Source organism: Pipistrellus kuhlii, unplaced genomic scaffold (assembly GCF_014108245.1).
Source record: "Pipistrellus kuhlii isolate mPipKuh1 unplaced genomic scaffold, mPipKuh1.p scaffold_m20_p_10, whole genome shotgun sequence".
Taxonomy (NCBI): Eukaryota; Metazoa; Chordata; class Mammalia; order Chiroptera; family Vespertilionidae; genus Pipistrellus; species Pipistrellus kuhlii.
In genome coordinates, this window is record NW_023425405.1 from 56,102,214 (window position 1) to 56,164,459 (window position 62,246).

General features: G+C 47.7%; 1 protein-coding gene across 1 annotated transcript; it reads left to right on the forward strand.

Annotated features, from left to right (window-relative positions):
* Nucleotides 1-27,029: 27,029 nt before the first annotated feature.
* TBX20 (T-box transcription factor 20) lies at nucleotides 27,030-60,680 on the forward strand. Its single transcript, XM_036429885.2, has 8 exons — nucleotides 27,030-27,381; nucleotides 30,814-31,072; nucleotides 32,103-32,267; nucleotides 35,628-35,736; nucleotides 37,193-37,351; nucleotides 45,909-45,985; nucleotides 58,636-58,745; nucleotides 60,284-60,680. The coding sequence occupies exons 1-8, from the start codon at nucleotides 27,255-27,257 to the stop codon at nucleotides 60,622-60,624; spliced, it is 1,347 nt and encodes a 448-aa protein (XP_036285778.1). The 5' UTR covers nucleotides 27,030-27,254; the 3' UTR covers nucleotides 60,625-60,680.
* The last annotated feature ends 1,566 nt before the right edge of the window (nucleotides 60,681-62,246 follow it).

Here is a 62,246-nt window from a genome sequence, read left to right on the forward strand (position 1 = left end):
CTTGAATTTTGATTCATACAGCAAAGCAAAGAGAGACTTCTGGTCTTTTAAGACAGAACTTGGCATATGCCATCATCATCAGTGAGTCTCTGCCCCTGCCCTCAAGGGCTGGGCTGCAACACTCCAACGCCATGTCTAAGGGAGAATTTCTCCTGGTCCTTGGAATGTAATTACCATTAAGGTTGAAAAATGAGGGCGATGAACAGTAGTGGCAGGGTTTTTCAAGTTTACATAAACACTGGCTGAGCAGAGACGGCTGGAACATTGGAATCAAAGCATCCTTGTCACATCAGTGCTTTAAATCTCTAAGCAACTCCTGGAAGATCATCTGGTCTCTGGGAACGCAGCAGCTGATAAAAGGCCCCTCTAAGCTCACTTCTTATCTCTCCCACAGGCACAGCCTGCCCTTGCTGCATGCAGGGGAACCCAGCCAGTGGTGCCTGAGAAGGGCCTTCAAGCCACAAGACAGGGCAGACTGCTGGGGTGGTTCCTGCAGGTGTACTGGGCTCATGACAGACTGTATACTGTAGGTTCTCCCAGGTGAGGTCAAAGTTCAATCCCCTCCTGGGCCACATTTGTTATACATGGTCAGATGAACTCCCAGGGCTACAGAATAGCCTGTAGAACTTGAACTGTGCATCAAAAATAGGTGAAGACTTCCATTTGAACATGGCAAGCTAGACACCCACATTTACTTCCTCTCTGTCAAAATCTACTTGAAATGACCCAAAGTATATAATTAATGAAAAAAATTCATAAAAACCTGAGAAACAGGATATAGTCAGTAGGCCATAAATATTTTGGGGAATTTCTAGAAGTAAAAAGATGAATAAGATCTGTTTAATTAAGAAACCAGAGCAGAAAAAGCTACAACACAAACCAGAAGTGGAAAAAGGCTACTTCAGAAAAGAGAGCTGTTCTTGCCAAGAGTCTAGAATCTTCCAGAGAGTTCAAATATAGAACTGGAGGAAGCCCTGGCCATGGGACCTCCTCAGGACAATTAAATTGGGAACTGCCTGCTGAGCAGCTGGGTCTGTTGTCCTCTCCACCCCTGCCATGGAGTTTGCCTCTAAGACAAAGTCTTGATAGTACTTCCCATGGTAATAAGTTCCCCTTTGAAACTCTGGGGAGAGGGTGTACTAATATATATATATATATATATATATATATATATATATATATATATATATATATATATATATATATATATATTAGTAAAGAGAGGAAAGTAGAACAGAGCTCCAGAAAATTCTAGTCCTACATAATGGTCATGCAGGGAACATGGGTATGGAAATGGAGACTCTTCCAGGAATGAAAACACTAAAGTACTCTATCTAGTAGCAGGTAAAGCCTTCCTTCTTTTGACAAGCTATGGGACCCCAACTTGTCTTCCTCCTCTGCTCTAAAGAGACATATTCCCATAGGCAAGCCAAGCAACAGTCATGTCTTCTACTCAGAGGAGAAACCTGTTATGGAAACAGATGTGCACAGAAAGGGAAAACCCACACCAACTTGACCACGCACCATCCTACTCCTTCATTTATAAGTGCCAATGAGCAATTATAGACCATCAGACATTTGAGAAAAACCAAAAGTAACTATGAAAGAGCCAAGATAAACAGACAGCATGATCAACGTTAAAGAGAACAAAAAAATATGAAAAATGGAAAAGAAATTTTAAAATTTAAATTAGCGTCCTCCAAGAGGATATTTCATTCATGAAACAAGAGCAAGGTGCTATGAGTGACAAAGCTCTGAAGTACCTTTAGAATATCTAAATTTACAAATAATAGACTCAATTGTGCCTCCATTGGTTTGGCTATTCTAGTAATTTTAATTGTATTAATATATTTTTTTCTTGTGAGGAGGTCAAACCATGGTTAACCTTGACTCCTTTAGTAATGGGACTCTGATAGATATTTAAGGACCCCATGTCCCATTCTGGAAAATGTCAAATGCCTTGTCCCCTTCCTGTTACTGATTTATCACAAGTATTATTATCCCAACAAGCTCATGATCGATAGGAACATCTTCATTTGTGTGTAAATGACATCTGTCCTCCGGGGCCCGTGCTTTCTCTCACTCCTACACCTGCAGGGACTTAAAGAGATTAAGTGGGTCTTCTCAGTACAACCCATGAAATATTGATTAAAGGTCTAGTTGAAATAAGTGTATTAATGTAGACTTAAAGCACTCAAGTGAGTAAGAACACCCCGAGGGGAAACATCTCTACAGAGCAAGTGAGACAAAAATTGGATACTTTGGAAATGGTGAGAATGTTCCTGGTACACAGATCCTTTTTGCAATGTCACACAGCAAAGTAGGACTTTTATCAAATGATCCCAGTGATAAAAGCCTGGCTCTTGCAGGGAGAGCTAAGGTGTAGGAGGGGAGGGGATGTTAAAAATGAAATAAGCAGGAGGCAGGCAATGACATTGTAGATTCTTTCTCATCAAACTCACTTAAAACCATGAAACTTTTCCCCCTCCCTTTTTATTTTACCTCATTGCCATTCCCACACAATATAAGTAAGAATAAGCCACCTTTTTCTTAAGAAAAAAAGTATGAAGGAAAAAGAGTCACACCAGTCCTGGGGGACCTGAAGGGCCTGCAATTTACCACCTATGTTTAGTTTCTTTGGGGAAAATCATAGACAGCTTTTTGATGTGGTTTTGGGGGTCAACTTACTCTCATTTTTAGAATCCAGGAAGGCCATTTATACTTCTTTTATATAGAAATTGTATATTTAGTGAACATAGGAGCTGAAAGAGATCTTACAGAACTGCCAATCCTTGGATTGAAGGGAAAAGACTTATCTGGGGACTCACAGTATTAGTAGCAAAGCCCCATCTAGAGTCTGGATTTATGAACATCTACCAGTATCCCCATCATTTAACAGAATCCTTACTCTATCCCAGGATATAGGGGACATCAAAGCTGAACAAGAGGCAGCCTTGATCATGGTGCTCAGGGCCTATGTGCAAGAGATAGACACACCAGCAGATACAGCAGGACATCAGCAGTATAGTCGGAATGACACAGGGAGCTCAATCAGCCCTAAGCATCAGCTACAGTGTGAAATGCTGGAATCATGCCATTAGCTTTTCCAAGCTGGGATGGGGAAATGTTGTCATCCTTGGCTCCTGGATCGTTGCTCAAGCACTGAGCCACACCTGGCTGGGCTTCTTTCTTTCTTTTTTAATTTTTAAAAAATATCCGTATTTTTATTGATTTCAAAGAGGAAGGGAAAGGGAGCGAGAAAAAGAAACATCAATGATGAGAAAGAATCGTTGATTTGCTGCTTCCTGCACTCCCCCAACTGGGGATCGAGCCCAGAACACAGGCATGTGCCCTTGTCCAGAATTGAACCCAGAACCTTTCAGTCCACAGGCTGATGCTCTATACATTGAGCCAAAATTGTTAGGGCAGTGGTCAGCAAACTCATTAGTCAACAGAGCTAAATATCAACAGCATAATGATTGAAATTTCTTTTGAGAGCCAAATTTTTTACACTTAAACTTCTTCTAATGTCACTTCTTCAAAATAGACTCGCCCAGACCGTGGTATTTTGTGGAAGAGCCACACTCAAAGGGCCAAAGAACCGCATGTGGCTCTGGAGCTGCAGTTTGCCAACCACGGGGCTAGGGCAATACTGTCATCCTTAAGAAGGACATCTTCCTTGGATAAACACTTCTCTCCTGCATCCCTGCCCCATCTCTGCTCAGAAGGCTGAGAATCTGCACATGGCCACTTCGCTCCCAGTCACTGGGATCCGAGGAGGAACGGAACACCCCTCCGGGCGTCCTGGATGTCTGGGCAGTCTGGCCCTGCCATTTGTCCGGTAAGGAGCCAGGGTGGGTGGGGCTGAGCTGGCTGGCCAGGCGGGGCACTCCTGCCTTCTGCTTCATTGTGCTCCCTCAGATAACATGGGTCTCAGAAAGAAAACGGAATGCCTCAGAGGACTCTGTCTGTCTGATGACTGGTCTGGGTGCCACCTGGAGACACAGGGAAGGACTTTCCCAGCCACTAACTACCAGCCAGTCTGACTGTACATAGTCCCAAAGCCAAGGTAGTTAATTAGGTCTAAAATAATTTTTTTTTAATTTAGTCATGTTACTCTATTATAATACCTCTTACTGGATAGATGAATAATTTATTTTACATATACATTTTATTGATTGTTTTTAACAAAGAAATCATGGATTTTTCAATGGAGAAAGAAAAATCTTTTCAACAAATGATTCTGGAATAACTGATAAACTAAGTTGGATAAAATGAACTTCAGTCACTACTTCATTCCACACAGCAAGTTTAATTCAAGATGGACTGCAGACCTTCATGTAAAAGCCAGAATTTAGAGCTTCAAAAAAATAAAAAATAAAAGAATATCTTCCTGAATTTAAGCAAAATTTTCTTAAATGGGACATGAAAACAATACTAGTATAAAAGAAAAAAATAAAGATAAATTAGACTTTATAAAATTTAAATCTTCGGTTCATTAAAAGAAACCATTAAGAAAATAAATAGGCAATTTTTGGGGTAGGAAAAAATGTTCACAATTCATGTATCTGACAAAATATGTATATCCAGGATACATGGAGAATTCTTACAAATCAATAACAGAAAGATAAACAACCTAAATTTTACAAGATGGGCAAAAGATTTGAACAGACAACTCATCAAAGAAGATATATGATTGGCGAATAAGCACATGAAAATATGCTCAATATTGTTTGTGACCAGGGAAAGACATTAAAACTAGAGTGTGATACCATGTCAAACCCAGGCTAAAAGCCCCCAATGATGGGCAGGATGTGGAGCAACTTGATTTCTCTTATATCACTGATTGTAAACTTTTGGTTTTGTTGATCCTACCTATTGGATCTGTGTTTTCTATTTTATGAATTTCTGTTTTCACAATTATTTCTTTCCTTCTATTTATTTGAATTTATTTTTATGTTCTTTTCTCCCTTAAGATTCACGTTGGTTTAGATCAAACTGCTTCCCGATGCCCCCCGAAAAGAATGTTGTGATTTCCGGAGAAAACCCATTACAACTCATCTACCTGGGAACTGAACAACATGTCAGCTGGTTCAACTCAAGTTAAAAGTGTTCATCAAGAATGTTATTCTTTCCCCAAATAATTCTATTATTCTAAGAAAGTAGGGTAAAATAAGTGATATAAGAAGACTAAAAGTAAATTATCCTTCATCCCAATCTGAAAAAAATTTAAATCAGAAAAAATAACAAGACCCTCGCCCCCACAAAAAAAAAAAAAAAATCCCACAGGAAACATCACTAAAAAGCTCAAATTCCCAACTAAGAAACAGAATACACCCTTTGGGCACAATGGGTATATCAACGAGTCTATCACAGTGACTTGAAGAAGGAAGCATTCTCTCTACCACCCCATGAACATGAACATGAGATTATTTTGTGACTCTGTTTGTGAATTTATGGAAACAAGTGACCCCACAGTTTAATATGAATTCAGTGTTCAATCTACAGTAACACCAAGTGCCTTCTTAACCGTTTTCTAAGCTAATGATAAGAATAAAAGCAGATGAGACTGTCTTTCCAAACAGAATGAGACATTTCCCTTGACTCCTGATAAATTTCTAGAGGTACCTAAATGTTGCTAAGATCCTCCACATCTTCTAAGCAACCAAAAAATAAGCACAGTTCTTTCACCTTGGATAATTGCCCAACTACCCATCTGCTGTAGCTGAAGGAATAAAAACCTATTCTACAGAAAGAGAAACTGAGAACACTTAAGATTCCACAGCTTGTCTCTTAAGCTTTGAAAACTTCTCCTGGAGGTTTTCAGTAAGAAAACATTCATTGGGTGTCTGTAAAAATAAATAATTTCTGCTTGAAGGTAAGGATAAAATATTATAAATATTTTAAAATAATACTTTTATTGATTTTTTTAAAGAGAGGAAGGGAGAGGGATAGAGTTAGAAACATTGATGAGAAAGAAACTTATCAATTAGCCACCTCCTGCACACCCCCTACCGGGGATGTGATGGCAACCAAGGTACATGCCCTTGACTGGAATCGAACCCAGGACCCTTCAGTCCACAGGCCGATGCTCTACCTACCCACTGAGCCAATCTGGTCACTGCATGGACAGAATATTAGAAATCTTGTTTTCAGCTTTGTCACCACCAAATTATAGCATGTCAATAGCTGCTGTAAAAAACAACTCCCAAAATCTTAGTAGCCTAGTTTTCTTGGCTATACTGTATATTTCTTGGCACTATATTTCTTGGCTATGTCACAGTCTTATAAGGTGTGTAGACATCAATGTGATACTTTAGGGATACTATTTTATCTTTAGGGATGCCAATTCTTCCATCTTCTAAGATATTCCGAGTTCACCACAGAATTCTTAGCATTCAAACAATGAATGAGAGAAGAGGATTGTATCAGGCTTTCAATGGCACACATCACTTGTGCTCACACCCCATGGGTAGTCACATAACTCAGACCTGACCACAAGTTTGGTAAATGCAATCTTCCTAGGGACCCAGGAAAAAGAAATGAGACAGATGAGTTCCTAGGCAGTCTGGCATAATGAGAAAGTGCATTATTCAGCACTCTGGCACTCACTCTATAATGATAGATAAAACTAGAGGCATGATGCATGAAATTCGTGCAAGAGTAGATCTTCCTTTTCCCAGTTGCCAGCACGGGCTTCTCTCTGGCACCTGGGTCCCTGGCTTTCCTTGCAGACCCAGCTTCATCTAATTAGCATATTACCCTTTTATTATTATAAATGAGCTGATGAAGCAATAGGATATCTATAGGATATCTAAGTTCACCCTCTAACTCCCTCTTACCCCCCCCCCCTGCTGCCACCCAGTTCTGGTATTCTGTGACTTTCAAATAGGATAGTAGCCCTAGGTTGGTTTCAGACACAGTCTGCCCATAAGAAGTATATTACCATTTCACTATTATCTAGAATCTTCTTGTTTTTCTTGTTGTTGTTGTTGTTGTTGTTGTTGTTGTTGTTGTTCTTCTTCTTCTTCTTCTTCTTCTTCTTCTTCTTCTTCTTCCTCCTCCTCCTCCTCCTCCTCCTCCTCCTCCTCCTCCTCCTCTTGTTCTTGTTCTTCTTCTTGTTCTTCTTGTTCTTGTTCTTGTTCTTCTTGTTCTTCTTCTTCTTCTTCTTCTTCTTCTTCTTCTTCTTCTTCTTCTTCTTCTTCTTCATTATTCTGGGAAACATGGTGGTCAGCATGGAAGCATGGGGGCTGGGCTTTGAAAAACTGTTTGTATTGATTTTGTAGAGAGAATGGGAGACAAATAGTGAGATAGAAATATCAATGAGAGAGAAAGATCAAACGTCAGGTGCCTCCTGCATGCCTCATATTGGGGATCAAGCTCACAACCTGGGTATACACCTGACTAGGACTTGGTCACTGGTCGATGCTCAACCACTGAGCAACACAGGCTGGGCAAGACTTTTCTTCTTGACATGGCATTTTATTATCTTTAGCACTCTCAATGATGGCCCCCACAAGTAAGGAGATGTACATGATAAAGCTGCCTGAGCTATCAATAGTGAATCAGGGTCCCTTCTAGCCCTAAAATTCCAGGATTCATCGAGTCACACACCTGATTTAGTAGAGAAGTTGTCTGAGAACTCCTGGTATTGGGAAAACCGGGCAGGTGTTTCCCCGTGGCTTCAGCTTTCACATGGGCTGAGCAACATGGTTGTTGCTACAGCTGTAAGAGAAATTAAGAGGCTAATGATGTTACTGCACTTAATGTATGTGTTTTGCTGAAGATTTCCAAAGGCTGGTTGGCAAACATGACTGAAATGAGCATAAATCAGGACTCCATCATGGATGTGTATCAGAGCATGACTATCAAGATGTGAATAAGCATTTAAATCAGTAATAAATTTGAAATAAACTGGTTAACTATCATATAAATCAGCCCAAGACCATTTCCCTTGGTGTCTTATTTTCTTTGCTTTGTTTTCCATCAAGATAAGAGATATAGAGTAACAGGCTTCATGATTTTTTCCCACTTTATCATAATAATTAGTCCAGCTCTATTGTTAACATATTCTGAAAGTCAATCTGAGGAAAGTTTAGATAAGACACCATATTTTTTTAAGCTGATATCTTGTGACAAGAAGCAGGTGAATGCATTTGCTACTTAGAGATCAGATGCGAGGTTTTCACAGCTAGGATTGTAAATGTGTGTCAGAAAAAGAAGTTTGATATATATAAATATTTTATTAAGTGGTTAATAAAGGTGCTTTTGGGAAAAGGTAGTTGCTAACATATCTCTTAGAAACCCCTTTTATAGTATCTCGTTTTATAATTAGACCTTAAAAAACAACTCCTTTTGTAACAGTAATTGTTCCTGCAGCTAATGCACAGAAACTGAGATTTCCTTCCCAAGATCCTCCAGGAATGGCGCCATGTTTCCTGCTCTTAGCCTGGTACACACTGTGTCCTGCTAGCTCTCTGTTTCACATGTTCCTAACAGCCACCCTCCACCCCACCCAGTAGGGTGGGTGCTGTACTAGTCTGCTAGGGCAGCGTTTTTCAACCGCTGTTCCGAGATGTTGCCTGGTGTGCTGTAGGTGCAGACAAGACAAGAATTTTATAATTTTTCACTATTTTGTTTACTTAATATTTCATAATAAAGTAATTATAAAATATTTTCTTTGTGTTTATTTGATTCCTATTCAAGAGAATTACTTTATATATAGTCAATATAGGCACAGAGTTAAATTTTTTAACATTTTCTAATGGTGTGCCTCGTGATTTTTTTCATAAAACAAATGTGCCTTTGCCCAAAAAAGGTTGAAAAACACTGTGCTAGGGCTTCCTTAACAAAGTATGACAGGCCAGGGTGGCTTCAGCAGCAGGTTTATTTCCTCATAATTCTGGAGGCTAGATGCCCGAGATCAAGGTGTTAGCAGAGGTGATTTCTTCTGAGGCCTCTCTCCTTGGCTTGCAGACGGCTGCCATCTCACCGTGTCCTCACCTGGTCTTTCTTCTGCATGTGCATGTCTGCAGCCAGTCTCTCCTCTTAAGTTCACAAATCGTTTTGGGTTAGGACCAAACCATATGACCTTATTTTACCTTGATTGCTTCTTTGAAGGCCCTCACTCTAAATAGAGTCACATCTGAAGTAACGGGAATTAGCACATTAACGTATGAATCTTGGAAGGGCACAGTTCAGCCCATGACAGGTGCCATTCCCGTGTCTGAGTACCCTGGGCCGCTCTCAGTCAATGTGCATGACACTGTATATATGCAAATTGATACGTGTCTCCCCTACTAACCTGAAGACAATTTCTGTTCAATTTGTGAATAGAAAATGTGTTTTGTTATGATCAAACAGTACAGCTCCTAGAATACCATGGAAGATCAATGTTGAGTGCATGGATTATGAAGTCAGAGGACCCCACTCAGAGCCTGTGGTCTCATTTGCCAGCTGTGCGGTTGGTCGCGGAGACATATGGGCAGCTCCCCTGATTTTGGTGCAAATTCAATGAAATATGGCCCTGGCAAAGTGCCTAGCACATAAAGGAGCTCCATAAATGTTAATTGAATCTGAGGTTGTATCTTCTTCCAAGATGTCTATAAAAAACTAATTAATAGCAGTAATTACAAATGCTTAGTAATTAAATTGCTTTATAGAAACAATAATAATGAGGCATGCTAACCCAGACCATGTATTATGTAAAGGATTTGCCATCAACAACAATAGTCCATAAATTTGATCTCACAGGCTGAAGCCAATTTCGAATCTAGGTAATTAAAAGCCTCTTAGCCAAGGACTCTGTTTCCTCCTGGCATGCTGAGGAGGATGCTGTGTGACACTTCCTGGGCAAAATAATGAATAAAATAATGCCCCCAAAGGGGTTGGGTCTGTCGCATTTTTCTCAGGACATTCTAGGCCTGGGTGCTGCCATTGGCAAAGGACATTTTGAAACTTCGATGTTATTCAAGGAAATGATTCCACTCTCGTTTCAAAGAGACGTGTTTAGGGTGAAGACTGTTAAAGCTCAGGACACAGCAAAAATCTCTGGAGGCACCAACATCTCTTTGCCCCATTATGTATGAGTTATCTGTTGCCCCAGTAACACTGTGTAACAAACCAGCCCCTGCCACTCAGACCTCCAATGATTGAGAGTGTTTTGATGCTCCCACAGCACCTCACCCAGTAAATCTCCTGGACATCAAATTCCATGTTGGCATCTGCTTCTCAAGGGACTTGAACTAGCACATATTCCCAAGTTTAAGTACTTAAAACAATGATCATTTCCCCCCTCCTAAGGCACTACTTCTGGCCAGAGTCAGGCTAGGCCAGTGGTCAGCAAACTGTGGCTCGAGAGCCACATGCAGCTCTTTGGCCCCTTGAGTTTTTAGCAAAGGCCAGTTTAGGAGTACCCTAATCAAGTTAATAACAATGTAGCTACCTATGTAGTTTAAGTTTAAAAAACTTGGCTCTCAAAAGAAATTTCAATCATTGTACAATATTTTGATATTTGGCTCTAATGAGTTTACTGACCTCTGGGCTAGGCTGACCTCAACACGGCTGGGCCTGCGAATGCCTCCCAGTCGGGTGGCTGGTGAGGTGGGCACAGCCTGAGCTGGGATAGCCTCCGCTGAGAGTCCTCACTCTCCCTTCTACTTGCTCATGTGACCGCTCTCCCTTCCACTTGCTCACATGGCATTCTCTCAAGAGCCTAAGTGCTCAGGCCTCTGGAGATCTGGGCTTGGAACTGACATAAACTCACTTCTGCTGCCTTCAGTTAGTCAACACCAGTCAAAAGGAGCCCAGGTGCAAGGGTGGGAAACAGCCCACCTCTTGAGAGGAGGAACTTTGCTGTAGGGAGAAGGGAAGAAGGACAATCATTCTTACAATCGATCTCTCACCTCCCACCCTCCCCCAATTTCCAGTGTCATCCCCATTAGCCCATGGCCACGCTGGGCCCATAACTGCGTTGGCTGTTGGAGAACTATCCAGGCTGACCTGGCCTCTGCTGGGGCTTAGCTGCAGAGGCTACAGTCCCCTGGGCAGGACTCCAGCTACCTGAGCCGCGTTAAACACCTCAGAAGCCGCTCCTAGTGGCCAGTCCTCCTCGCGGGGAGCTGGGACAGGTTTGCTCTGAGTGCACCGAGGGGTCTCTCCGTCTGTTCCCTGTCGGCCCGCATCAGCCTCAGGTCAGGAATGCTAAAGAAAGCAGGGCACGGAGCATTTGAACTCAACCTCACTTTCCCGAGGAGGGAACGGACAATTAGGAGCGGGACCTGCATCAAAAAAGAGCAACCCAGCATGAGGCCCGTCTAATTAGTCATATGAACGGAGAGCTTCCCCTCCGCTTCCTCTGGCGCACACGCTTGTCAGGTCTCATGAGGCAGGTCTGCCCGACAGGCCGGGCCAGGGGACTGGGTGCCGGCGGCTCGGCAGGAGGGCCAGAGGCACCCCTCTCCGGGCACCGCCGTCCCTCTGGAAGTCCCTGGTCGGTATCCTCTGGCCTCTTCCGCTGCAAACGAAGCAGTGGAAGGAGGCTTTTAATTGTGCCGCCGAGATGAACAGCAAAGGAGAGCAAGCCCCCGCCGCTGGTTCCAGCGCGACCTTCCTCATTCCTCGCCTGGCGCTAATGGGAAACTGAGCACGGTGAGGGATTCAAGGTGAAGGCTGGACACGCTCCGCTAATCCCGGGGGCCGGCCTGTTTGGCTTCCGCACTTTATCCTTTTCTTCCCCGAAAGAGCGTGTGCCACGGAGGTCACCGGCCTGTCATCGGAACAGATTGGAGGGGACGTCCACCCGCACCCACTCCGGGCGGGACAGGGAGTCCCTCCTGCTGGGGCGGCTGGTCCAGCCCCGACCCCGAGGAAGGCGAGCGCTCCTGGGAGGTACTTAGTGTGTCCTTCCTGCCTGGCCCCGGCAGCGGCTGGCCTGGCTTTCCACCGTGTGGCTGCCTTTGATTCCCAGCAAGTGCTGGCTTTGGGGCCAGCCACACCTCCCTCTGCAGGCAGCTCCTGGCCCCTGGGCTCATGGTGGCCATGTGGCTAGGAACGTGGTCCCAGTCGCTTAATGTCCTGTCTGGCGGTCCTGACCATATGCATGAAGTGGCCTCTCTATTCTAGCCGCATACACACAAGCATGTTTTATTTTCTCACCCAATGGTGAAGCAAAGATGTATACGGCGTGTCTGTGTCCGATAGCCCGGAGCACGAGGGAGCAGTGCTTCCTCTGGGTGCCCTTCACCTTCCTAACTCTCTCTCTCTCTCTCTCTCTGATCTGAGAAAGAACCTCTTTTTTCGTCAACTGGCTGGCTTTGTTGCTTCTCTGGGTTAGGAACTCCTACCCAAAACCTTCACTTAGGAAGCCTTCCCAGGCAATGTTCCCACATCCCCTCCCCCATCCTATAGGACAAGGGAAACTTTTCCTGCCATAGAAAATTATCAGCTTATATCCTGCTATATTTGGTCAAACATTTAATTAACTCACTCCTAATGCCTTGGCAGGGCCAGACCAAATGATTTTGGGGGCCTTATACGGCCCCCAGGCCCGAGGTTCCCCACCTCTGCTCTAGGACAGCGGTCGGCAAACTCATCAGTCCACAGAGCCGAATATCAACAGGACAACGATTGAAATTTCTTCTGAGAGCCACATTTTTTAAACTTAAATTTCTTCTAATGCCACTTCTTCAAAATAGACTTGCCCAGGCCATGGTATTTTGTGGAAGAGCCACACTCAAGGGGCCAAAGAGCCACATGTGGCTCATGAGCCGCAGTTTGCTGACCACAGGTCTAGGACATATAACCTGGCTGTGACCACTTCCTTTCACACCCAACTCATTTGTGTGTCCCGGAGACTGAGCCTCCGTTGATGCAGCTACACACCCTGGACACACACAGTTGCTCACCACTGCCCAGGCAGGAAGGGAAACTGACTTCATTATGACTCCAGAAGCTGAGGCTAGGAGGAGAAAGAGGGAAATGAGCCGTGGCTGGGTGTTAAAGTGGTCATATAACTATTACCGTCTCAACAAATCGGCTTACACCTTCCAAGATACCTTTTGTTAGAATTTATCATTCTCAATGGGAATTTTATATCCTCTATTTCATTTGTATCTCACAAAGGTACCACAATTAACAAGAAGGGGGGGGGGGGGTGATACCTTGCAGAGTGCAGGGCGGACATTTTTCTCTGCCTTTGGAAGCTGAAATGTCTGCGGCTCACAGACCTGCGAGCTGACCCAGCAGTCCTGAGAAATCGGTCCCTGACTCCCAGTCTGGCAGGCTCTTCACTCCACTTTGCTGCTTTATCTTGGAAATGTAAACAGATCCCAAATTCATTTGGTTTTGGTTTTAAAACAACGCCTTGTGAAGGGCCCCAGGTGGTTATTTTTATCGGTGTAAAATCGCTAATGCAAAATAAGACTTGCAATGGGCCTCACCGATTCTCTTTCTGAAGCGATGGTTAAGTGGTTATCTCCCTCTTAAGAGGGCCAGTCTGTGTACTTAACAAACCCACGTCATTTATTCTGAGAGGTCTAAGGGGATTTTCATTTCCAGGTTTCTTTTACTCTGGAGCCTTTCACACTGGAAGGCTAACCGCTGTGCATTATGGGAAGTTGTGAGCCAAAAAAGGAAGGCTCTGGGTCTCCACCGCCCCAACCCTGACAAGGAAGATATCCGGGGTGGTTGTTGAGGGTTTGCTTTATTTATGGAAAGTATCGCCATAACTCGGTTCAATGAGAGTTTATTTAAGAACATTTGAGATAGCCCTTCTTTAAAAAAAAAAATCATAATTATTCACTTTAATCTACTGGTCAAAGAGTTGGTCAAGATCAGAATCACCTAGAAGCTTGGCTTGGATTGGAGGATCTGCTTCTTAACTTACATTACTTAGATAAGAGTTTCTCTTTACATTATGCTACTTTCAATGAAAACAGAAATACGCAGCAGGGTCCAATGGGAAGCGCTAAAACCTGAGTTAATAATAGATCAGTAGCTCCCCCAGATGCCCTGGACTTCACAGCCTTTGGATGAAATAGTCACTTCCACCCGCCCCCTCGTTCCCGGTGGCCAATCCCTCTCCCAGGAGCAAGGGTGCTGGCAGGCCTGGATTATATGACCTAGTGCACAGATTGAATTAGGAGCCAGCCTGGAGTCATTAGTGAGTAAGAAAAAGAACACAAATGGTGCTTTTCCACTCGGGGGGCCTCCCCAGCATCCTGGATGCTGTGTGAACAGTGCAGGTGACATGTCTCACATCACCTTGCAGAACCCCCCCTCAATCAGGGGCCAGGCTGTCCTGTTTCTACAGCCCCCCACACCCTGTTCAGGGCTCTCAGGTGCTGCTCCTTGCTGTCTGGGACCTGAGTTTTGATTCGCATTCTGTGAGCCCCGAAGTTCATATTTGGCCAACGACACCACCCTCTTCCTCTTTTCTTACTTGGCGTGTTTTTGGAGGGTTCTTTCTTTGAACGTTTACTGAAGTTAGAGACAAAGATAAAACATTCATGATGGATGTCCATCAAGGAAAGAGTTGAGGGAAGAAGAAAAGAGGAAGCCAACAGAAAAAGGGTTTAATGGGTTTTCTAGACAGTTTGTCTTGCTACTATATACAGAATAGATAAAAACCCAGCCCTGCTCGCTCAGCCTATCTGAGCATAGATAGATCCTGTGGGTCATAAACGCTAAGTGAGGAGCGGAGGGTGGTACCAGGTGGCTAGCAATCAGTATCCCTAAATCGCTGCCTTCGTGTGAAATCAAGATGCTATAAACAGCCGAAACCGGTTTGGCTCAGTGGATAGAGCGTCGGTCTGCGGACTGAAGGGTCCCAGGTTCGATTCCGGTTGGGGGCATGTGCATTGGTTGCGGGCACATCCCCGGTGGGGGGTGTGCAGGAGGCAGCTGGTCGATGTTTCTAGCTCTCTATGTCTCTCCCTTCCTCTCTGTAGAAAATCAATAAAATATATATATTTTTAAAAATATGCTATAAACAGCATTCACTCCTTTATCAGTCACCTGTTAGAGATTAGCCAATCAAAAAAAAATAATAGTCTTTATTCTATAATATTTAGATGATTCCTGGTATTTAAAATACATAGTATCATCCTTTGCTGAACAAAAAATGACCGAACACACACAAGCTCTGAGGATAATTGTTTGGCTACTACACAGTCCTCAATGAATCAGTCCCTGCATCTCTGTTAAAGCATCTCAATCAAGGGTTCTCAAAGAACCTGCCTGCGAAAATGATTCTAATTCATGTGGGAATGGAGTGAGAGAGGGGTTCCCCTGAGGTGTCTTCTATAGGAGATCCAGAGAAAAATGACTGGAAACGCCTCCAAAAGTGGTCCACCAGGGAAACCGTTGAAATGCAGACTCTGCATTTTTGTTGTTGTTATTATTAATCCTCACCTGGGGATATTTTTTCCATTGCTTTTCAGAGAGAGGAAGAGACCGAGGGGGGAGAGAAAGAAAGAGAGGAGAGAGGAACATTGATGTGAGAGAGACACATCGATTTGGTTGCCTTCTGCACGAGGCCCCAAACCAGCCAGAGGCTGCAACCCAGGTACATGCCCGTGACTGGAACCAAACCTGCAACTCCTTGGTGCAAGGGTGGAAGCTCTAACTGCTGAGCAACACAGGCTAGGGTAGATTCCGTATTGTAACTAGTCACTCTCCCAGATGCTTTGCATGCAAATTAAAGCTTGAGACATACCTTCGAAGGGGCAGCACACTCTTTTTGGTAAAGACCCAACTAATACATATTTCAGGCTCTGCAGGCCATGGGGTCTCTGTCCAGCTCCTCCACTCTGCCTCTGTACTGGAAAAGCAGCCAGTAAACTGGGGGTCTGCAACGGATGGCCCGAGGGCCACATCTGGCAAGTCACTTATTTGTATACAGCCCACTAGCCCCCCCCCAAAAAAAAAAAGAAAAAAGAAAAAAGATCTTTGTAAATTTAAATAGTTCGATAAAAAATTAAAGCATAATATTTTGTGACATGTGAAAATTGTATGAACGTCCAATTTCAGTGTGCATAAATACAGTGTTATCAGAGCCCAGCCACATTAGCTTGTTTACGTACTGGCGGTGGCTGTTATGATGTTACAATGGCAGAGCTGGGTATGGTGACAGAGACCATATGGCCTGCAAGCCTAAATATTTACTGTCTGACCCTTAGCAGAAAAAGCTGGCCAACCCTACAATAAAACTTCGTGGGCACTGAAATTAGAATTTCAAATAATTTTCTCATTATAAGAAAATTATAACTTCTTTCGGGTTTTTCCCCTCCAACCATATGAAATGTAAAGGCCATTCTTAGCTCTCGGAATGTACAAACACAGGCACCCTCTGAAGCAACCTGGGTCCTGCAAAGCCTCATTTGGGGAACACAGTCCAGGTTTCCTGAAAGGGAAACAAAACAAAACAAAACAAAAAAAAAACCTTCTCAGGCAAGGTTTCCCAAGCTCGAGTACGTCCAGTAGCAATCTCATTTTTCCTTCATGAAGTCACCCCTTTCCTGGTCTCAGTCGTGTGGTTTGGGAGGACTTCCACACCCCCAGCTCCAGAGGCAGAGCCCCAAGTTGGTTAAACCAACCAGTGTACCCGAATCCTCTGATCATGGTTTTGGGTTCAAGGCACATGATCCCTAATCCAGGGCTGAGGAGATGTCAAGACGTTTCCTGGGCTCCTTTCTCTGCAGGTGCAACGGAAGGAGAGAGACTATTTGGGTGCAAACAAGGAAGGACGTCGCCTTCAAGAGACCTGCTGACCGATTGTCCTCTTGTGACCCCAAGGGAAAGCTTGCCCCCAAATAGGAACAACACCAAGAAACCAGACATGGGAAATACAGATTTCCTTTGCATCTCGGATCACAAGATTCCCGAAACTACACCTAAACTATGTAAGTGGGTGGGCCAACACATTCCGTTTTGCCCGACCCTGCATCACCAACATTATACAATATAAAGAGCATGCAATCACGTTACAAAAAGGGAATTGTGGCCTAAAGGGAAGGGACGGACACGAAGTCACCCTGCAGCAGCGGCCCTCAGACCCCTGCGAGGGGTTTATTGTCTCTCTCCTGCTGGAAGCAGAGAACTGGCCCGCATGTTCTGTTTGTTTCTGGAGTTACCATCAGTTGTGAAATGTTTGCAGAGGAGCAAAAGAGAGGGGGCTAACCGAAACTGGTTTGGCTCAGTGGATAGAGCGTCGGCCTGCGGACTCAGGTTTGATTCCTGTCAAGGGCATGTATGTACCTTGGTTGTGGGCACATCCTCAGTGGGGCGTGTGCAGGAGGCAGCTGATTGATGTTTCTAACTCTCTTTCCCTCTCTCTTCCTCTCTGTAAAAAATCAATAAAATATATTTTTTAAAGAGGGGTGGCTAAAATCCGGGAGATGGGGGCATAGGAGCCTGGGAGAAAAGCAGGCAAGAACTCAAACCTGTCCTCCACCACCTATTAGCTGTGTGCTTTTTAGTAAGTCATAGGACCTCTCTGCGCCTTACTTGCTTATCTGTAAGATGGAGGGGGGGGGGTGGGGAGAGACTAAAGATAATACAAATCAGGTAACCATCGCTATGAGCCACCTGCCCTCCCTGCCAGAGGGAAGACCGTCCTTCTAGGCTTTGGGGGAACTGGAGGCTGGGCCGGAGCTGGCTCAAGTGGAGCGCAGTCCTGAAGGACTGGGCTGCGTGCCCAGCACATCCCACTTAAGGACCATTCGCAAACATTCACTACTTACAAGGTCACTTTAATAATTAGTCTTGCTTTGCTAATTACACTTTACTGATTAGAAACCGACGGACCCGCGGTTGACAATACTGGGGTGGCTGTGAGTGCTAATCTTTTAGCAGCCCGAGGGAAAATAATGGTGACTGATTTCGCTGTTGCGCTTTTATCTTTAAATGCACCGTGTCCCATTGTGATGGGAATGCAAAGAGGAAGCCCCGGAGGCCTGGGTGATTCACACTCCCTTTTCCCAGCATTCCCAGGCCTGGCATTCAGCTCTAACCCTGAACCCCTGGACCCCTGAATAGCTCTGAGAATCAGGAGACAGTAGCCAGCTTCTGGGGAGTGTTGTGTTTTGTTTTGTTTTAAATTGAAGTCTGTGGTTTGTAAAAACATTTTGCTAGTAAACAATAGCATTAGTTGTGCTTAAGGAGAGCCTGCTCTGGGCTCGGCATCTGCTCACTAATGTGCACAGAGTGATGGATGCGGGTGCTGGTGTTCTGTCCATTTCACAGGTTCTGCCGAAGAGGCCCAGAGAGGAAGTGACAGGTCAGACTCCAACCCCATCAGTCGTGAATACAACCAGCGGTTCTGTAAGGGATCTTTGGACCCCTTTGAACTATTCAACCTTGCTCCCTCTCTTCACCTTTTTTAAAATAATAATAATATAATTAACAGCCTTAAAAAGCAGCTACAATTCTAGTGTGATAATAGCAGTCACACCAGGTGTGCCTGTTAGGTAATCAACATAACACTTAATGTGCATCGTTTTAGTGAATTTTCATGACAATCTTAAGTGCCCATTTTACAGAGGAGACACTGAGACTCCGAGAAGTTCAGTGATTGGCTCCGACGCCACAGGGATCGTTAGGGTAGAACTGGGAGCCGGAAATAACGGTGTAGTAAGCTGGCAGCCGGAGACCCGCTGGGCTGGAGTGGCCCAGGCCGCGCCCTCTCTCCAGCGCCCAGAAGCGCTGCAGCTGCGGCCCGGCCGGCGCGGCCCCGGACCCCCGCCCCCACCGCCCTGCGCTAATGGGGGAAAGCTCGGACGGCGCCATCCTGCAAGCCGAGCCTGATAATGGCCCTGATTACAGGGCAGCACGGCCCCGAGGAGGCCCCGCCGCCGCCAGCCCGCGGTCCCCGCGCCGCCTGAGCCGGGATGGTCCGCGGCGGCGGCGGGGCTCCGCTCGGACATCTGCGTCCCGGCCCTGGGCGGCGGGCCAGGGGGGCGCCGCGTGTGTCGCGAGCGGAGAAGTGGGGTTGGGTCTGCTTCTCCGGAAATGCAGTTTTTCAAAGGGACCCCAACAGTGTGGCCCCGGGAAGAGTCTTTGGAGTCGGGATTCCCCTTGAGAGTCACCAAGTGCGGGCGGGAGGTGGCGCCGGTACGGTGCGCCGTGGTCCCCTCGGCCCCTCCAAGGTGAAGGTCTGGGACCTGAGGTGGCTTCGGGGGATGGGGTGGGGTGCTGGGATGGAGCAGCGGACCCCAGATCCAGAGGCTGGGGTTCGCCCTGCAAGGCCCAGGGCTGGGCGCATCCCCGCCGCCTGGTTGCAGGGAGGATCCGCTTCTCCGTGGTGGCATCGTCCCCACTGCGGTCCCTCCCGGCGCTCTGCTGGCTCTTGGCGCCGTACCGCCTCCCTCTTCACAGCTAGGGAAACTGAGGCTCAGAGCAGCCCACGCAGCTCAGGGGCCCATGGCCAGCAAAAGGCAAATCTGACTTGGAACCTCAGAAACGCGGCAGTCTGGCAGTCAGCCTCCAAAACGTGGGGTCCTCGGGCAGTGAGCCTCGCTGCCCAGCCGCCTCCGTGGCCCAGTTCGGAGGCATGAAGCCTCTGGTCCTGGGGGGCAGGCGACAAAGATGCTCGCGCGTGTTTGCTGCCTTTGGGGCTGCGATTTACAGACAGACCCAGAGAATGCAGCCCTCGCCCAGCTGCCTCTGCTTTCAGACAGCAAACCGAGTGAGGGAGGGCTAGAACTGCATGTGGGTGGAGGTCAAGCTAGCCTTCCGAGCCTCGTTTTCTGCAGCTGTGAGCGTGCACCTGATAATGCGACCCGACTGTTGCTCTTACCAACGTTACATGTTTCCTGGAAAGCCTAAGCCTACGTAAGAAGTGCGCAACGGCTCTGGGTGACGCGCTGAAAAGCCAGCACCCAGAACAGGAGATGTGCTCCAAGCGCCTCCACACTGCCGCAGCTCACAGGGGGACAGGTGGTGGGAGGCCAGCTGTGGGTCTCAGCCTGTCAAAGCAGCGAGTGTGCCTCTTTGGAACATGGGTGAGTCCCTGAGTGAGACCCTGAGTGAGACCCAGAGCATCTGAGGACCCAGAGAGAAAGCGGTTCCTTACATCCCTAGAGAGTGGCAACTGAAGCTCATGAGCACACTTCGTGATTAGATCTAGTGGATATCAGCCCTAAATCACAAAGGGGTTTCTTCCTAAGCCCCAGGATTCTTTCGCGAGGACATTACTCCGTTTCATCTTCACAACACACTCTTGACGTCAGAATTGTCCTCAGGAACCATGTTTTACAGATGTGGAAACTGAGCGAGCACAAGCTTGCTCCAAACGGGTGTTTTGGATGCCAGACCTTAGCATCTTCCTCTGCAAGGCTCCTCATTCCTTCTTAGCTCGGTCTTATTGGTGCTTAACCTGGAGCCATGATGCCCCTACATCCCGAGTTCTTTTAGCTCAGTGTTGAGAATGAATGTGTGTATGTTTTTTTAAATATATACATTATATATATATATATAATCTATCTCCATGCTGTTTTATACATCTCCAACTGGGCTTTGAATCCTTGTTGGGCAGGGATAATCATATGCAAATGACCCAACCACATCCCCACCCCAGTAAGCCAGTGCCTGGTCCAGAATGAATGAATGCCCCAAGTAGGTTGAATTTGCTATCTCCGATCCTTGCTTTCTCGAGTCTTTGTTGCAGTTTCTCTTTCTTGTGGTTTTCACAGGCTTGCTAGTGTCTCCCACAAGCATGTGAGCTGCACAAGGCAGGAACTTTAGGGCTCTGGTGGCTGGTCTGTTCCTGGAACCTAGCACAGGCCCCAGCTTAGAGTATGCCTCAACAGGTTCTCTGCTGGCTCTGCCTTTTATCCGGTGCACAGGTCTTTGTTCCCTTGTGTAGTGCATACTGCACGTCGTCTGGAGCATGCTGGCTTTGGCAATGGGTGCCCAAGCCCTTCCTGGGTATGTCTTGCCCTTGGCAGGGACTAAGATGAGCTTTCCTGGTGGCTTCTGGGGTGACTCACAATGGGAGCTGGTGGCAGAGGCATTGGAGGGCTACTTGCTGTCTGTCTTCCTCGCCTCGATCCTCTAAACCTCTGGATAGGCAGGATGGTTTGTAAGCAAACAGCCCCACGCCAGCTCCTGAAGACCCAGCAATCACCGAGCAGACAGGGGCAGCTGGCTGGTGGAAGGCTGGTCATCTTCCCAGATACCTGGGTGACACCTCCAGAACTGGCACCAGTTTGTGGGAGGAAGGACACTGCCGGCAAGACCAAGACCTCTGTGGTTACTCTTCTCCCGAATCCTCTCCTTTCGCTCTGAGTTCATTTTAAACGTCTGCGAACCTGCGGCTCAGGAAGCATGGTGGGCGGCCCGCTTGGCTGCTGCGCCCCATCCAGGCTGGCCCCAAGGGTCTACCCTGGAGGGCTGGGCTCCCACATCCCTCCTCTGTCCACTCCCTCCTTCCTCCCCGTGGGAGTTCCCGCTTCACCGGGCCAGTACCCGTGTCATGGCAGGAGAGAAGCTTTGGAAGCTGGAAATTTGCGTTGGAATCCCTTCTTTAATGCTTAGCATCAACGTGATTTTGATCAAATTCTAAACCTTGCTGATGGGGCTGGGACTAGGGCAAGAGCCCAAAATTTAAGGGGGCACCAAAAAATTAAGTAACAATTAAATAATATTTTATTTAAGTAATTAAATATTTTAATGCGGTAATTTTAAAAAGCAAAACTCATGCAACTAATTCACAAAGGTCAAACGATCTAAGCTTTAGTTAGAGATAGGATCCCCAGTGGGGGGAAGGGGGGCGGGGAGGGGGGTTGATGGAGATTTCTGGAGGAGGGTTAAAGAGGGAGGAGGGTTGGAGAGGGAGGAAGAAGGTTGGAGAAGGAGGAGGAGAGCGGTGAGCCAGTGGCAGGGAGAGTGGTCAGCATTCTCTCCCTCCAGCCCCAACTGCTCCCAGGGTCAGAGATCTCTTCCTTGTCACTGGGATGGCACTGGCCATTCCCTGGTCAGAAAGCTTGCAGACCTGGCAGTCCCCACAGCTGGGAGCTCCTGGGAAGAACCGGGAAGCGAGTGTTCCCGGGATGGAGCGGGAGGTTGCAGCCCAGAGGGAGCATCTTGGATGGAGGCTCTGCAGCCCAGCCGCCTGGCCTGACCTCTGCCCCCAGGCCCAGGACTGCCTCGGGGTGGACACCGGGGTCGGCCCAGGGCGGGTAATGTCGCAGTACTGGGCTCCGGCCACCAGTGACATTTCTCTTCTCCACCGGAGAACAGGGTCCTGGGCCCAGTGCGATCTGCGGTGGCAGCAGGACATCCCTTTCCTGGGCCCGATGGCTGGGCGCCAACGTGAGATCCCCAGTGGGACGCACACACACACAGGCCACTGGGACAGTCAGGTGACAAATGCGAGCCAAGGAGGAGCTGACCTTTGCCTCACCCTTGCACACCGGGCGATGGGCAAGGATGCCCTGCTTGCTGCCAGGGCTGGCCGGGAGCACAGCTCAGGGACCGCTTGGGGAGTCAAGAAAACATCACCTCCATAGGCTGTGCCTGTGCACCTGGTCCCAGCTCCTCCGAGGAAAGGCTGGTGCCCTCTCTGGGCACCATGACATGGAGGCCCAGGAGCATGCTGCCCTGGGTGTGTGTGTCGGGGGTGGGGGGCACAGGGACCTGCAGAGCGCCCAGTCCCAGCCCTGCCAGCCAGGGCTCTGCTTCAGCTGCAGTTCCTCAGGGACCACTGGCGGACAGCGGGAGCCTGGGACTCCCGGGCAGTTCTGGAGGAGACAGACTTCTGACTATCAGAAGCTGCAAATGGGAGTTTGGAAGGGCAGCGGGTATGAGGCATCCTCCAGTCCTCCATTAATGGGAGTCCGAGGAATCAAACTCAGCCGTGTAACCAGAAGTGTGAATCCCTAGCCGCCACAGAGCCGCAGGATTTAATGCTCCCTCACCACCACCCGGTGCCCCCAGATCTCCGAGCACGTTTCCAAAACTGTCTACAGCTCTGCGATTGATTGTGTAATTGCAGTTCAAAAATTAAATGTAAGCCGAAAAATTAAATGGTTTGGCTCAGTGGAGAGAGCATGAGCCTGAGGACTGAAGGGTCCCAGGTTGAGTTCCTGTCAAGGGCATGTGCCTTGGTGGGGGGCACATCCCGGTGTGTGCAGGAGGCACCTGATCGATGTTTCTCTCTCATTGATGTTTCTAGCTCTGTCCCTCTCCCTTCCTCTCTGTGGAAAATCAATAAGATATATTTTAAAAAATTAAATGTAATACAATTCTGTACTTAATGTTTTGCTTAAATTGGGGTAACTGTTGAGGTTACTTAATAGTGTAGGAGCTTCACGTGCATTACCTCATCCATCCGCAGCGCTGTGTTCAGGGCAAGAATAAATGGTTAGTCCTACTTTAATGAAGGTGAAGAAACCGAGGCTTTGAGAGGTGTCGGGAACCCACGCAGGCAAAGTCTCAGGGCTAACACGAGATGCAGGCAATACAAAGTCTCCTGGAGTCCAAGGCGCTTTCTGTGTCCAAGCAGCACCCAGGACCTGCCTGTCCTCAGCCTGAGACGGGCAGGGGATGGGGGGAGGGGAGGTGGGAGGGGAAGTGTTATTGGGGTTGCTTTATTCCAGCCTCTTTGGTGGCTTTGCCTGTCAACCTGCCCTAACTCGGGGGTAGGGGGGAGGTGGGGGAGTAGTGGGGGGGAGGGTTGGAGGTCTTCAGAATTCAGCCCTCAGCCTGGGAGTCACGGCCTGACAGCACCTCTCTGTCGGGCACCGCCCGTTTTTTATAGCACTGTATTGATTTGCAAAGACAATAAATCTAAGGAAGGGACACGGTGCCCTATAATGAGGTTGTAGTATATACATTTCCCTTCGGTGATTTCAACGCCAGCAAGATGCATAGCTTGTTAGGCAGCCCCCAACGGCCCCCCTCTGGCGCCCGGATTTGCTGAAAGGGGCCTTTTCCATTCCGGGCTTGCTGGCTGCCTCCTGCCTCGGTGCCCGCTGAGCCCCTTTCTCCTTTGCCTGTGAGAGGACCACAGCCCCTTTCCTGCTCAGGAGACCCAGAGCAGCCAGGGCTGGGTCCGCTTCCCCCTCTCCGCCAGTTGTTCTACAAATGCCTTCCTTCTCATGATAATATTCAAACCCCAGTCTGACCCATTAAGACAACTAAGAAAAAAAATTACGGCATTCCCTGTGTGTAGAAAAAGCAATGGCCAGTTTTTTTTAATTGAGGTAAAATAAGCTTTTGAAAACTAATACCAGCAGAACACATATTAAATTCTACACTAATCCTGACATCAACCCCCTTAAAAAATAACAACAGCCAAAAGCGGTTTGGCTCTGAGAGGTCCTAGGTTCGATTCCTGTCAAAGGCATGTACCTTGGTTCCAGGCACATCTCTGGTGGGGGGTATGCAGGAGGCAGCTGGTCAATGATTCTCTCTCATCAATGTTTCTAGCTCTCTATCCCTCTCCGTTCCTCTCTGTAAGAAATCAATAAAATATACCGGTATATATATTTAAAAATAACAAACAAAACAAAACAAAACAAAAAACACGCCCAGGCACACACACACACACCACCACCACCACCAAAACTCTCAACCTAGATCTTCCTTCCTGGTCAAACTCAAAGCATTGGAGGCAGGAAAGGAGCCAGCATTTGAAAGAGGGAAGTGTTGCTCTGGAATTGATATGGGTGTGTGTGGGCGGGGGGGGAAGGGACTTTAATAGCGGAAGGGTTTGGTTGGGTCTGGGTTGTCCCCACACAGCAATGGAGCAAAGGCTCAAGAATGGAAGCTGATCGTTAGGCGCCGGTTGGCTTCCTCTCTCTCTCACCGCGGTTTCACCAGAAAGCCTCTGCCCCCCGGCCGCGTTAGCCCTGCTGTCCACCCGCAGAACAGCGGGGCCGGGGGTCGGGATGGGGATGGGGCCTGGAGTGAGGCCTCGGGCTCCAGGCTGAGCCCACTGCACCGGGGACACGCCCTCCGCCGCGTCAGACCCGGCCTTTCTCTCCCAAATTGGGGGGGGAGGGGAGGAAGAGAGAGAAGAGAAGAGAAGAGAAGAGAAGAGAAGAGAAGAGAAGAGAAGAGAAGAGAAGAGAAGAGAAGAGAAGAGAAGAGAAGAGAAGAGAAGAGAAGAGAAGAGAAGAGAAGAGAAGAGAAGAGAAGAGAATGAAAGGCGAGGCGCCCCTCCTAGCACAGAAGTCCGTGGTTTTGATAACTCCCACGGCACGTTCGCGTGCACACACACACTTTGCACACGGAGCCGGGGGACGTGTCTGCGCCCCTCCGGGCGGCACCTGGCCCGAAAGGACGGACACGCGGGGACAGGACAGGCGGACCCGCGCCTCTCCCAGCTGCGTCCTTAACTCCCCAAATGCCCCCGCTCTGACTTTGCCTGCTCCCCGCGGGTTTGTTCCAGGAGCCAGGGCGGGGACGCGGCGAGGACAGTGGGAGGCCGGTGGGAAACGGGTGTTCTGTGTTCCGTTAACTCCCGCCCAGAGGCTCTCCTCGCCAGGCGGAGCGGCGGGACAGAGCGCCGATGTTTACATGTGTGTGTCCGCCCCAGGCCCCGGCTCCGCTCCCGGGTCCGCGGATTACCCGGAGAATTTAAGTTATTTAAGCTGAACGAGGCCAACACGACGGCCCCCCTCCCATTCCCACCCCCACCCCCAGCCCCGCAAGGCTGTGGGAAGTCCGGGTCGCCGCCGAGTCTGCGAGGGCAGAGGCCCCGCGCCAGCCAGGCCCGCGCCGGGGCCCTCACTCTCCCGCCGCGCCCCGCACAGCCCGCCCCGCCGGCCCGGAGGCCGAAGCCCGTCTTCCCAGGGTCCCCAGGGGAACGGGAGCCCGGGGAGAGGGGGGAGAGGCACCCCGAGGGCAGTACGGACCCTGGCGGCGTGGACGCCATCCTGTGCGCAAGGTCCCGGCACCCGCTTAGCGCGTCTCTGGCTGGGCTGCGCCTCCCGTCCCCCCCACCCCCCGGCCGTCAGGCCGCCCGATGTTGGAGACCCCCAGTCCGCCCAGTCCGCCCAGTCCCGGGACCAGGCCCTGGGGCGACCGCGAGAATGGGGCTGGCCCGTGGCGCCGCTCTCCTCTCCCCTGAGCGTTTCCCAACGCCCTTTGGGAACTCTGAGCGCCAGGGAGACCCGTCTCTGCCCCGTGGACGCGGCCAGAACCCCCTCCTGTCGGGGTGCACGGTGCGCCGCTCCCGGGAGCTCGGGCTGTAGGTCCCGAACACATGTCCCCTCGCGACAGCGCGCACCTCCTCTCGCCCCATTAGCTGGGGGGTGGCTCCCCTCTCCCCAAAGGGTGCCAGCTCGGCGGGGGCGCAGCGGCCCGGGCGCCCTCCCCCTCCCCGCCCCGCCCCGGCGCGGACAGGAAGCGGGCGGTGACGTGGGGCGGCGCTGAGTGGCTGCGGCCGCGGGGTCGGCGCCGCCGGCACATTAAGGCGCGGGGCGGCGGGCTCCCCGGCGCAGTGTCCTGGGGGCCGGCTGCGCGGCGATCCCGCTCCCCGCTGTCCGCCCTCGCTGGGCTCCCTGCCGCTGGGCCCCTCGGCTGTCCCCCGCGGGGAGAGGAGGAAGGACGCGGAGGGGGTGCTGCGGGACCCCGGGCTGTGCGCAGCGGGTCCCCGTCCCCAGCGGCCAGGGCGCAGCCTGCGGTCCTGCCGCGCGCTGGTGCCTGCGCGAGTCCATCCCCGTCCCCGGCTGCTCCGGAGGCGCCTGTGCCTGCGAGCCCATCCCCGTCCCCGGCTGCTCCGGAGGCGCCTGTGCCTGCGAGCCCATCCCCGTCCCCAGCTGCTCCGGAGGGGCCGGTGCCTGCGAGCCCAGCCCCGTCCCCGGCTGCTCCGGAGGCGCCTGTGCCTGCGAGCCCATCCCCGTCCCCGGCTGCTCCGGAGGAGCCTGTGCCTGCGAGCCCATCCCCGTCCCCGGCTGCTCCGGAGGCGCCTGTGCCTGCGAGCCCATCCCCGTCCCCAGCTGCTCCGGAGGGGCCGGTGCCTGCGAGCCCAGCCCCGTCCCCGGCTGCTCCGGAGGCGCCTGTGCCTGCGAGCCCAGCCCCGTCCCCGGCTGCTCCGGAGGCGCCGCGGCTCCAGCGCTCCGCGGCGGGGAGCGGGGAGGCCAGAGCGGCGCTCTCGGGGGTCGGGACGCGCTCCCCCGGAATCCCCGGCCGCGCGGTGTGGTTGCGCTCGGACACCCTGCGCCGCGTTTGGGTCTCTGTCTCCCTCGGGTAAACTGGACAGCGCGTCGGCCAGCCCTGTCCCTGGGCAGGAGCGCGTCCCGGGGGCCATGGAGTTCACGGCGTCGCCCAAGCCCCAGCTCTCCTCCCGGGCCAACGCCTTCTCCATCGCGGCGCTCATGTCCAGCGGCGGCCCCAAGGAGAAGGAGGCGGCGGAGAACACCATCAAACCGCTGGGTGAGTGCTGCCTGGCTGCCCCGGCCGCGGGGGGCAGAGGCGGGAGCTGCCCCTGTGCCCGGGCCGCGGGGGGCTCCGGAGGGCTGGTAGCCGCCTGTCCGGGCTCACTCGCGCGGCAGCCTCTGACTCTCTGGCCATGGCCGTAGTCGGGGCTGGGAGATTTTTTTCCTTTAAGGCCCAGAGATTTTTTTATTTGGGAGCTTCCGATTCTTAAATACAAGTGGTTTCCTATCTCGTTCAAGCGGTAGGCGCTCCCCATCTTTGCCTAGAATCCCAGGAGGGGTGGGTGTGAGTGCATAGCTCTGCTGGGATAAGGACATAGAAGGATATACAATAATAAAACCCGTTTTTTAAAGACGCAACAGGATTGACGATGCGGGTAACACCTGTTTGTGCAGTTGAACCCAAGGAGACTGCAGGAGACTTCACAAGAAACTGGTTTAATTTTGTTTTAGACTAAATCATCGGGGTCAGTTCTTTTAAAACCGCAGTCCAGGGCTGTAGGGGAAGCCGGTTCTACCCGCGCGAGCCGATTTCTTCTCAGAAGTTCTGGACCTACCCATAAGACATAATTTTCTAAGTGCCCTCCTTTCAGGAGAGGTTGGCAAAAAACGTTAGCCAGTAACCATTTCCCAAATTCCTCAACTTTTAGCGATAGTGTTTATGTAACAACCTTTACCATTTATAGAAGACTCTAGGCTGGAGGAAAGGGATTACGGTCCCCTTAGCACAAGCGAATTAAGTGGTTTCACTGTCCCTTCACAATGGAGAAAGGAGCATTCTCATTGTCACTTCTGGGGGCCCCAGGAAATAATCATTGAAACAGTGAAAAACATCTGATAGAAAAACAGGGTAGTATTCCTTTTTAACTCTCCCAATTTTTTCCTTCCTCCCTCCGCCGACCCCCATTTTCCCCAACAACTTAACATCTCACATCCAAAACAACAACAATATATGAAAGATAAAGCCCTGGAGATGGAAAACAAGGGGCCTGGGCAGAAAAAAAAAAGAGAGAGAGAGAACGAAAACCCCTGTAGCCACTCAGAACCAAGGACCAAGAAACCCGGAAGGGCTCCAGAAAACATAACGGTCAAAAAGTCTCTCCTCCATGAAGCCAGCTTGTTTCCCAGGCTGCTGTCTGTCTGTCCTTCTGGGAGGAATCTTAACCTGAAACAGTCTTTTCCTGCTGGCTCTCGCTTTTCCCTGGCTTTCCCCACCCACCCTCCCATCTAAACCCAAACCTGCCAACAGAATGGAAACAAGCAAACAACCCCAGGGCGGGCAGGGGGAAATATTAACCACCAATTCCAAAGGTGTGGTTGTGGGACGTGCCTAGAGTACCCACTCCTGTTTGGGGGCTCCCGGATCCTTTCTATCTGCCCCCCCTCACAGTTTGGTAGCCAGCGGGAAAAGACCATTTCAGATTAAAATTCCTCCCAGAAACACAGACAGTGCCACTGCCCTTTCACCATTGCCTCCGTGACTATTTATTTTCCTGAGAAAAAACACCCAATCTACATTCTAAACCACATGTGTCAAACACAAGGCCCGCGGGCCAAATCCGTCCCCCCAGGCCTTGCAATGTGGCCCGCACCGCTCTGTCATCACTGCACTCCGCTGCGTTTCCATCACAATGACAGTTTATGACTGTTCAGTAAACTATTCGGCCCGCGATTTAGGCTGGATTTTAGATTCTGGCCCCTTCTCTGATTGAGTTCGACACCCCTATAAACGATGGAGCCCTCACCACATACCCGTCTGTGGCTAAGCATCCCCTGGAGGAGCCAGGAGTCATCCTGGCCCCTTTTAGCGGTCAGTGCCATTGGTGACTGTAAGCCGTGGACTCCGGGCCAGAGAAAGATGGGGTTCCGTTAAGAGAGAACATGGTGTGAAACCTTACTGAGCTGTTGAAGCCAGGGCGGAGGCCAGAGTGGCTCCTGCCTGCCCGTTTAAACCCTGTAAGTCTGTTTAGCAGCACAGCCCCAGACTTTCCCTTAGGAAAACTTTTCTTTGAGACATAATTGACGTTGGACATTGTGCGAAAGCATTTCCGTGTCATTTTCTTCTTCCTCTGCTTCCCCCACTTCCCAGCCCTGACGCGCTGGTGAGTCCGAGGCTCCTGGATTGCATTTCTCAATGGTCAGGAAATGAGAAAATTCCCAAGGCTCCTTCCTCATTCCCTGGGAAGACCTTCTGCAAGTGAGCTTCTGAACAAATTCTCAGAGGACAAGATTTCCCCCAGAGCATGGGTCTCTTGTTTTCCGTTTGAAAATATAGGGATAAGATAAATAATTGGACCGTTTTTAATTGAAAACCTTCCTAGGAGCTGGATTGTTATTGTAAAAGAAGGAAAGGTAAATATGCTCTATTCGCTAAGTCAAGGAGAAATACAGACAACAAAATGCTTTCTATGAGGTATCTATGATGTGCATGCCTACAGTTAGAACTGGTTCCAGTTCCTGGGGGGCACTTAGAATAGAGCTGTTTGGAGGTCAGTTTCACATCACAGATTCAAGTAGTTTCTTTTTTAAGGGCTGCAAGATAATTGGGATAATTACAAAAGTCCCCCTGTACTCCATCAAAGTGACTGGTGGAGTCCCGGGCCCTTATCAACCGTGGGGGGAGATGTTTGGTTCCTGGGAGTGGTATTCTGGCTGCCTCCTGGTGGATGGCAAAGCCTCGTTCCTACTTTGACATGCCTGCTATCCTGGGGTTCGGAGTGGCTTCCCCAATTCTAGCGCCTTTTTGTCCAGAAATGGCCCAGAGCGCGCACTCCTGTGATTTAACAAACCCAATGCCGGTCTTTCATAAGATCTTGGGGCTCTAATCTAACCTCCTAAGGCCTATGAAGTGAGAGGCGGGCAGGGAAGTGAAATGGCCTCATTTTTAATTTTTAACCGCCTCTCCGCTCGCTCCCCTGTTTCCTTTTTCTGTGGGGAGGGGGCTCCCAGAGGAGGGAAGTTCCCTCAGCCAGAGGAAGGGCCCAGCCCTTCACGCCCTGGCTCTCCCTGCACAGAAGTCTCTCTCTGTTGTCAAAGGGGCAGCGCTGGCACCAGCTCCCACAGGCCCTGTCATCTAGGACTTGGGAGGGATGCACACAGGAATCCTTGCTTTTTACGCATCATGATCACCGCCTTCCTGGCCCTCACACGTCTGTTCTCTAGTGCGGGCTTCAGTCGTGGTAACAAGCCCTGCCTCCGGAACGCACTCGCACTGGTCATTTGGTTCCGTAAGCCACGGGCGCCCGCTCCTGGGAAGCACAGGCTTGATTTATAGACCGGTGGGTTCTTAGCAGCTACCTTCCTGGAGTTTCTGAGCCTCGCTTTTTCAAGGTCAAATCTGGCCCCCTTCAGTTGTGTGGCTCTCCGTCCTGTCCTGCATGTTCACTCCCAGCATTACCAGCATTAGCCGCCCCGGTCCCCTCTCTTGCAGAACAATTTGTGGAGAAGTCATCCTGTGCCCAGCCTCTGGGCGAGCTCACCAGCCTGGATGCCCACGGGGAGTTCGGTGGCAGCGGAGGAGGCGGCAGCAGCCCAGCTTCCTCCTCGCTGTGCACCGAGCCCCTGATTCCCACCACCCCCATCATCCCCAGCGAGGAAATGGCTAAAATCGCCTGCAGCCTGGAGACCAAGGAGCTCTGGGACAAATTCCACGAGCTGGGCACAGAGATGATCATCACCAAGTCTGGCAGGTAGGGGGGGGGAGGCCTTGGCGGGCGAGGAGTGGTGGGGGGTGCTCCCTGGGTGGTTTGGGGGGCGTTTCCGGGGAGTTGGGTGAATCCCTGTGGGTTCTGAGCCCAGGGAGAGCTGCTTCTCTGGGGAGGGCTTCTTCCCGCAGACTTACTGTGGAAAGTGCTGCTCAGAGAATTCCCAGGCGTTTGCTTTCTCAAGATCTGGCCGTGGGAAACCACACCTCGGTCTTGATGATAAGGGCACAGGGACCAGGAATGTCTGCCCCTCACCCTGCAGCTGGGAGGGTTTGGGGGTGCAGGCTCCGCACCTGGAGGGAAGGAGGAACCGGAGTCCAGGGTGGGGGTGGGGGGCGGCTGACTGCTGCAAGGGAGGCAGGGAGCTTCCTTTTTAGGGGCTTAATCTGCAGAAGCCCCTGTCCCCACTAAAGGAGATATAGAGCCTGGGCGGTAGAGAGAGATTTGTAAGGGTGGCACTCTGCAGGTGGGGCGCTGGCTCCCAGGCCTTTGAGCGCTGCTGGGCGGGAAGCCAGGCCCTGGAGCTTGGTGGCCCTGGGCTCCAGCTCCCAGACTCTGGGAAGTATAGCCAAGGTCCCCAAGCCCACACTGAGAAGCCTCTCCACTCCCTCTCTGTGGCAGGAGGAGTTTCCTCCCAGTAGTCCAGGGAGGTGCAGGGCTGGGTCACTCCAGAGACCCAGGGTCAGAGCCCAGTGGGCTTGCTGAAAAGCTAGGCTTTTCCCATAATCACAGACGCTGGGAATCCAAAACGAAACGAAACACAACTTTCCCCAGCCCTGAGACTCTTGTAAAACTATCCAGCACGTGGGTCTCCAAATTCACATCTCTGGCTTTTCTGGAAACAGAAAGGGTTTGGGGGCCTCTGAGAGTGGTGGGGGCAGGGGTGGGGGGAGACGGACAGACGGACAGGGATGTGTGTGAGTCCCACCCTTCCTTTTCCCTCCCCTCCCTTCCCTCTAACTCAGCGGCTCTTCAGACTGAGCTCAGGCTGGCCCTCTCTGTCTCCCCGTGTCAGGAGGATGTTTCCCACCATCCGGGTGTCCTTTTCCGGCGTGGATCCCGAGGCCAAGTACATCGTCCTCATGGACATCGTCCCTGTGGACAACAAGAGGTACCGCTATGCCTACCACCGCTCCTCCTGGCTGGTGGCTGGCAAGGCCGACCCACCGCTGCCTGCCAGGTTTGTGCCTCCAGACTTTTGCCTGCGGAGAAATGTGCCTGTGAACCCGCTAGCAGAACGCCCCCTGCCCTGGCGGTTTGGGTTTTAAGTCTGTTTTTAAAGCTCTGGGCGACACTCCGGGATCGACTATACCAGCTAGTGTCTGAGAAAGGCAGGGCGGGTGCCTTTCCCTCTTAATTCCTGTCTGAGTTGCCTCACAGGGCGGTGGCAATATTCGTTAGAAATCCGGACCCGTTTCACATGCCGCTCATCATTTCTAGTTGGCTGCTTAGCAGGAGCAGGAAGTGGCTGCCCTAAAATCCTGTTTTTAAAAAGTGCATTTTGGTAAAGTGGTTGCTTCTAGTAAATACTTGTTAGCAATGTAGCTGTATCTGCACATAATAAATATCGTTCTGGTAAAATGTGGTTTATATTGTCCAGAAAGGGTTCAGAGATTTTAAGTTGAAAATTTAAGTGGATAAATGTAATTCAACATCAGGTTAGCTTTTTTTTTAACATGAAAAAAATATTATTCAATTGGGATATTATGGATCACACGTGTTTATTTTTGTGCTATTCATTGGTAATAACGTTTTCCCAGTAGAACCCGGTTTAAAAAAAATCACACAGGTAAACCTTTATTATTGCTGCTTTGCCTCGGGGAGCTGGGCAGGGGGGTTAGACCTCCTGTTCATATATTTGCTCCTGTGAACAATGAACAGTTCTAGCGCCAGGCTGCGTAGCGATAGTCTTAGTACAAAGACTACCGGCTGTCGGGGTGCTAAAGCCGAGGCGCACAGCTTTCTAGTTGTTTTAGGGCTGATGTATGGCATTGACTGAAAGTTCCTATCAGAGCTGAGACTTTATTTGGATGGGAAGATTCAGGAACGTGGAAGGTCCAGCTGGTTCTTTGTATGCGTGTAGGCTGGAGTCTTAGTCAAGGCACAGAGCCCACACAGACCATTTCCACTTGCGGCTAACACGGAACCTTAGCTCATTTGGCAGCTCTGCCATCACTGAGCCCACAGGGCGCTGGGCTCCCGAGAGGAGAGGGGAGGAGAGGAGAGGGAAGGGGAGACCAGGATGGACATCCCCAGCCCTTCCAGGTCAGCACGTTAGAAACACATTAAATGACTAAAGACATTTAAAAAAAGTGTTACTCATTTTTAAAACAGTTTACAATAGATATTCAAATGAATAGAATTAGTATTCTCCACTATTTACTACTACTAATTAGCGGGCTCACATTACTTTTAAAGGAGAGAGATTTTAGCAGATTCCTAACCATTTTTACAGATGAATCTTTTTTTTTGTTTTGTTTGTTTTTCTTCAAAGTCTTTCCTCTGAGAAGTTAATCACTCTGACTTAGCATTCGCTTTCTTCCTATCTGAAGGGAAGGGGAGCGGGCAGGCCAGCAGGACCTTGGGGCTAGGACATGCGTTGTTTATGTTACGAATCTGCTCTGGCTGGGGAAGGAAAGCATGTGCCAGTACACTATCTGAGCTGAAGCATGTGTAAGCTATCGCTGGAATTTTAAGACCCAGGGACCTGGAGAGCAGAGGGCTTCCTGTATGTTTTCCCATTCGTCTTAGTTCAGCCTCTTTGTATTGGTATCAGGTAGAAACATCTAGTGTAGAAATATTCAGGAGGATAGAAATAGGATAGGATAGAACTCCTCTAGGCAATTTAAGCAACTGTTCTTTATGATTTAAAAAAGAAATGGTGCTGTATTTTTTAGCTGCATACGGAAAAGGAGGGGAACTTGGGAGGGTGATCTGTTCTGTACCGATGGTGGAAATTCCTTGTGGTTCTAGTTCTTGGACATGTTTTATTTCAGACTGAACTTCATCCGTCAGTTGTTCCTAATCAGTGCTTGATAATGCCATTTGACCATCATCATGGCAAGGCTTTACAGGCAATCTAAAGCAGTGCCCAATTTCTCATAGAATGCTTCCTTTTCTTTAGAGTAATTGGTGTTTAGGTGTGTGAAGCTTTATTGATGTGACTACATTTGGTGAATTGATACTTAAAGGGAGAACATTTCAGCAGCTTCTGGGACCTGACATGTTCTGGAGCTGTCTTTTTGGCAGGGAGGGTGGGTGGTGGGGCTGATGAGTAAAACAACCACATTTTAAAGGTATAGCTTTGGACGGGTGACACATGAAAAGCCGTGATGGTTGTGTCATCAAAGAATTCTTCAATTGATCGGCAGTTTTGAGCACTTCTCCTAAAAAGAGCACTCCAACAAGCAGGCAGGCAAGCAGACACCTAGAGAAAGCCTCCCCGGGTCTTGTCTGGGTCCAGGAAGCATCCTTATTCTGGAGGCTTTCTTTCAGCATGTGCACCGATGCATCTTTTCTCCATCTCCTTCCGTGACAGACCACAGCACCCACTTCTTGTTCTCCACGTGGAAAGGTTTTGTGACCTTTTCCCAGGCCTTCGCCCCAAACGTAATGTTTATGTTTAGTTATAGTTACACTCTCCTATAGAAAATCGATCTACAATAACCTGTTACCGCCAGGAAGGAACTTGTGCTGTTAAATTGAGCACATCTCCTTCCCCTCTCATTGGTTCTGTGATCTCCCCCAACTTCAGAAAAGCTTATGCCAAGTGGTTGGGATTGACAAAGAGCTGTGCTTAGTGGGATCCTCAGAGATCGAACAAATGCTGGCCATTTAACTGCGAAAGATGGCTTTGCACGGCGCAGCTGATCAATAGATGATAAATGCTTGATAGATACATTTTTTTTTTTACTTAGGCTTTTTGCAAATGAATACACTGAATAATTTGAAGCTTTCTCAGCTTGTTTTCACTCTCATCACTTAACAACGTTATGATGTGTGCACTGTTTAAAAAGTTCCCAGGTCCCTGTATTAAAGTTACTCTCTCCTGTATTTATAAAGAATATAAACTTTAAATTCAGTCATCTTCAATTTTAAATGATTGGAGTCTCTAAAATTCTTTTTTTTTTTTTTAATAAATTCTTTGTTTTCATTGATTTTTAGCAATGCTTATCCTGGGAACTTATTATGCAATTAATCTTAACCTTTCTTTTGAAAAATACCTATACCGTTAGATTTCATAATTTATAGAAGTAGCCTAGTAGCCTATTGGATAGATAGGAAAAACCCCATCTTTAAAAATGGTTTGTTCCACAGATGATAGAGAATTTATTAAGTGTTACCCCTTTTAGAGCATTGTACATGAAGAAACACATTTAGAGGTTTTAGAGTTCTTTTGGTATTGCTATATTATTAAACTTGACATTAAACAGGGTAAATAAAATTCACCATTTGCGTTCCTTTAGAATCAGAATATTTTATAACCCACAGAGAGCATTTTTTTTTTAAATGCCTCCATGGAATCTCATAATTTTCTCAGGCTGTATGTGCACCCAGACTCCCCTTTCACTGGCGAGCAGCTACTCAAACAGATGGTGTCTTTTGAAAAGGTGAAGCTCACCAACAATGAACTGGATCAGCATGGCCACGTAAGTACAGCACCTGGGACTGGGTGGAATGGAGAAGTCACAAAACTTCCTCCCTCTGACCTCCCCCTGGCCCTCTGCCCCTCCCACCTTCTCGCTGTAAACTCTCAGTGAGATCCTCCAAGTATTCATCCTGTCAGGAGGCCATTGTTATGCAAGGGGGCCAGCCTTCAGCATGTGGATTTCCCAAGACATGAGCAACTGCTTTGTGCCTTTGCCCATGAAACAAAGAGAGAGAATGCATGTTGCAGGCTACTACAGTCCCTTCTTGGGTTAAACATCTGTCAGTGGTATGTCAGATAATGCAGCATAAAAGGAATGGGGATTGCCCAAAGCATGTTTTATTGGGCACACTCACCTGAGATACAATAGAACCACAAGGTTTATGTCCAGATAAGTTTGAAACCTATTCACCTGCTTCAGCTGCTGAGCAGCGCCACCAGCAGAGCTGTGCATGAACCCGGTTACTCTGACTGGGTCGGGAGAAACAAGGCCCCCTGGGGCAAATGGATGTTGGCAACGCCAGAAGCAATTTATTTGGTTTCAGGTCCAGGCCAACCATTTGAAATGATGTCGAAAGAAGTTTGGGAAAGGGCTTTTTACTCACTCTATATCCCCTGTATAGAGTCTTATGAATATTAAAGAACAGGTAGTCTTGCAGTTAAAAACAAAGCAGTTTGATGATTTGGGGTTAACAAAGGAGTTCATCAAAATGTGGAAAAGAAGAAACTGGAATGCTGAGCCCTTAGCAATAGTTAATAGAACAAACACCACTGACACAGGCCTCTTGGCACGTCTGGTAAGATTTCTTTTTAAGGAACCATCTGTGATGTGATTCCATGCTCTTAAATAACAAGCATTTCCTATCTGCTGTGTGATTTACCAGGGTTACATCCTCTAATCCCCACCTCACCCTATGAGGTTAATTCTGGCTTTGTATTTGAGATGAGGCGTGAAGAGGTGAGATCACTGACACCAAGATTAAAGAGCTATTGATAGAAAGTGGCCGATTCACTGTTTTCACCCAGGTCTGTCCAATACCACATCCTCGCTAATGACAATCTGTCCGCCTAGCATATATCATTTCTTACTTTGGAAAATGTAGGCATATATCCTTGGATCTAACCAGACTAACAAACGAGAAATATTTTAAAGACTTGATTTAAAACAAACGTATTCTCCACATGACTTTCCCCCACCGCTTTAGAAAAGATCTTTGGAAAGATACTTGACCTGGATTCTCTGCAGTTGATTTGATGAAACGTGCTTGACAAGGATGACTCTGCAGTATCCTAAGAAAATGACTTGCTTCAGGAATGGAACAGAGCAGATCCTACTCTTAAAAAAAAACGGAATGTGAAGCTGTAGACTTGATGGTTCTTTGTTTGCCCCAGTGCAGTTTGGGCGGTTGAGCAATGTGAACACCTGGCACTCAGTGCTCCCCATGTCTTCGTTGTAGATCATTTTGAACTCGATGCATAAGTACCAGCCCCGGGTGCACATCATTAAGAAGAAGGACCACACGGCCTCGCTGCTCAACCTGAAGTCGGAGGAGTTCCGGACGTTCATCTTCCCGGAGACCGTTTTCACGGCGGTCACTGCCTACCAGAACCAGCTGGTGAGTGTCCGCTCACAGTGCACTTCCGGAATGAGATGAGGGTGTAGGAAGTTCTTCCATTTCCGTGGGGAGGACAAGGATCCCAGTACTTGAATAGAAGGTCTCTTTGGAGAACGCTATTGGGTATCCGCCAGTGCCTCTGCCTGTGTTGAGTGAACCACGCTCAAGGTTATGAAGGTCTGTATTGCACCAGCTTTTCTAGGATCTGTGTACCCCCGGTTAGGTTGTTCACTGCTCACTCTCCGACCCAAGCCTGCCCCTCTCTGGCATCTCAAGTTTTCTTCTTGAGAAATTACCTGCTTCCTTTTCCTTTTCCTGATAGAACATCCTAAGGCACATAGCCATACACTCATTGCCCCATAAAATATAGACTTTTTTTTTTCTAAATTAGCATCCATATTCTAGCCGACTGCCCACACTACTGATGCTTTAGACACTTCTGAGGCATATTCAGCTGTAATTTAGGATGTGATCATTCTAATAGGATGATTTTAAATGTCTCTTTATATAATAAACTGTGGTAGGCAAGCTGTGTGTATTTAATTAACATCAAGATTTTAATTTGTAATATTTAGTTATCTATTGTCTACTCTGTGTTGTGCCTCACATTTAAAGTGTGTGCATTTTTAAAAAATCCATATGGGTTAGTTCAATTCAGTAAATATTTATTAAAGTCTTAGTAAGAACTGGGTGCTGTTAGGCACGTGCCCATATGTTTTCTTCTCTCACGGTGAGCATAACCTTGCAGACTGGGGGTAGTAGAGACAGTCTGTAGTGAGGAAGCCAAGGCTGAGGGAGGATGAGTAACTTCCTCAGCTGGGAAGGACCGGCTGGGTTTTCCTTGTGCTCTTTATGCTACAGGAGGAGGAATCACACCGTCAGGTTACTTGACAGATTGGGTGCTGTGCCCCCTCGCTAGGTCTTTGCATCTTGCTTTCATTTGAGTAGTTATGGGTCATCAGGTCTCTGGCTCTGCTCCTGTTTTGATGTTATATTTTGGATTCCGAGTGAATGACTGTTGGAGTGGGATGGTCCATCAGAGGAGACAGAGTGTTGGGTCTCTCTGGGAAAAGCAACAAGAGGAAGCTGAGCCCCAGCTGGTTTGGCTCAGTGGTAAGAGTCCAGGTCTGATTCCAGTCTAGGGTATGTGCCCGTGTTGTAGGCTCGATGCCCAGTAGGGGGTGTGTAGGAGACAGCCGATCAATGATTCTCTCTCATCATTGATATTTCTATCTGTCTCCCTCTCCCTTCCTTTCTGAAATCAATAAAAATATTAAAGAAAAAAAAAAGACCAAGCTGAAAGCCTAGATAGCCCTGTTCACATAAGGAAGTGGGAGCCCACAGCAGGGATGTGGGCCGATGGCTGGGAAGAGGTGTCACCGTAAGGTGTGAGCACCTGTAATTCCTATAGAGCTTTGAGGAGGTTCCGTGTCACCATATGGCTGCCGCTTTCCTTACCTGTGACTGGGGCTAACAACTGCCCAGACCATCTTAGGGAAGTCCCGGGAGCATCCAGTGAGAGATTGTGCATGACCATGCCTGGAAACCGTAAACCGCAGTCTGAGTGAGGTGTGTGGTTTTAAGGAAAGTCCGAAGAGGATCTGTCACCATTGGCATTTTAAATGTTAGCGGCATATTTTTTAATGAGATACACGAGTGCACAAATGTTACCACACTAATCATCTTAAGGTGTGAAAGTAAAGTTAAAGGAAGTTCCGCAGGAGAGCATCTTAGATTAGGCTTCACAAGTGAAGGGGCAATCCTGAGTAAATGCTCGCAGAACCTCTCAAAAACCAAGGTTCACGGGACTAGGAAGGGATGGTTTGCATAATTATAACAGCTAATACTTGGGTACTTGCTGTGTGTAAGGCACCATTGAAAGTGCATTGTTTTATTTAGTCTCCATGATGACTGTTAGTGACGGGAACAAAGGTATTTCAGTGTCACCTTCTCGGGAAAAGAGGCTCGGAGTTCAATAACTCCCCACGGTGACCTTCCCGCACTCCTCTCTGAATCCACGTGTTTAGGTGCAACAGTCAGTGGGCTAATCTCTTAGCGTTAGGCACCCACTGTCCTCTTGGCTTGTGGCTCTGACGGTCTCCGAGACATCCTTTTTAGAAGATTTCGCCTCTTTATGATCATTGTTTTCCCTTTTCAACAAGTGCTCACTGCTTACCTGCCAGGGTAATGAGATGGCAGTGATCGTAAACCAGCAGTCAGAATGGCCACTAGCACTGGCTGCACCTGGTAGCAGCCATATGTTTGTTAGAAAAGGTCAAATATGTAAAAGGTAAACAAATGGTAAAGTGAACTCACATACTCGACCCAGATTCAAAAATTAACATCTTGTTACTTTGTCTCCCTTTCCCCATTCTATCATTGTTTTAAGTATCCGTACTTCCTGTTCACTTAATCTTTTGATACGGAGTTGCACGCATCCTGATACTTTAGCTATAAATACTCCCACAAGTACATATTGATATGAGAGTATTATTTTTGTAACCGTAATATTTTTATCATAGTTTAAAAAATTAAGAATTATTCCTTAATATCATCCAACGTTCAGTTATTATTACAGCTTTCAGGATGGGTCAACAAATGTCTTTTATAACCCCCTTCCCCTCTCTGAACTAGAGAGAACCCAGCTGAAGTCCATGGTTTGGATTTATTACTTTTAATTTAGAAAAACCCCTCTACATTTTCCCCTCAATATCTCATTTAATTCTGACACCCCTGAAGAAGGCCCCTCTGAGCCCCATTCTGTAGATGGTAAGACAGGTTCCACGTAGTTAATACACCTGCCCAAGGCCACAAATCTGGATCTTTATTCTTCCTTTAAAAAAAAAAAAAAAAAAAATATATATATATATATATATATATATATATATATATATATTATTGATTTTTTACAGAGAGGACGAGAGAGGGATAGAGAGCTAGAAACATCGATCAGCTGCCTCTTGCACACCCCCCAACGGGGATGTACCCGCAACCAAGGTATATGCCCTTGACTGAAATGGAACCTGGGACCTTTCAGTCCTCAGGCAGATGCTCTATCCACTGAGCCAAACCGGTCTCAACTCATTCCTCCTTTTTGGTGGCAACATGCTGGATTGCAGGCCAAGGACATTACCATTGTCAGTGTCAAGGTTTGGAAACTGAGTTTGAAGATGTTGCCCAATGAAAACAGTCAGTTTATTTCTATGCATCTACCTTTACTGATTCCAAGCACAGATACCAAGTATATATTTGAAATTCAAGTAAATGGTCAAAGACTTGATTTTCAAGCCAGTTTGAGTAGGTTTATAAACCTCATAAAACCGATCAAAATTCATGTTTAATAAACACACATGGGGTGAATAAATCAATTTGAGGGTTCGTATTTTCTTTAGTCCTGTACAACTTTCTAAAGTTATCCTCGATTCTTTCTAGGCCTCCCACCTCTGCTTTTTCATTATTATGTCATGTGTGTGTACCGGCTTTCCTAAAATAAATATAGGGTGCCCCCAAAATAGATACACACACTTTGAACTTTGAATACTAGTAATTATATAGACAGTGTTTGTTAACATACATTTCATGTTCAAAATTGAGCTTTTAGCGGTTAAAGTGTCTATATTTTGGGGACACCCTGTATATAAGAGATATAATAAATATTTACCGAGGATAGTAGAAATATTAGAAGTTTTCAAGTGTACACACACCAAAAAAAGAAAAGAAAGAGAAGATGAAAATGTAAAAGTTCTCACTGAGGATCACCTTCATACATCTCCACCTTTAGCTAGGACTGTTATTTTTACATCTATTAAAAGCCAAAGCAGAGTTTTCCAATTTGCGAAAAAGCATCTCATTTATTATGGCTGGTAGTTTTATTTAGAAGTAATGAAAAATGGGACTTTTACAAATTATTATTATTTTTTGCCTCTGGTTTTGGCGAGGAAATGATCACATTTGTCTGCATTATTAGATAAAAGCTAAATACATTATACTTTCAACAAACTCTTTTATAATTTAAGATTTAAAGGTCACACATGGTTTCCAGAGCAGCAGACCACGGCCGTGGAGGTGAAGTGTAGGTCAGGCTTCACTTCTAAATGCCCGGGGACAGGTCCTTCCCTGATCACCGGAGAGAAATGGTCTCTGAGGGCCAGTTTCACCTCGCGCCTGGGAACCTCAGCGTATCCAGAGACCCATGATGTCACGTGGAGGGTCAGCCCTGGAAGGTCCCCTTCTCTTCGGTACAGCTGGTAGTCAAACTCTGCCCCCCATCATGCTTACAAACGGGGTGCTGAAGGAGGGAGTGTTTTGTTAGGACATGCATTGTGTTCTGTTACTAAGGTCAGATGTGGGAAAGTGCGTATGTGTTGACCTGAATCAGTTGGTGATTTGCATATACGTGCATGCACACTTACCTACAGGATTTCTTCAGCATAGTATGCTGTCCTTACCTGTTAATGCATTTTACTCACACCCAATGTAAGAGATTGCTGCTTTTTACATTTCTTTTCGAATTACAAGCCATACCTGTGGTTTGGCTAATCAAGACTCTACATCCTATGTTCACTGGTTGACTAGTGTTGACACGGATGACACTGTTCAGCGGTGTTACAGGCCTCAGGGGTTCTGTGTTAGGGACAAACACAATGATGTCCAACTGGACCACTGTAACCCAGGTCCCTTCTCTCATCAGTTCTCAAGTGCATGACTTCTCCAGTTGTCCCAAACTTCATACAGGGATGTAAAGCCACACCTTCAGAGATGAATGTTTATGTAGTGACTGGTTTTTATGTACATGTCCATGGAACAAAAACTGTGCCTGATCTTTAACAATGCATGATTACCTAGAACGTTAAAATTCTATCTAAAAATTATTTTATCTTAAGATAGGAAAATCCAGTAAAATGCTGCTGCTGCTGCTGCTGCTGCTGCTGCTGCTCTTCTTCTTCTTCTTCTTCTTCTTCTTCTTCTTCTTCTTCTTCTTCTCCTTCTTCTTCTTCTTCTTCAAACGGAAAAAGATCTCATTTGGTCTCTTAACTGGTAAAAAGATGAAAAATATTTCCGGCTGCTTTCTCTGGAAGCCAAGTTCAGCAAATGCTTCTGGCTGATGATTGCTGACAGCCCAGGAGCCGGGGAGCCGGGGGCTAGCACAGAGAGCACAGTGGCTGGTGAAGAACTGGAACCCACAGTCTCTGTGCTGCTCACAATACCATAAAGCTTGTCCAATAGGGGAGTGTGAGTCCAGGTCCCCCACAGTTTTCCACAGTTTTAGTATTAAGACCCCCTCCCCAACTTCCAAAAACAGCTGTGTTCTTTCCCTGGAGCTAGATAACCTGGGCCATAAAGGAAATAAATAGCTGGCTATGTCTCCAGCAACTTTTCCAATCAGTGCACTTGAGGTAAATCACTGCTGTGACCAACGGGGAAGTCGCGGAATGAGAACACCCTGTATTTTTCTCTAAGCTTTCTGTTGTTTGAAATTATATCAAATGTGAAGAAAAAAGTTACCACGGATACTCCTAGGGCTCATGAAAGAGGGATTTAAAGACTATTGGAAGTATAGCATTCCTATAATGAGAGAAAATCTCAAAGAAATCGGAAAACTGGTTGAAGCTAGTAATCCCCATTTTCTCATTAAAGCTAAGGCGGTAGGACATGGTGACAGGCTGTGGAACAACATTCCGTGTTGGGAGTATTTATTCTCCACGACAATGCTACAAGCATCACCCTTCCCCTTTGGAAATACAAAGACCAACAAATTCAGTGTTCAAAACGCTTTTCAGGGACAAAGCCGGTCCAAAGTCTTTCTTCAATTATTATAACAGATAGAGAATATGTCCTGTCCTTTTAGTTCGTCAATACTCAGACATAGCTTAATGTTTCACATTTTAGAGGGATGGTGTAAAAGAATTTTTTTCCAAGTCCTTGGCTTTTCTTTTCTTTTATTATGTATTAGTTTCAAGTGTACACATTATATACTTGACATAGCGTTCCCCTCGATATTTCCAGTACCCCATTGGCAGCGTATGTAGTTATCCTAATATTATTGACTATATTCCTTATGCCATACTTCCCTGTGACTTTTTTATAACTACCCATTTGTGTTTCTTAGTCGCTTCACCTCTTCCACCCAGTTCCCTAACTCCCTTCCCCTCTGCAACCATCAGTCTGTTCTTTATCTATGGGTCTATTTCCATATTGTTTGTTTATTTTGTTCTTTAAATTCTATCTGGAAGTGAAATCATGTTATTAGTATTTAGTTTTTCCAGCAGATATACGATAGTATCTGCCATAGTCTCCAGGAAATTCCATTCATTGGTAGATCCACTTACTTTGTGACTTTATCAATGAGCTTGTCGGAAGTCACTGAGCCTAGAGGCAGACTTCACTTCATCGCTCTGTCTCACAGTTTCAGTTTGAAGTTCCCCTCTGGGGTCGGCTCACATGGCAGTGGCTGCGATGCCACTCTCTTTACTGCATTGCTGTGGAAGCAGTGTTTCATGAACCATGAAGAGCTTTAGGAATAAAAAGTACTTTAACACAATTACCCTGTAGAAAGAGACAGCTCCTGTCTTTGAATTTAAAACCTTGGCGGTATTATATCATCTTAGAATATGCTCATTGCTTGGGCTTTAGAAGATGTTTATAAGTTGATTTCAAACAAATAAAAAAATGTTCTCCTTCGTCTTGGAAGGAAACCCTATTCTGAAACGGGCTGGGACTGTCACCCTTCGGGGTCCGCGGCTGAGTGAGAGAAGGGTCTCCCCAGACGCCTTGGTCACACCTGGAGCCGCCGCGGGCCTCCTGTGTGTTTCTCTGTCTGCATTCTCCACGTGGCTGCTCTGGCCCACTGGGAACAGGTTTCTCACTTATCTGGCTTATTTCCTCCCTGCTTCCCTTTCCATGAACTAAGCCGGAAAGGAAATCAGCCAGTTTGTGTGTGTGGCTGCTCTAGAGGGAATGTCATGGGCTGAAGGCATGGTCCAGGGCCGGACAGGGAAGTGCCTTCTGGAGTCAGGAGAAGGTGGGACTCGCTGCTCTAAGTGGGATAAGGAGCTTGTTTTCAGCTTGTACGCCGGTCACCTCACATAAGAAAACAAACGGGGGAAGAGGTTCACCAATGGACTTCTTTGCATACGTGCATAGCCCGTGGACAGATCAGACTGCAGAGAAGGCCTGGGGCGGGATGGGAGTGAGGTGGAGGGTGTTAATAGGGGTGGGGGAATGGGGCATCTATAATACTTTCAGCAATAAAGATACATTAAAAAAATAAGAAAAACGTGGCAGTCAATAAGTACCTAACATTTTTGAAAAGGAAAAAGAAAAGCCTTCCTCTGGTCATAAGAAAAGCAGTTCTCTGGGTGCTGGTGGCTTGAAGGGAACAATGGGTACACGAGTCTGAGAAAAAGGTGCTTTTGGCAAAGGAGCATGTCATACCACTTTGGTGGTGGGAACGCCTTCCCCAGGTGGAGACTGTGTGTGCTGTGTGTGTGTCTGAAGATTGCCGTGGGTCCTCGTATGATATATACGGATGAGCTGGGACACCCTTAAAGGGCCCTGATTCTTCTTTACACACCACACAACTGGGTCAGTGCCAGGTTCCTGCCCGCTCTGACCCTCAGCCACGGACCCCAAAGGATGGCAGTTCGAGCCTGTCTTCCAGAGTAGGGTTTCCTTTGGAAACTCCATTTTCAGGACGAAGGAGAACATTTTTATTTGTTTTAAATCAAGCATCTTTTAATCCATGTTTCCTTTCTTTTGTTCACTTATTTATTTATTTATTTTTTTTGCTTCAAACCTAACGTATTATTCTTTGGAGATGCAGTGCTTATGGTTTAATAGATCTTTTCACTTTAATATTAACCCTGTGGGAATTAGGGATAGCACAGCATAGACAACTAATACTTCAGACCATGATTCTTAGTAGCAAACACCCCCCTCCCCCAATGTAAGCATAGAAGCTATCAATAACATTGCATGGGTAATTTAGTAAGATGGAGAGGAGGTACTGGTGTACGTTTATATTCTAAAAGCTTTATAGCATCTATTTATGTCATGTATCTCAATATAGAATCAAACATGAAGCTATTATTGGCAATTTAATCTTTTTATCTACTACGGTATATACTAGCATATAAGTGTCCCTGGTATTAATAAATGATGTTTCCAAGTCAGCAGGAGGCAGTGTTCTTATTTCTGTTCCCCATTCCCCACCGGTGCTGGCCTTCCTGACAGCTGCCTTCTCCCTAGTGGAGCCCCGAGCTGAGGACGGCTGTCTGAATACTTCACCCAGTTCAGGAGAGGCCCGTCCCTAACAGTCTCCATCCTCTAACCTGCAGCCTGTCCCCAGATACCGCCTTCTCCCCAAGGCTTTCCCCACCATCCCCTCACAGCCATTTCCCCTGTGAACTCTCTAGCAATTTCCACCTTTCTCCCGATGCTGACAGACACTGGATGTGCTTATGGGGCCAGGGTAGGAAAGGAACAAACTTTTCTCTCTGCTTTTATTCTCTGGACCTCAGAAATGACCTCGTTGTGTCACCCCTTCTTCCCCTTCCAGATAACCAAGCTGAAAATAGACAGCAACCCCTTTGCCAAAGGATTTCGGGACTCCTCCAGGCTCACGGACATTGAGAGGTAATGAGAATTTCTGTTTACTTTCTTTGTCCAGATAAGATAAAGAGAAGAGCGAGTCTGCTCGGGCATACTCCTTTCAACGCCAGAGAGCCGTGACCTCCCTGGACACAACCTCCCCGTCTCTGTCCCCTTCCCCCAAGCCAGGAGTCTGTAGACACAGGAGTGCTTAGGCTGTGACAGCTGTGCAGCCACATCTGCTCGATGCTCTGCTTCTCCGTGAAGTGGATCCTGTGGTCGGGACATTTATTCGGCTGTACAAATAGGACGTTGTTATCAAAGTCTCGTCCCCTGGATGCCGTTAAGCTCCACTCCTCGAGTGGCATACACAGAGAAATGGAATCTTGATACCTCGGAACTGGGTATATATATTTGTGAACACCCCAGACACAAGAGTAGTATGGGATTTTGAAAAAAAGGGAGGTGTCCTTTAATTCAAGGCACACTTTTTACCCAGAGCTTAGACTGCTGCTGTTTCATAGGAGAGATGTCAGGTGTCACCTTTAAGACGACAGGTGACAATCATGTGCCTGGAACCCACCCCACTTTTAACGTAATTCAGATGGTTCACACAGTGAGACCATCTGTGTGATCAGTAATGATTACACTGAGATCCATGGTTTGCTCAGCAGGAATGTCGAAAGAATGTGTTTTCCAGAGAGAAGATATGTTTAACTTGATTGTTTATATATCTTACACATACTATGTAACTTTCTGTACTTATTCTTTGTGTGTGTGTGTGTGTGTGTGTGTGAACACTTGAGTTCTACTCTATTAACAAGTTGCAGTTATGCAACAGTGTCATCAACACTAATCGTCGTGTTATACATGAGATGGTCAGACCCTTCTCATCGCCTGGCCTGTGGTTGCTCTTTTATGTGGCCTGAAGTCTTGATTGACAGGTGGGGTACCCCTGTTTTATTTTATCTCCAACTCTTGGTGTGATTTTCCCACCAACTGCCGCACTTGGCCACACTGTTCATTACCCACCGCGTGGTCGCATCTTCTGATCTCAGCACTTCTTCCTAGCCTGTGTTGGCAACTCAGATTAAAGGATAATTCCATGTTTTAGCAACCCCTGTCCAACCCTTCCCTGGGCCTTTCACAGGCGGATCATAGAGGGGTGGTTTTAATTTGGGGGAGCAGATGTGGAGATTTTGTGGGGAGGCAATGAGGCCAGAAGGAGAGGCCAAGAGTGGGCAGTGGCCGTGGGATGTGAGTAGGAGAAAAAGATACATTAGTTGGAGAGTTTGAAGAGTGGCTGCGGGTGTGGAGATCGGAGAAAGAAGCTGGAGCTTGTGGCTGAAGATCCATTGCATAAACAGGAAAGGCAGTGGGGGACCCTCCGGTAGGTTGGGACATAAGTGGTACGAAGGCCTGGAGACCCACCTCGGTGATAGTGTGGTATCAGCAGGGTGGGGAACACGTGAGTCCGTGTACAAGGGCCACCAGGAGGCGTGACCTTATTAATCTATTTCTGGAGGGCCAGCGGCGCCGGCTCAGATTGGGATTCTGCAGGTGGCATTGCAATCAGGGAACCCTCCTCGGGGTTAGTCTGGGGTCAAGCAAGAAGGAAGGCGGTGGCTCAGTGGGGGCGCTAGTGATGTGTTTTCACGGCGTGCGCCATGCCTTCTGTCTCAGATCAAGGGTGAACATGGTGAACAGGGAGACGGAGTCCCAGCTCTGCCTCTGACTGGCTGAGGGGTCCTGGCGAAGTCACCTGACCTCTGAGTCTGTGGTTGTCATCTAGAAAACAGAGAAAATCACCCTGTGGCTTCACAGGTTCCTCAGGAGAGCCAAGGAAAGTGGCGTTTATGCAAGCAGCTTAGACGCGCAGCTTTCTTATTTCCTAGCGGAGCATGGTTTTTGTCCCAGCCAAGCCTTTTTCTTCTCATGGTCTTCTCAAACTCCTCCTGGAGTGAGCACGGCCCTTCGCTGCACACGTGTTCACGAGATGGGTGTGTCCAGACCACCTGCCCTGTAGACCGACAGACTGGCTGATGCCATGGTCGGCAAACTGCGGCATGAGAGCCACATGCAACTCTTTGGCCCTTTGAGTGTGGCTCTTCCACAAAATACCACGGCCTGGGCGAGTCTGTTTTGAAGAAGTGGCATGAGAAGAAGTTTACGTGTAAAAAATTTGGCTCTCAAAAGAAATTTCAATCATTGAGCTGTTGATATTGGGCTTTGCTGACGAATGGGTTTGCCGACCACCGGGCTGATGCATGCAGCACGTTTCCCGCTTCCTGAGCCAGCATCCCGGCTTCAGGGCGCTCACACGCACACGGTGAGTCTGGAGGCTGTGAGAGCGTTTGTGTGACTTAGCTGGAAACGTGCAAAGTGACCCAAGCTGTGTGAAACCGGCCAAGGTTTTGGATTTCATTTCCAAGTATTTTAAGTCTGAATGTTCCCTAAACAGCCTTTGGGGATGGGACAAATCAGATCAATTGATCTTTAGAGACCTAAAGGAATTAAATTAGTCTGGAGTCAGTTACTGCACTAAACCACCTGGTAATTGAATTGCTCCCTGTAACTGATTGAAAACAGCCCCATCTGCAACAGCTCAGGGACCTTTTCTTGAGGAGAGATCTGAGAGAAAAATGCCCTTTTTTATGACACGATGACAGAATTGGCACTTTTCTGACCTAATTGAATATGATGGTGTAAGTATGTGACCCCCGTGATTTCCAGTTTCCTGTCCCAGATTTACAGCTGCTGTGGGACACCCCACCAAAAGCGCCTGTGAGGGTGCTGGCCGGTTACCTGCAGGCTCATTGTTGTGAGCATTGTTGTGAGCATCCCTCCTCAACTTTTGGGGTGCCCTAAAACAGCGGCTGTCACCTTTGGGATCTCATGGACCATCAGTGGTCCATGGACCCCTGGCTGGCGACCACTGCTCTAAAGGGCAGTAGGATTTCTTGATCTTATTGGATGAGGTTCAGTTCAGATAGTGGATGTCTCACTTACTTCACGTGGCGCCTGACTCTTGGGGACACGTGGCGCCTCCTCTGTGAAAGGAAATTTGCCTTGTGCTCCAGAGTACGAAGTATTTTCATTAGACACTTTGCACATACACCTACAATGGACAGCTGAGAATCAAACTGAACGCTCAAAGAGATTTTTTAAAATAATGTAATCTTACTTCAGGGAAAGAAGTAGCTATCTGATGATCCCATAAAATAAGTAACCTATAGACAGTCTATTGGCATTTTATTTTTTTGTGGCGGGGGAGGGGGAAGGGACACTTCTGTATTAAGAATGGGTTTTTTTGTTTTTTGTTTTGGCAGGTGGGAGAGGACTTGCTTTTGAAAATAGAATTTTTTCATTAGAAATCTGCCCAGTGTAGTCTGTAAAAAGCTATTGATTCCTATATGTCTTTGGCATCCCGCCATTTTACTGAACTTAAAAATATTAGTTTCAGTAATTTTTCCTTTTAGCCTGTTGAGTTTTCCAGTTAGATTGCTATATCATTTATAAAAATGGTAATTTTATATTTTTGTTTCTAATAGTTATACTTTTTAAAATGTCTTTTTTGTTTTGTTTTATTGCACTGACTAAAATTTCCAGGACACCATTGAAAAGTAATGATAATAGCATTTTTTTTTCTTGTTTTCGACTTATATTAGCGGTTTCTTATAATATCTGATTTTTATTGGGCTGTCGGTTTCAGATGGGAATCTTTATATGGAGGTAATGCCCTGCTGTGCCTAAATTAAGAATTTTATGTTATCCTGAATGTAACTTGGAGTTATATTAAATGCTCTTTTAAAATTAATGAGATAATTTTAATTACTTTTGTACTTTTAAATAGCAGTGTAGTTAATTATCTTCATATCGTCTATGTTGAGCCATTCTTGTATTCCTGAAATAAATCCTGTCTGGGTTGTATCTCTTTTTCTTCTAGTGCATTTCTAGCTTTAATCTACTGATTTTATTTAGGACTTTTTATGTCACTCTTCATAACAGATTTGACTTTGTTTCTTCTTGCCTTCTCTGTTAGATTTTGGTGTCTGGTTTCTGCTAATCTGTTTAGATGAGCTGAAGTACATTTTCCTTCTTTTTATTGTCTGGACCAGTTTAAATAGCAAAGAGGTGGTCCTTTACCTGAAGATTTTGCAGTCTTGCTCATAAATTCATCTGGGCACAGTATTCTTTTGGCGAATACTTCTTTCCTTTTTTTAGTTTGTGCCACAGTTTGTCAAAGAGATACTTAACTTCTATCCCACTTGATGCTTTCTGTCTTAATTCTACTTTATCTAAATCTTATATTGCTATACTTAGAAAATGTTTGCTTTCTTCTACTTGCTTTTTAATTAAAAAAAAATTCTGTCACCACTTCCTTCTCTGTTGCATCATCCTATATCCTGATGTTTCTTTCATTAAGGAAAAGCACCTTTCTCTTGATCCCATTTGTCTCTTGAGGTACTGATGCTCCCGGCTATTGCTCCTTCTTACAGTAAAGCCCCTTGAAAAGAGTTGTGTGTGTTTTCTTCTCCAACCCCTCTCTTCCCTTCTCTTCTCCTGTGCCATTTAGACTTCCACCCCCACTGCGCCACCAATCCACCCTGGTCCAGGCTATCATGGCCTCCCCAGTGGCCCGTCCTCAGTCCTCCTCTTACTTGACCTATCAGCTAGGTCTGACACAGTTGTCCGTTTTCTCCCTCTTTTCTTTTGGCTCCCAAGACTGCCCCACTCGGCTGGTTTTTATTCTCCCTCATTGGCTGTCTTTCTCTCTCCTTCTTCGCTAGCTCTTCCTCTTGTCCTCCACCTGTTTACAGTGATGTGCGCCAGGCCTCCGTCCTTGGACCTCTTCTCTTCCCACTCTGCTGCTCCTCGTGGTGATTTGACCCAGTTTCATGCCTTTAAATACCATTATAGGTGACTACTATTAAATTTGCATTTCCGGTTCTGGCCTCACTAGAGGTATAGATCTGGATGGCTGTTTCTTTTACTTTTCCCTCTTCCCATACAAAGACCTAAAATCTCACACACCTAAGACAGATGTCAATCTCTCTTTTTCCACACCTCTCCTCCCTGCCCTTCCTGTCTCAGCGACTGACAACTGCACCCTTTCCGTTGCTCGGGCCCAAACACTGGGAGTAACCGGAGCTCCTCTTTTCCTCTCACTGCCCACACCCAGTCAGCTAATCCCTCAGACTATACCCAGAGGAGTCCAACTACTTCTCACCATCTCCCTTACTACCACCACACTTTTCAGGACACTCACCTCATTCCTAGAGAATCACATTAATTTCTAAGTGATCTTTCTGCCCTCCAGTCCATTTTCAGTACACCGGTCAGAATGATCTTGTCAAAGAAAGTTGGATCGCATCACTCTTGCTCAGAACTTTCTGTTTTGTTAGAAAACCTAAAAATTGGCAACACATGGGGATAAATTTGGATATATGTCATATCTGAGTTGAAATGTCATTATTAGAGATAACAGTTTTAGCTTCTATTAGACCAGAGACTGTAAAAGCATATCCAATAGTCTCAAAATTTCAAAAATTCCACTGGATTTTCTTATAGGTTGTGTTCATGGGCTCAGATTAAAAAAAAAAAAAGTATGAACGGAAAATATGAGAATATGACTTAACGTAAATAAAAAAATAATTGAAATGCAATGTAGATTTTTTTTATTAGTGTTTACAATATAATCAAGCCCTTTGAATTGAAAACTCAAGTCATTATTGGGCTCAGAAAAATTTTCTCTTTTTCCCCCCTCCTCCTCCACTTCCTTCTCCTCCTCCTCATCCTCCATGCTTCTAATTAGTCCTCTCTGTTCAGAACTTATAAAACTCCTCTTATACATATGTTATATCTCCTAACTCTCTTCCCTATTTCTCTGATTTATTGTTTAACATTTTTCATCTCTTTTACTTTTTACAGATATTGGGAGAATTTCTTATGAATCTTCTAATTTGTTGATTTTGTTTTCTGCAGCATCCAGTATTCGGCTTACTGCCTTTGAGTTCTCTTACAATGTGGTGATTGTCATTTCACCATTTCCAACTTTACTTCTACATTTCCAGATAGTGTCCTTTTCAGGACTACAGTCCTTGCTTTAACAATACAGGGTCTTCTTAAAGCTGCTCCAAGGTCTACCTTTATCATCAACCTCGGTGCTTGGGGATGGGGTTCAGGTGAGGCTGAGGCATCCCCGCCCCCCCTCGTAGCTCTGCTTGTCCACAGATGAATGGCATGCTGGCTGATGCTTCCCTCCTTTCTTGCTTGTGGCTCAAATACCTAAATAAGGAGTTGGCACTCTCCCCAATTTCCTGAGCTCCCTTTGCTTTCTCAGTCCTGTCTGTGGGGCAGAAAATTAAATACATAGGCTTATCTCAACACACTGGTTCGGAATTCATACTGAGAGTCTCTACAAAATATGTTTTAAAATGCGCTGGCATTGAATAACACTTGCAAACACATGACATCTGGACACACGCCCAGTGAGAATCAGGCTTCTTTGCTCCGAACTCAACAACACCGTGTTAGTTTAGATGAGGAAGGAAACTTCAGCAGAGTGAGTTGCAAATCTACTATTCCGGGAAATGATAGAAGTCTTATCTACCCCCAGCCACAGAGCAGCAAGCAATTTGGCAGATTTGGTAAAGAGGTGCTAGGATAGCCGAGACCAGTTTGGCTCAATGGATAGACCTGGGTTTGATTCCAGTCAAGGGCATGGACCTTGGTTGCGGGCATAGCCCCAGTAGGGGATGTGCAAGAGGCAGCTGATCGATGACTCTCTCTCATCGATGTTTCTAGCTTTCTATCTCTCTCCCTTCCTCTCTGTACAAAATCAATAAAATATATTAAAAAAAAAAAAAGAGGTGCTAGGATAATTCTAGGCCTTCCCTAATAACTGAGGTGCTAGAAAGAAAGTGGAGTTTGGTTAACTCAGGTCTAGGCTGGCTTGTGGAGTACCTGGGGCTGAAGGTTCTAGGGGTAGCGTGGGGTCACTGGGCACACCTCTGAGCAGGTGAATGGGTTAGGACATCCCTCTCTGTTTGGGACAGCACACAAGCTAAAATGGTCTTCACATTTTAAAATGGTTGAAAAGACATAAAAATCATTTTAACAGCATTACTAAAAGATAATATGTGACATGCAACAATAACACGGAATTAAATCGAATTGTCTATAAATAAGTTTTATGGAAGCACAGTTATGGTTCCAGTCTGTGTGTTGTATGTGGCGGTCTTGGTGCTGCAAAGACAGAGCTGAGTGTATCTGACAGAGACCATAAGGCCTGCAAAGCTTAAAATAGTTCCTGTCCAGCCCGTCAGAGAAACTCTGCTGATCCCGGCTCAGAGCCTCACGGGGCAGTGGGGATGTCGGCAGCCAGGAAAATTCCTGCCCGGGAATTTGACCTCCTCAGGATGATCCTTCCTCTTTCAGGGTTAAAAGGAAGGAACGCAGGATTTCATTCTGAGGTCTATGTGGTGATGCTGTCTGACACAGCGGGCGGAGTGGGCTCTCCGCCCACACTTGATCCTTCCTGTCTTCCAGCGACGGCTGAGGCGTGGGGTCATTTTAGCACCTGAGGGTCCAGCCAGAGAAAGATGACAGAACAGGGTGACCGAGGGATGCCCCGCTTCTAAAGAGTCTGTAGCTTTCATCGTCTAGGTTATTTCTGTCCATCCCTCTTATGAGTAATAGAAAACAAGGCTGCCCAGTTTTTTCTCGTTGTGGGTGCTAGAAACTTGCAAGGCCTGTAGGGAGCAGCGGAAGAGGCGCTGGGGTAAGTAGGTGTTAGCAAGAGTCCTAAAACATCATCCATCCAGCGTGTGGTTAAGGTGTCAGAAAATACATTGTGGACTATTTTCCAGATTTGCATTTTAACGTGGCAAAATAATGTGATACTTGAAATGGGTACTCAAACTTGTAAAATGTGAGCCTCCATCTCTCAGAACCCCCCTCCAGCCACACACGAGCTCATGTGTGCTTTGAATATAAAATCCAAGTAATAGTATACTATTACTTTCAATGAAATCTGCTAAGAAAATAACAGTCCTAAAGCAATCTCCCCTGGACGTTCAGGACAGCCACCACTCTGAGAGGCAAGCTACTGGGAAGTGAAAGTACGAAAGAGAGCAATGGGCAAAGCAAGTAGCAGTGGCCTCTGCCCTTGGCGTCGGCAGCTGCTCCCTGGGACCCACGGGGTTCCCCGGGGCCCCCATTCTGCAGCGGAGCCACGGCTTCTGAGATGGGGGCGGACAGAGGGAGTCTGCGTCCCCTCTGCTGGGAGGGACTGGCTGCAGGAGTCCATGTCGTTCAGAATGAAGAGGCAGAAAGCAAGGAGTTTAAAATGGCATTTTCTCTCTGGCGACATATAACATCCCAGTCGTGCCTAAATAAAAACAACTTTAATGGCTGTTATACAGTTTATTCTTGCTTAAACATAGACTAACACATAAGGAGACTATTTTAAATTTTATTTAGGGCATCCTAGAGTGTGCCCTAGCGTATCGTGTTTAAACTCGCGAAGGAAACTGAGCTTCGGAGGAGGCCTTTGGTTTGAGGCTGAGATGATGCGGGGAGCCATCCAGTTGACCCCCTGTCATCCCACCAGCGGGTAAGCAGGGCCCAGATAGTGCGAGTGAGTGATTTGCCCACATCACTCAGTCGGTTCGAAGATTTGGAGTTAGAACTCAGGGCTCTTTGCAGCTGGGACTGGACTTTTTCAAAATGTAGCTAGTTAAATCGTTCGCGTTGGCATCTATATTTATAGGTTCATGAATCCTTAGCGCCGTGATGAGTCTTAGAGACCCAGCCCCTCAGCTCCCACACCCTGTCTCTGTGGAAGAAGTGAAGGCCCGGCTGCAGAGAACGGCTCTGATCACGCAGTTTCTTAGGAAAGAAACTTCTCCTTTAACCATCGCCCTGAGGAAGGTAGACCCAGTGTAAGAGGCTGCACGCATCCAGTGAGAGCGGTTTTTGTTGGGTCGCCAGATGAACGTCTGCTTTTAAGTAACATCTGTTTATCGGATACATGACCATAGCCACAAGAAGGAAGCAGAACTTATTTTTTCTTTCAAATTCTAGAAGTGCTCACTACAAAACTCCTCTCGCTAGCAAAGCCGGGCTTCTGCACCTCAGCTCACTTATCGGCAGCTTCCAGGAGGAAGCACTTGTTTATAAAAGCGTCGGACAAACCGGTGGGCCAGGGAGGGGAGCAGAGGGACTCCCAATGAGTGTCACTCACCCTCATTTCCCCATTCCGCGTGTCCGCCTTTCTGTGTGTGCAGGACTTTGTCCCCTGCCTCACAATTCACTGCAGATGGTTTAGGAGTCCAGGAATCCGAGTTTTGCCCGAGATCTCTCTTCTGGTTGTCGGCCGTGGGACTTAGGACATGAAACATAACAGCCTTTGTTTTATGCAGTGTAGTTTACTAATTTAAGTTGCTAATGATAAAGTAAAGCCAGAATTGTCTATTACTACTGAAAAGAAAAACGGGTAGGACTGAGTCAGATAAATGAAAATAAACGAAAGTCTAAAAGCTTTTTCAGAGATTAATTTAGACTTATTTTGTTTTCCCAAAATGGATTGCATAATATATTTCCGTTTTCAAATTAAAATTAATGATTTATAATACATTTCAAATTGTATTATCTAAAGTTTTCATTTATTAAGTACTTTGTGGAAGCTATAAATATTGATAGGTTGTCTTCCAGTAATTTGTAAAATTATCTGCATAAATCTTTAGGAAAAATATTGTGACAAGGAGTTATTTACCAAGGCCCAGAAAGACATGATGCAAACATGAGCAAATTGATGAGCAAGAACAACTTGAAATATGTTGTTTCCTATAAGTCAGATTTGATTTTAATGGATTTGACATTTTCTCCCAGGACATAGTTTTTTTCTGGGTCTACATTTAGGAGAGAAAGTTAAAATGTAAATTGAAGTAACATTTACTTTTTATTTGATTCCAAATAAAAAGTAAATGTCTCGGACATGTATATACGAGAGGCTGGTTTGAACGCAGCCTAGCACTTTGGAGCAACGGCAAGTCTCAGTTTCATCTAAAATGATTGTGATCGTGCGACCTGGATCCTCAATAATAACAAGTATCATTGAATTTTGTTATCGATAAGCACTTACTGAGCACTGATTATATTCCAGGTACCAAAAAAAAAATATGTTCATTCATTAATTCTTAATAATAACTCTAGAGCTGGATCATATTTTTTTAAAAAAATATATATATACTTTATTGATTTTTTTACAGAGAGGGAGGGAGAGAGATAGAGAGCCAGAAACGTCGATGAGAGAGAAACATCGACCAGCCGCCTCCTGCACATACTGGGGATGTGCCTGCAGCCAATGTACATGCCCTTGACCGGAATCGAACCCGGGACCCTTCAGTCCGCAGACCGACGCTCTACCGCTAAGCCAAACCGGTTTCGGCTAGAGCTGGATCATATTAATGTCCTCATTTCACAGATGAGAAAACTGAGGGTTGGAGAAGTGATTTGCCCACAAGCACACAGCTGGCCAGTGGGAGAGCTGGGATTTGAGCATGCTCCTCGCTGCTATCGGGGGCAGGGTTCTCCCAGGGGGCCCCCAGGTCAGCAGCAGCAGCATCGCCTGGGAAAGCCCAGATATCACAACCCCAGGCCTTCCTCACACTTACTGAATCGGAAACTCTTAGGAGACCATTGATCCCTCTTACGAGAGTTCTGTCCTCGAGACCTAATTGTCTGCAGAGGCCCACCTCCTGATTCCCTGGTATCAGCAATGAGGATTTCAGCACCGAATCCTGGAGGGGACACAGACATTCAGTCCCTAACATACACGAAAGCATGGGCAGCAGCGCAGGATAGAGAAAGCGCTGTTCTCCGCTGGTCCCAAGGCCCACAGGGGAGCAGACAGACACTCACACGCGTGCACACACACACACACACACACACACTCACACTCACACTTGCAGCTGCCTTCGATCTAGTCAGGGGCAGTGGAGGAGGATGCATGAGGTGCCTGCTGGCACAGGGGAGCAGGGGAGGGAGCAGGAAGGCCCTGTCCAGGAGGGATCTGCCCTCCAGTTTCAAAGACAGAGGGAGGGCGGTCAGTTCCAGACGGAAGAGTCTGTTGGTTCTGCTTGTCTGGAGTCTGAACAGAGAGTTGAAATGACTTCAATGGTTCTGATCATTTTGGCAGGATCAACAGAAACACTGCAGCTGCCCTCTGTGCTGCCCACCTTCTGAACACGACTGTGCCTCTCACATGTTATTCTTGGAACTGATGGCTACAAAGTAGTCAGAAGAAATCTTTAAAAAATGCGATGTACTCGTTTAAAAAAATAGTTGTATTGGTGTTTAGAGAGAAAGGAAGGGAGAGGGAGAGAGAAAGAAAAATACTGCTATGAGCACAGAACATCAATGGACTGCCTCCTTCACGCCCCTATTGGGGATCGAGCCCACAACCTGGGCATGTGTCCTGACTGGGAATGGAACGGGCAACCTGTGGATACATAGGATGTCACCCAACCAACTGAGCCACACTGGCCAGGGCTGATGTGCTCTTTCTGCCCAGAGAAGTAATTTAGTCCTAGATGCTAGAAAGGCTGACCTTCAGTCATAGTGCCCGTTTCTTTTATCTGTTAAATCCAAAGCGGGTCTGTTAAAACTACCACCTCTAGCTTTGGGACATCACAGCACTGAGCATTACAAGGCACTGTTATACCCTGCAATACCTTAATCACTTCATGCATTAGGCGAGTCATTGTTATTTTTCAGGATTCAGTATTTTAGAAATCTTCCCTATTGGTTTCCAGGCTAAATAAATTCTTTGCTCTTTCCATTTTGCTGGAAACAGGGGTTAGACATAAACAGCCAGGGCTGTCTACTCTTTGTAGCATCTTGGAGGAGATGGCCCTGATATGCACCGCTGTTTTCAATCACTTAAAAGGCAATAACTCGATTAGGCCGTCCTTTGTATAAGAACTGCCACTGCTCGCAGTTCTCTCCCCGGCCCGGCACAAGTAAATCTCTTCTGCTCCCCGCCCTCCTAGACACGAGAATAAACAACGATACCCGTGGTCTACCAAGGACAAAATGAATGCAACATGCCTCTGCTGGAAAACCCCATATTTCACCAGGCGGTGATGCATTGTGCTGCTCAGAAAATGACTTTCCGTGTGTGTGTCGAGCAGATGCTAAAGTCTGCTTTCAAGCCGAATGCTCGGATTGAGCAGTGTTTGTGCCTCAAATGGAAAGAGGAAATTTTGAGTTTTTGTTTTTTAAAAATATATTTTTATTTGTTTCAGAGAGGAAAGGCCCGGGAGAGAGGGATAGAAACATCCATGATGAGAGAGAATCATCAATTGGCTGCTCCCTGCACGCCCCCTACTGGGGATGGAGCCCGCAACCTAGGTACAAGCCCTTGATTGGAATCGAACCTGGGACCTTTCAATCCACAGGCCGATGCTCTATCCACGAAGCCAAACCAGCTAGGGCTGGGTTGTTGAGTTTTGTTGACAGTTGTCTCCACTGCTCTACAGTGGAATCACTTGTAAATGTTCTGCGTGTCCCCTTTCCCAGAAGGAGGTCTTTTGGCTGAGACACTGATCTTCATAGTAAATGTCTGTGAGACCCGTCTGCTCCCCGGGTACCCGCCTTTCCGTTCACTGGGCACGTTGCTGTCTCCGCAGGGAGAGTGTGGAGAGCCTCATTCAGAAGCATTCCTACGCCCGCTCACCCATCCGCACCTACGGAGAGGAGGACGTGCTGGGGGACGAGGTGCAGACGGCACAGACCCGAGGTAAGATGCTCCGAGCTGCAGTTGCCGGGAGCCCCATGCCCGGCGCCCAAGGGAGAGAGGCAGACGTGGGATGAGACCTTGACCTTGGGATACACTTGGCCCCAAAGTATCTCAGGAGCCTCTTCAGGAAGGGACAGCCCCTGAGGGCTCAGGGTTCAGTATTTTGCCCTTGAGTCTTAAGGGTCCCAGGTTCAATTCCAGTCAAGGGCATGTACTTAGGTTGTGGGCTCCATCCCCAGTAGGGGGTGTGCAGGAGGCAGCCAATTGATGATTCTCTCTCATCATGGATGTTTCTATCCCTCTCTCCCTGCCCTTTCCTCTCTGAAAGTCTTCGATGCTGCTGCCAGAAGCTTTCTTGGGCTTTGGATCTTTTCTAGAAGAATCTTGAGCCTCTGAGTTACCTGTCTGTGACCTCCTAAGCAAAGCGCTGGAGGGTTTGGGGGGCAGGCCCTTAGTCTGCCTGACCCTCAGTTTTAGAATCTGAAAGTCTGTCCTCCTCAGGTCAGGAATGCCTTGGGAGGATAATGACTAAGATGGGAAACACTTAAAAAATGTCATTAAAATATGGCTCTGTCCCTGCAAACACCTCAGTTCTGGTCTCCCAGTGCAGGGCATTGTGGGGAGGCAGCGGGCCCAGGGGGAGGGGGAAGGGAGATTGGCAGTTCCTCCGTCCAAAGGCTCTGGGAGACCAGAGGTGCCCAGCCCTGGGTACGGCGTGTTTGCAGGGACAGAGTGCCCTCTGTCATGTCTTTATGTCCATCACTCAGAAGGAGCACACTCCATCCAAACACAAGACATCTCTTAAAACCACACTCACATACGCAACTAGAAATTCCCCGGTGGGAAAATTTAACGTCCACTCTCCTTGAGGCATCCGGATGCTGCCATGTAAGAAAAAGTTACTTTGTACATTGTCCAATAGCCAAGAAAGGACAGTGGAAGATGAAGAAAAAAAAAAAAAGGAAAAGGAAAAGGAAACGCTCATGTGGGTTCTCTCAAAGGCTTTGGAGACCCGAGAGCTCTGGGGGACGCCCCTGTGCCTCCCTCCTGACGGGGAGGCCTCGGAGGTTCCCACAGGGGTCAGCTCCCTGCAGCTCCTCCAAAGCGAACCTGCCCCTGCCCTCAGGTGGCTGCGGAGGTCCGGCCGCTCTCCGGGAGTGTGCAGGCCGTCTGAGGAGCTGTCCTTATCTACTTAGGAAATTCCCTGTTCCAACTATGCAATACATGATTTTGCATCTGGAAAGGTAGATTCGCCTCATGGTCTACAGGTTTGTCTTTTTTGGATTATAGATCTATGACGTATTTCTTAAAATAAGAAACAATGATCCTTACAGATAAATAATAAAAGATGTCCCAAAAATATATACACATACTTTAAATCATTATTAAGACAGTAATTATGAACACATATTTCATTTTTAAAAGTGAGCTGCCAGCTGTTACAGTGTGCGCGTACACTTTTTGGGGACACCATGTATACGTCTCGATTTGCACATTGATGTCGAGTTTCCCGTCTCATGCGCTGTCCCCCCTTCCAGGGTCGGCCTTCACCACATCCGACAACTTGTCTCTCAGCTCCTGGGTGTCATCCTCGTCCAGTTTCCCCGGATTTCAGCACCCACAGTCCCTGACGGCTCTGGGCACCAGCACAGCGTCCATAGCAACGCCCATTCCTCACCCCATCCAGGGCTCTCTGCCGCCCTACAGCCGCCTGGGCATGCCCCTGACGCCCTCGGCCATCGCCAGCTCCATGCAGGGCAGCGGCCCCACGTTCCCCTCCTTCCACATGCCCCGGTACCACCACTACTTCCAGCAGGGCCCCTACGCCGCCATCCAGGGACTGCGCCACTCCTCCGCCGTGATGACGCCTTTCGTATGACTCTTCTGAGAGCAGGAGATCCCGACCCCGAGTGTGCGAGTGGGTATGGAGCTGAGGACAGGCTCTGGGGGTAGGGTGGGAGGGGAGGGTTGGCGTAAGGGATCTCCAGGAGACATGCGATCTATTGAGGAGGGGAGCTGGACTCCCAGCGAAGCCCGAGGGAACGCACCATGGACCAGGATTCATCTGGAGCTGTTTGTCGGCGGGGGTGGGGGTGGGGGGGGGGGGGCTCTTGGGTTTGAGAAAGAATCGGTGTCCAGGTCTCATCCAGCCTAAGTTCTGCAGCTGATAGGGTGCCCATTTCCGCAGACAGACAGTTGAATCACACAAGGCAGATGCATCTTACAGTGCATTATCCTTAGGGGTGGAAGACGCCGCGTCCATGCAGTCATGTATAAAATCACAGTGTATAGGTTTGCATCCTGCTTCCCGGGGGTTAGGAGAGTCTTCGGAGGCCAGGCTGCCTAAGCACCGCGACATCACGCGGAAGGACTGGGAGCCCATCTCTCCCTGCAGGAGCTGGGCTGGGAGGAGCGTTGCGGGTGCTATTGGGTGGGCGTTTTGGGGTTTGATGTGTGTCGCTTGCTGGGGGAGGCGCCGCCATCAGTGGATGATCCTGATGTGTGTAACTGTTGGCAATGACGTTGCGCCTTTCTTTTTGTGATAACCAAGGGCCAGGGCCTGGCGGGCGCTTGCTTCATCACCGTCTTGTCTTCTTGCTTCCTCATTTTGTCCTTGCAAATCCCTGCCCTGTAGGTAGGAAGACTCTTTTGAATGAGGTTTGGAAGCAGAGGCTGTGTGTGTGACAGTGTAAATCGGGGGCTTGGTTTTTACCACTGATGTCCTCGCTGGGGTGTTCTCCAGCGGCTCCGGGAGGACCGGGCACCCCATCGCCCCTGAGCGGCGATCAAGAGCTGGCGGCCCTGTTCTGGAAGGCACATCTGTGTCCTGGTTGCCAAGGCCCCCCGTCTGCACTCGGCATTGGGAGGCCCCGAGGAAGTCACCAGGCACCGCCACACTCTCATGTGTGGTGGGTGGCGCTGCCTTGTGGTTGGGCCAGCTGCCACGGCAATGGAAGGGATTTGCCAGGGACTGACCTGAGCGCCTGGGTAGCCCCCAGCGAGCCTGGGCTCACATGGAGTTAGATGCCCGCCTCGCTCACCTGCTCTTTTCCTCACGCTGCATTCAGCGTGCCTCCCTGCCCACGTGCCCAGCCTGTCCTATGAAACCACATGTGGCCCAATGACCCCCTGACGGAAGCATCGCTTAGGAGTGAATCTAGACACGCGTCCACTCCCTTTCTAGCTCTGGCTGTCTCCTCTGTCCCTCCTCTGACGTGGAAGAGTAACTCATTCTATTTCAGTTATGTATTGAATATATCCTCTCTATTACTTTGAGGCAACATAGATCCAAATAGTTACGGTCGGGGTAGGACAGTTGGTATTTTGCAACCATTGGTGACCCTCATCTCAGACATTTAATGACGTTTATAGACCATCAGCTTTAGGTACAATGCCGTTAGCTGTGGGATACACCTGGTCTCCTTCACCAAGCTCCCCAAACTCTATTCTAATGGAATTTAAATGTTCTACGTCATACTCATTTTACTCCGCCTGACTGCA

What these genes read in the sequence shown, in the direction of transcription:
- TBX20 (XM_036429885.2), top strand. Translation starts at nt 27,255, where the DNA reads ATGGAGTTCACGGCGTCGCCCAAGCCCCAGCTCTCCTCCCGGGCCAAC. An exon ending in ATCATCACCAAGTCTGGCAG is followed by an intron (nt 31,073 to 32,102) that starts GTAGGGGGGGGG and finishes TCCCCGTGTCAG; the next exon opens with GAGGATGTTTCCCACCATCC. An exon ending in AACTGGATCAGCATGGCCAC is followed by an intron (nt 35,737 to 37,192) that starts GTAAGTACAGCA and finishes TCTTCGTTGTAG; the next exon opens with ATCATTTTGAACTCGATGCA.